Below are 72,089 nucleotides of genomic sequence, written 5' to 3' on the forward strand. Positions count from 1 at the left end.
ATAATTCAGTTGTTGGCATTTATTATATCCATATTAAATATCTTCTCTCCAGGACATGTTCCCAATTTGTTATCTCATTTAGCCAATAGAATTTTCCCCACATCATAAGAAATCAGTGAGAACTGATATGTGCTATGTTACAGGGAGGACATCAAAAGATCAATGTAGGATAAAAAACTTAATTCAAATAGTTCAAATTGCTGCATGTTTTGATTATCCAAAATCGATTTTACATATATCCTTATTGGTAACTCAATTTTTCCTTAATTAAGTTAAGAGGGGAGTGGGGGGTCAGTGAAAAAACAATGTGAATTAATTTTTTTTATCCTACATTTAACTTTTGATGTCGTCCCTAATAATTTTAAGATGGCATGCATATCCAATAAACTAATAGCTTCACATAGTGATATAAAGCAAAATATCTGGCTGAGTGTTGTGACTTTGTACAAAGCAGTGTTCATATTCATATCACATCAACATGTTCTTGTCCTGATATGCATTTAATATTTGTCACTGGGTGTTTAAATATCAATCCATCCATTATCATAGAAAGATATGAAAATAAAATAAACTACAAACTTGAAAGAAACATTTAATAGTATTATTAAATAAATAAATTTCCATATATATTGCAACAAAAATTATGATTGACAACACTGATATGTAAATATTGTATGACAGATTTATACACTAATCACAATCATATACATGTGCTAACAACTGGTATAAAAATATTGAAAGTTTATAAGTTCACAAGCATTTCTGGTTGTACGTTTTTTTGACACTGGTTCCTAAGGTTACAATGACTGATTTGCATATATGTTAATCTTACAATGTAATGAATAGTCAAAATTACAATTTACTTAATATGTTGATTTTTAGTAAAATTATGAATCTTTCAACAGCAATTTTGTAAATGCCAAGTAGAATTTATTTTAATAAACTTATATTCTAAGATTATATTTAACATACCCCAAATCTAGACATTTACTTAAAGATACAACTATATCATACACACGACTATGACTACCAAACTGCAGTAAAAACTATCACATTAAACTGATAATATAGCAGTCAATAGAACATGAAGACAGATAAATTTTCAAGGCTTAATTCCAAACAGTCTCTGAGCATATTTGTGTTTTGGACGGATGGACCCTAAGTGGTCACTTAAACTAACCTAATCACAAACTTTGAAATGTCAACTATAGAAAAAAAATCTAAAGCCAATAAACCAGGTCAGAAGGGAGAGACTAAATAATTCAAAAGAAAAGAGACATGATATGCTACTGTTAATACAGATTTATCATAAGTGGATGGAAATTTCAGAGTCAATAGACTATGACTAAGACAGCTAAAGCCATACAATCTACATGGAAATGAGATGTGCCAATGCATCTTCAACTGACATATCATTAGTAGTTCCTCATAAAGTGACCTAATAATTTATTTTTTTTTTAAATAGTTGATGCTGCCATTAATACTGGAAACAGCAAGCTGAAGTCTGTTTTTTTCAACTTTTTCTGTGGAGATAAAAAATTGAGTTCAACCCCTCCCATTTGAAACTGCAAAATTTCCATGCTTTCATTTTCAAATTATCAGGAAACAAAGTGCTCTCATTGAAACCAACGGAGTGTTGTCATCAAGCTTTATGTTGAAATGATATTTTGCGTGAATGGACGCACAGAAAAGGACATACTACATAATGGAACACATTCGTATATTTTCAAAATAAAATGCTTATAAGTCCACGACTTTGACTACTGGTAAAAAAGTTTCATGGAATGAAACCCTTAATTAATGATGTCATCCTAGACCGGTTAAGATTTTCTGTTAGAGTCTTTGTGGAAATATTTTCTAAATACATTCTCATTTACTGAAAAGTTATATTCTAACAGCTGAATGTTTGTACAACCTTGAAATTCTAAAGTTCATGTTCTTTCTTTTTTTTATCTATCAAAATAACAAAATGAATACACATGCCAGTAGCTATCTCTGTATATTTATATCTATAAAAGTTTGAATTGTTGCATTTTACTTTCTCAATATATCAGTCATTTATTTCACTTAAACCTGTTTTTCTACCAAAGCACATCAAATCAGCATTCTTAGCCAAAAAAAACATGCAGCATTGTTCTTATTATAAAACATACAAATCCCATCAGACATCACACCAACACCAAGTATCAAACACTACATGATAAAAACATGCATTCAGTTTGATTACTGACATATTCTAATGTAAAAAAATAACACACATTCATTATGTTACTGACTGGTTGATCTAATGTTGAAATCAGAAAATAGTATTGACAATTATGTTCACGTTCCTTGATATTTACTAAATTTTGAAAATTGGATTTTACAAATGCATTACATACATGTTGAATGTATTGTAGTATTCTTTACATCTGAACACATTCTACGATTGTCAATAAACTGAGGTATATGAACATTTTCATAAGCATCACAATAGTTTAATATACTTGCATTAACACAAAATAATCTATTTCAGAAATCAATATTAATTTGTTATGCAAATACACAACATACTTTACAAGAGTTTAATGTAATGGGGAGATCTACTGCATTGATTGAAAAGTCTAACATCATTTTGTGCCTTGAATATTGGAGCATATATTACATTGATTAATGTCTAGAAATGTTTATGGATAGGATGTAAAGAATGTTATTATCAATGCACTATATTTTGTGTATCAAAAAAGGTAGTGATAAGCCTTGGAACATTTATATATCAAGTCAGTCTCATAAGGTTTTGATTGCATTTCATGCATTCTTTACCTAAAAAATAGAAAAATATGTAACCATCCAGTCAATTTCCCATTCCTTTACAATTATAAAATGATGAAATAAAAAGAATTTATGTAAATAGCACAGACACCATAGCAAAGCTTTTTAATTCGAGGAACTTTGAAAAACAAAGTAATATAAGTGTTTGACAACCAATAAGTAAATATGCACCAATAATTATTCTATATTAAATAGTACAACACTGTATATCATAAAGTGGTAATGAAAAGGAAATAAGTCAAATTGACAGACAAGTGCTATGAAGGCATGGATGGAAAAAGTAACAAACAGAGGTAAAAAAATATAATTCTTCCTTTGTAATAAAGGTATATAAAGAACAACCATGCATATAGAATAATGGAATTTTGTTTTTGATAATGACTTTATATTGTTTATTAGAATATCAGAAGAATGTTCATTTCAACAAATTGCAATCACTACATGATGAGGTCAAGTTACACTACAAAATGGATGGTTCAATTATTGTTGTCAATGACAGGAATTAAGCATAGCAGCATATAAAGTAAAGTCAACGAAAATTCTTAGTTATTAAAAAAAACATTTCTAGAATATAAGACCTTCTGAAATCTATAATCCTTTGAAAAGATGTGTATGATTGAAAGGAAATGCTGGATATTCTTGAATGAGACACATCTTGAAGGCAACAACAAACATTTAAGAATTGAATGCTTCTTTTTGTAAACTTATTGGGGTGTAAAAGCGTTGACCGAAGTACATTTTGTATGAAGCGCTTCTGCGCTTCATTCTAAAAATGTACGCACAATCAACGCTTTTACAACCCTATAAAGTTACAAAAAGAAGCATTCAATACTTATAATTACATTTTTTAGCTATGATCATGAAAACACGAATTTTATATATTTTATTATTTAATTCACATGTGCACTTTATTGTTGGATCACGTGTTATCATGAGTGAAAAGTTGTATTGAGCAATGCAACTGCTTACGGAATAACACGTGATGTGCAGTTAGCCAACCAGAATAAAATATTATAATGAAACATACATCTAATGTAATTATTTGTCTATACAATGTGTGTTATGCTTCAACGTGTCTGAAGTCCATATAATATTATAAATATTTTTAAATTTGTAACTCTTACTTACAAACAAATATGTATGTTAAAAACATAAACTGCATATGTGTATTCTTTAACATAGATTCTAATACAAAAAATAGTTATTTACAAGGTAAATATTGAGTACATGAAAATTATATTGTTTAACAATTACGGCTTTATACTAAATAAATAATAATGATGTTTTTGTTTTTTCAATTCTTAAATCAATACAATTTTCTGTTATTTGATGAACTTTCATTTGAGCAAAAATGTTTCTGAGGTTTATATTGAAGTTCACCATTCCTTGTATACTACAGATCTGTGGAAGTTTAAAAAATTACTACATGTGTTGGTGTATAAGAAAACACTTATCTAACTCCTGTTAATTTTCAGAATCTATTTTTGCTTATTCATTTCGACTTTTCTTCGTGGTTGAATTTATATTTACAGCTCAGTCTTTATACATGTATAATCAATCATTATTCTAACATCTATATATTCTGCAATGGATCACATGAAAATTAGAAATTCTTATAAATATCAATTTTGATAGGTAGAGATTTCATCAGTATTTTATTTTTACCCTAATAAAGTGTCTTTATATTTTCAAGCACTATAGTATAGACTGTATCGAGAGGTGATATGAAATTATTAACAATGACAATGACATCACAGAACAACAGAGTAGAATATTATCACAAATAAATAACATAATTAAAATAGTATCACAGAGAAAATTGTAATGTTACAGTCAAACTTAAAATCATAACCAAATATATTTACTAGCATAAACACATCTCACAAATGTATCACTACTGTGGGTTCATTATTATTCATAGAGTACCAATTTTCGTGGATTCGTGAAGATAATTGAATCATGAATTTACGTGTTTGACAAAGTACCAATTCCTAATGGATTTGTGTGCAAACTATGCAAAATCATGAAATCAAGTATCCATAAAAAACAATCAGTCCTCAATTCATGAAAATTGGTGCCCATGAAAAATATATGAATTTACAGTTCTTTTATACATGTACCACCAGTACTTCAGTCACTTCACCAGTATTCTAAATCTGAGTCCCCTTCATCAGGACTGAAGGAGGAATTGTTGCTATCATCACTACTAATACTACTATCACTTTCCCCATTGAACATGTTCTCTGGTGGCAGAACTTTACAAGCTCCAAAGCGGCTTGCCATCTGGTGCAGTAGTAGCTCAATCTCAAAACTCAAAATGGAGTCATGAGGAAGATTTAGTTTGTCAACTAATGCTCTTAGAACCGTTTTATTTAGCACAAAATTTATATATTCATCATAAACATCTAAGTTACTCAGATCTGCATCAGAGAATCTTTGTTTCAGTGTGTCTGCTGGCATCAGTTGGGTTAATGAGCAAGTTTTTCCCAGAAAACACTGTTTGAAAATTACCCGTGTGGCAGTTTGTTGCAGGGTAGAAGAAGTTCGACCAAACATGTAGTTCACAAGTTTGTCACAAACAGATCTTAAATGAAGAAACTCAGGAAAATCATTCTCCAAATACTCTGACATTTCTTCTACAATTTCCTTTCTGTTAAAGTAACCTGTAAAAAACAAAATATACAGTTTTGTTTACATTCTACAAAAATTTAAACATATCTATTGACTTGTTTTTTGCTAATTTGTGATAGTTACAAAAGTACCTATTGTAATCACCAAATTAGCTTGACCCTGCAACATACCAGTATATTATTACAAAAAGTGAGGAATCTTGTCATGTATTGTTGTTGCTTTGTATATAAAATAAGGAGATGTGGTATGATTGCAAATGAGACAACTATCCATCCGAGACCAAACGATGAGAATGTAGACAACTATAAATCAACAATGAGTAAAATGCATAGTAAACTATATACTCCTTAAATCGGGGGAGCCAAGGATGTGGCAATATTAAACTTTTTTTAGCACACAACCCTACTCTTACCTGGGACAGTGGTGTTTATTTAGTAATTAATGTCAGATCTTTGGCTTTCTCTGCTGACACATTTAAACTAGTATTATCTTTTGATACAAAAATCAATGGGCACATATGCCTATCTCCTTTTAAAAGACATCGTATGGTGAACCCATGAAGTTGAAGTGTGTTGGGTAGACTTGTGTTGTCTAAATGATATATACCCTATAATTTACTCTAACTTGTATATTATTCTTACCCATATCTACTAGATGACCATACTGGTGTGGAGCTGATGCTAGTTCACTATGTAGATTTCTCCAGTTTAATGATCGTTGTATTGGAATGGACAAAAAACTTGCAAATATTGGTGAAATTTTTCTGAAATACATATGAACATTCTATATTGAACATTCAATTATTTTCCAGGTAAAAATACAACTTTTTTTTTTATATCAACCTGGTATACAATATATGTTATATATTTTTAAGTGTCCTTTCTCCTTGTTTTTGTCAAAGCCGAAGAAAATGTTTTCATGAGAAACAAAACAATGGTTTTATTGGCAAAGAATTAGAAGATGTATTTATTTAAAAAGGGTAAATTAAATAAACAAAAACCTTGCTCACAGGTTCAATTGAGTAAATACATTTAAATAATATAATTTACCTTTTTTGTTTACGTGTTTCCCATACTGTACCCCTGAGAGCAGCATTAGCACCTTTCTTCAGCAGTTTGTTACAAGCATTGATATCCCCTCTTATCACACAGTGGAATAAGGCTGTCTGACCTCGACTGTTTTGAATATTGACCTGAAAAAGATTTTTCCACAGTTAGTTTATAAAGCTTCAATCCGGAAAGCTATCTCTACTAAGACTAATTTCATTGCATAGGAAATCAACAAAGATTTATCCTAGAAATAATTAATAAATTGTCAACTTTTGATAACCCTTTCCTTCATATTGACGCCTTTTGACACAACCCCCTTTAATCCATAATGATGCCACCCCTTAACTCCATAATGACGCCTTTTGGCACCACACCCTTTACTCCGTAATGATGCCTTTTGACACCTATGTAGTAACTTAGTTATAAACTCTGACTAAGAAATGCCTGCTTCAGACTTAATAAAATTTGTATCCAATTATAGAAATGATATTCATAAGAATATCTGACTTATTTATTTGATGAAATATTTGTTTTTGGCAATGCACTCATACTTTCAAGCATATTTTCAGCATGTAATTGAAAAAACCTATGTGTATCAAGTATGCAAAAAAAAAAATCCATTGAGGAAAGGGATTATTCAATTCACAACTATTCTGATCACTAAATGATTACTCATTTATAACAATGAACTATCAATATATAGAGCAATATAAATAAGTCTTATATATAATAATGTACCTATAAAATTGGTGTTTGAGAAAAAACTTAAATTTGATGAAGACATCTGAAAAGGAAAAACCAGAAAATACTAAAAGGCCTTTGTTAGTCTTGTATTTTTTTAATTTTAATTTCTTGTGTACAATTCGGAAATTAGTATGGCGTTCATTATCTCTGAACTAGTATATTGTTTAGGGGCCAGCTGAAGGACGCCTCCGGGTGCGGGAATGTCTCGCTGCATTGAAGACCTGTTAGTGACCTTCTGCTGTTGTTTTTTCTATGGTCGGGTTGTTGTCTCTTTGACATATTCCCCATTTCCATTCTCAATTTTACACAATGTACTATACAAAATATGACATTTGATTTAGTAAATTATCTGGAATGTCCATCAATAAGGCATTTTGGACAATGAAAAACAAATATGATATTAACTAAGTTTTAAATGGCACCCCATATAAAAGATTACATCAATAATGGTACAATTTTTGTACTAAGAGTAAACCATGGTTACCTCTGTATCTTTGATAGACAACATGTACGTAAGGAAATCTTGTTTCACACAAAGACTAGCACTATTGTCCTCAAGTGTGTCGTCACTACACAGTGAAAGATCTTCTAAGTACTCATACATATCTGTACATGAGGTATCACACATAGACAATAATGGGGAATTCCCTTTCCGATCGACAGCATTGATATTAGCACCATTCTCACACAATAATCGTAACAGTCTATCATCATGGCTATATATAGCTGTTTTGTGTAGAGGTGTTAGTTTACATACATCATGAATATTTGGATCTCCACCATTACCTAAAAGGTGTTTTAAAATTATTAAACAGAACAATTTTTAATGAAACAGCTGCACATTTCAAAAAGAAAGCAGTTCAGTGATGCTTGAGACCTAATAATTACAAGTTTGATATTGTAACATTCTTGTTAATTTCCATATAGTTTAGTGGACACAAACGGAGTTTCTCCAAAATTTTAACTCTGATATGTAAGTTGTTTTCTCCTTCTAAAATTAAATAAACTATAAAGTCACATGATTCTAATAGTAAAAATTTGTAAGGGTTCCGCGGAACCCAGTGTCTCGCCTACTTTTGCTGTAAATTGCAGGATCAACAAAATGAGGGAAAAAATCAATAAAAATATTCTGCTTGATACCATGTTTGGATTGTAGGAAGCTTCTGTCCAAGTTTGGTAAAAAATCCTGGATAGTTTATGAATCTAATAAATGTTTTAAAAACTTTAACTGCAGACTGGATGTAATGTTAACTGGAAGAAAAACTAAGTCCATTTATAAGAAAAATACAGATACACAGGTACAAAATATTAACAAAATTTCCTTCTAGATACTAGCTTTTGATCATAAACAAGCTTCTGTCTTAGTTTGGTACAAATAAAAAATAGTATAAGAAAGTTATCAAAATTTTTTAAAATTTAACCACAGAGTGAATGTGTTGTTTCCTGGCAGAAAAAAGTCCATTTAAAGTAAAATATGGAAAAAATGGATGTGTCATTTTACAAAATTTACTTCTGGATACTATCTTATGATCATAAACAAGCTTCTGTCCAAGTTTGGTACAAACCAAGGATAGTTTAAGAAAGTTATTAAAATTCTAAAAACTACAACCACAGAGTGATGTAAAATACGGAAAAAATGGAATTTTATTTTCACAAAATTTACTTCTGGATACTATCTTATGATCATAAATAAGCTTCTGTCCAAGTTTGGTAGAAATCCAAGATATTTTAAGAAAGTTATTTAAATTTTAAAAACTTTAACCACAGAGTGTATGTAATGTTTTCCCGACTAAAGTCGAAGGCTCGACTATAAATCAGGCAATGTAAATTTAAAATGTACATTTTTTCTGAATCTACATGTAATGAGTTCTTAATTGCAATTTTTTTTTTGAAATTATATAATCATGATTAAAAATTCAAATTTATATTATGTTTTATAACTCACATGAAAAGCATCAAATATATCTTATCTAGTAAATATCTGTTTTCTTTGAGTCTTGGTGCAGGATAGATGATAAATAAATCAAAATAAATATCTATCAATCAACTATTACTTTTTACTTACTCAGTATGACAAAGATAAGATCCTCCATGTGTTCTACTTACTCAGTATAACAAAGATAAGATCCTCCACGTGTTCTACTTATTCAGTATAACAAAAATAAGATCCTCCACGTGTTCTACTTATTCAGTATAACAAAGATGAGATCCTCCACGTGTTCTACTTACTCAGTATGACAAAGATAAGATCCTCCACGTGTTCTACTTACTCAGTATAACAAAGATAAGATCCTCCACGTGTTCTACTTACTCAGTATGACAAAGATAAGATCCTCCACGTGTTCTACTTACTCAGTATAACAAAGATAAGATCCTCCACGTGTTCTACTTATTCAGTATAACAAAGATAAGATCCTCCACTTGTTCTACTTATTCAGTATAACAAAGATGAGATCCTCCACGTGTTCTACTTACTCAGTATGACAAAGATAAGATCCTCCACGTGTTCTACTTATTCAGTATAACAAAGATGAGATCCTCGACGTGTTCTACTTACTCAGTATAACAAAGATGAGATCCTCCACGTGTTCTACTTACTCAGAATAACAAAGATAAGATCCTCCAAGGCTCCAAGTGTTCTACTTACTCAGTATAACAAAGATAAGATCCTCCACATGTTCTACTTACTCAGTATGACAAAGATAAGATCCTCCACATGTTCTACTTACTCAGAATAACAAAGATAAGATCCTCCAAGGCTCCAAGTGTTCTACTTACTCAGTATAACAAAGATAAGATCCTCCACATGTTCTACTTACTCAGTATGACAAAGATAAGATCCTCCACATGTTCTACTTACTCAGTATGACAAAGATAAGATCCTCGACGTGTTCTACTTACTCAGTATGACAAAGATAAGATCCTCCACGTGTTCTACTTACTCAGTATGACAAAGATAAGATCCTCCACATGTTCTACTTACTCAGTATGACAAAGATAAGATCCTCCACGTGTTCTACTTACTCGGTATGACAAAGATAAGATCCTCCATGTGTTCTACTTACTCAGTATGACAAAGATAAGATCCTCCACATGTTCTACTTACTCAGTATAACAAAGATCAGATCCTCCACGTGTTCTACTTACTCAGTATAACAAAGATAAGATCCTCCACGTGTTCTACTTACTCAGTATGACAAAGATAAGATCCTCCACATGTTCTACTTACTCAGTATGACAAAGATAAGATCCTCCACATGTTCTACTTACTCAGTATAACAAAGATGAGATCCTCCACGTGTTCTACTTACTCAGTATAACAAAGATGAGATCCTTGACGTGTTCTACTTACTCAGTATAACAAAGATAAGATCCTCCACATGTTCTACTTACTCAGAATAACAAAGATAAGATCCTCCAAGGCTCCAAGTGTTCTACTTACTCAGTATAACAAAGATAAGATCCTCCACATGTTCTACTTACTCAGTATGACAAAGATCAGATCCTCCACGTGTTCTACTTACTCAGTATGACAAAGATGAGATCCTCCACGTGTTCTACTTACTCAGTATAACAAAGATGAGATCCTCCACATGTTCTACTTACTCAGTATGACAAAGATAAGATCCTCCACGTGTTCTACTTACTCAGTATAACAAAGATAAGATCCTCCACGTGTTCTACTTACTCAGTATGACAAAGATAAGATCCTCCACATGTTCTACTTACTCAGTATGACAAAGATAAGATCCTCGACGTGTTCTACTTACTCAGTATGACAAAGATAAGATCCTCCACGTGTTCTACTTACTCAGTATGACAAAGATAAGATCCTCCACATGTTCTACTTACTCAGTATGACAAAGATAAGATCCTCCACGTGTTCTACTTACTCAGTATGACAAAGATAAGATCCTCCATGTGTTCTACTTACTCAGTATGACAAAGATAAGATCCTCCACATGTTCTACTTACTCAGTATAACAAAGATCAGATCCTCCACGTGTTCTACTTACTCAGTATGACAAAGATAAGATCCTCCACGTGTTCTATAACGTCCTCTGGTGCGGTCAGATATTGTTTATTTAATCCTATGACCAGATCTACATGTGGATCCCATGTACTGAGGTAACCGGACCTGTAACAAATATCATATTGTTGTAAAAAAAAATTGTTTTAAATCTTACTCAAAGTTTCCTCTTCCTCAGACATTTCCATTGCTATTAGTTTTGATAGCATTTCATTGAAATTTAAACAAATTTTAATACAGATGTTATTTTCTTTAATTTTTCAGAATTAGCATGTGAGTGTTAAAACAACAGCATAATCAGAATTATTTTTAACAAACATGGGAGACAACTCATGTCTGATGCAAAGAGGAAACACATACTACTGTGAATTCATTATTATTCGTTGGATACCAATTTTCGTGGTTTCCGTGGGTACAGGTGAACCACGAATTTAAATGTTCAACTATTAACAAATTTTGTATTAGGATGTGTGCAGACTTTAGCAAAACCACGAAATCAAATATCCACGAAAAGACAAGTTTTTGGCAATCCACGAAAATTGGTATCCACGAAAATAAATGAATCCACAGTATGTGATTGGTTGAAAGCAGATTGTTAGCTTTACTGTTTACAATGGTGGCTTTCCTGTGATATCTCAATAGTTGTCATTTATAAATTATTGATTTTAACTTTAAAGGTTCAATTGTCTTTATTTGGTTTTATCTAAATTTTTGGAATTTTAAAATAATTAAAACTCACCATTTTCACTTTTCATTTAGTTAACTTAAATTAATAACTTACCATATCTGATTGCTATGGAGATTTGGAGTTTTTGTCAGATCATTATAAAAATCAGTTAGTAGTTCTAAAGCTGTTTTTCCTGGTCCTTCATATTCACTTCCAAAATATGTCTGAAATAAATAAGAAGAAAAAATTAGTCAAAGGTCTCAACGATGGGAATGATATTCATACATTTGTACATAAAGGAAGATGTAGGATGTACAAAAATGAGACAATTATCTCTGGTGATTTTAAAACGATACCTAACAAGTGTATCCTTCCTTTCCAAAGAATTGCAGAAAGTTGTATTCTTTTGGTCACCATTTTTCATGAAGTCACTATTTGGAATTCAGAAGAAATCAAGAAAACTTGATGTCATAATGGAAATTTTGACTAATCACTTGCAGAGAACAGTTATTTCCATAGTGTGGAGAACAATTTTTTCAAAATCAGTTGATAAATGTGAAAATAAAAATAGAGAAATGTCATTACACAACATATTTTGTGAATATTTCATATTTTACACATGTCATAAGTATGACTTGTTCTCTTTCTGTATTTGAAACTAATTTAGAAAAAACGGAAATGGATAGGTGGTCTGCTTTCAAAAGAAGGAGGTCATCATACACAGCTTAAATGTCGAATTAAAAACACTGCTAAATGAATTGATCAAATCAATAATACATATTTACTACAGTGTTCTCCGCAGAAATTTTGGATAGCATCACATTTGGCGTAAAAAAAAATGTATTTTTTCAATGTAATTTTTCGCATCGTGGCTGGGCTCTATTTCTATTATGATATATGCGTTATTGTTTATTACAAAATGTATTATATTTTTTGTATGCTATAGGTCCTTATTTGGTGAATAAAATATTCTTTTCAACCCTTAATTCTTTGTGTCATTCAGTATTGTTGAATTCATGACTGAGAATACAATTAAACTATAACCATGATAACAGTATTCTCAGTTTATGTTTTCTATATTCATAGTTCCAGAATTATTTTTTCCTCTTGGGCCAAATAAAAATATATGTGTGGTTCCAGTTACCCTACCTACCCAGTTAAAACAAAAAAATCTTTATCATGTCTATGAAATATATTGGTTCATGGTATTCAATGAATCAGTCCACGTTGACCGTTGTTTCTTTTTATCAAAATGATATATATTCTTAACAAAGTTATCTAACAAAAAATCTGTTAATGCTTAGTTTTCTCTTTAGGTATCATTGTTTTCTGTGTACTGTGCCATTTGTGCAAATGTAGTTATTATCGTAAAATACAGATTTTTGTCATATCTGGTCTGGTTCCGACCAGTAGTTTACACTAAAATATAAAATGGCCGCCAAAAGCAATGAAAAATACGAAAATAGACAATGTTTGACAAGAGATTTGGAATGAATATGGCGTTTTTAATGCATTAAATGGATGAAACATAAAATAAAGCCAATTATGATCACTTTCTAAAGAAAGTACAAAACTTATTTAGTTCATAATCAAACTTTTCACTCTTGATTTACAAAAAGTGATAGGAAGAGAAAGAAAGTAATACTACTGTAATATTTTGCAGACCACGTGGTATTAATCATGTCACAAGTGACAGCTTGGGGTATTCCTATCCAAACAGTTATCCCCCAAAGGGTAATTAGCACCTATTTGATCAATCTTAATTGTCTATTGTCCGACTTGAAGGGATTAAAGGTGATATATTTTTTAAGATCATAAGCTGTAATTAGATGAAAGTTCAAAATTTAGGACATGGTTTTGCCATATAGAAACGAGAAAAATAACATCCTCAATATAATTATAGCATCGCGGAAATTATTATAAAACTGCCTGGGGAGAACACTGACTATACCATGGAATTTTTTTCCATAAATAGGTAAAAAACAAAAAATACATACTGTTGGCACTCGTAGATTAACATTTACACCTCTCTCTACTAAAAGTTTGGCTAGATACAAATGGCGGGGTCGAACTTTGGTTTGTTCCTCATCTGTACCACATAAACATATAAACAAAGGTGTTCTCTGGTAACAACCTGAATAAAAAAAAAAATCATTTTTAGACAGTATTTAAAATTCAAAATTGTTTCTTCTTATTTCTTCTAATAATTGTTAAAAAAAATGTATTTTTTAAAATAATTTCAAAGATAAAAACTATAAGCATGATAAACAGACATAACAATTGAGACACACGAATAAATAGTGTCCACTTACAACCAACATATAATTCAATCTCATACTCTAATTGTATGACACATATATTTTTAGAACCTTTTTCATTCAAGAAGAAATGCAAAAGAAGATGTGGTATGATTGCCAATGAGACAACTCTCTACAAGAGACGAAATGACACAGAAATCAACAACTATAGGTCATTGTACAGCCTTCAACAATGTGGTAATAATGGTTTGTTTACCTAATTTAATGAATATGGAACATGCCATTTAGTGTAAATTTTATAATAACAATCATGAAAAGATTTTTTTTAAAGTTAACAGACGATGACAAATGCCCTTTGGGAATAGAAGGTGAGCTAAAAAAGACAAGGTTTTGACCCCTTGATCTTGTATTGACATTTGAACTCTGATATAGAAATCAATATTCAGGTGCATGTAACATTTAACTATTGCAAGATTAATTTGTACTGTACATGTGGCTGATTTCATAAAAAGTTCCTTTATTTTATTTTGTTAACGAAATATGCTTAAATAGCATTGTTGAGTAAAGTATGTACATGAATTTTTAATTAATACAAACCTTCATCTAGATAAGATGGATTAATGTTCTCTCTAATCAATCTTTCTGCTGCACCATAGCTGCCACTTTCTAAGGCTCTAGTCAAAGAGGTTTCATTGATGCCAAACTCAACATGAAACACACCACCAGCCATTTTATGTTATGTTAAGAACCAATTTAAGGCTGAGTAACTGAAAAATATACAAACAGTTTAACTTAACTTACATACTTAAAAGCATATGTCACTACAGGAGGATTTTTAACCAACATAATTATAAAGGAAAAAGTTGCATAAAATCTAAAGGAATAGATTTCAGTTAGACTTTTATTTTTTAGAAAGTACAAATGCAACATTCATGACATTTAAGTAATTACTGTAATATTTTTTCTGTCTATGAAGAAATAACATAAAAAATTTGGTGCACACTAAATAACGAATTACCTATTTTGATTGTTATTTAAGAAATCATTTTCACTAAATCATTTGCCAGGAAGAAATTTATGTTCTGATTCAACAGACCAGCTGACCATTGTTGACAGCCTAGCTATTAAAAATAGTCAGGAAAGGGATAAGTTACAGCAACTTACATGCAGATTTATTTGCTATCATTTTAGGTCATATAGCGCTGTAACTGTTTATCCTTGGCTTTTGAATATTCTCTGAGTGTTTCTCATGAAGGTTACTTAAAATCAAGAAATGCATTTTGAATGCATGAAAATTATACAGGTCAGGAATAACCACCAATTGGTGGATTATACCTCAATTGACGTATAATCCACCAATAGACAGATATGGGTATAGACCAATTGACGTATAAATTATAATGCAGGTTTATTGTAATAAAATACTTGTGTGAGATAGGAGCATGATTTTGCAACTTGCAATCTATTTTATGACCCTTATCGAGTCCTCCAAGAGTTTCAGTTTTGTCAAAGCCTACTGCATCTCTTGAGAATGCATGTGTACAACAATTCTTTTGTTCAATTCAATTCAATTTGTACTATTGACCATGATTGACTTTTGATAATGAAAGTCAGGTATTAACAAAGAGCTCCATTCACCTGTGCAGTTGTACTCATGCTCACTTGACTGCAAACAGCATTGATGTCCATTGACAGGTGATTAGTGGTTAATTTACCAATCAAGAATTGACAAGATAACAATAGAAGAAACTGCAAATACAATTATTAATTAAATGCAATATGTTATGTGACTATACTAAACTAGGAATGTTTGACATGTTTTTATACCATAATATGGTTTTTAGAAAACAATGCTCCATTTTGGTGGATTAATTTGCTTTGAACAGTTTGGGAACAAACCCTCTATATGGTAATTAGCACATACTTACAACTTCCATGCAATTACTTTGTACACAAACAGAGTCCACCATGAATCTTTTGAAGGGAAATTATTAATAAAGCAATTTGATATATTTAGTCATAAATTGGTCGATAATTGGTTGCCTAATGTCCAGTGACAAATATTTCATGCATATAAACTATCCACTAGACTACCTATGGGTACATACCAGGGACAGATCCAGCCATTTTTAAAAGGTGTTTCAACCAAAGATTAATTACAGGATTACTCAAGTTGTAAATATGTGCTAAATTGGATATTGTATAGAAAGGTATATACTAATTTTCATAGTATATACCTTTCTATACAATAACCGAGACTTATACCTGGATAGAGGGATAATCCTTCTATGGAGGGGTAAAATTATCCCTCTATAGAGGGATATTTTTGTTTAGACTGGATTTAAATCAATATAGGGCAGAATGGCATTCTCTACTTATTATGGCAGTAACCTGGAACAGTTGATGCACCAATTGATGTACTTAATTTAATCTGCAAATGCCCAGTTTGATGCTTATCTCACTAAATATAAAATCTATTGTTCACCATGATTGAAAGCTGTGATGATCAGGTAAATTCTACTCACTTATGCCTTGAGCACTGAACAGAATTTCTATTGTTAGATTTAACATGAAATTTAAAGGTCAACTATTCCTTTTGTTGTTGATCAGGTGTTCAGATAGGTTTACAATAGATTGCAAGTTTTGTCACTTTAGCAGAAAACTGGTTAACCCAATTTTTAGTAAAGTGCATATGTTGTCAGATGCATATAATGCTAGAGATTATAGCCAACATGGCCAATATAACTAGAAAATGCCATTCTGCCCTAATTTGCTTTAAATCCAGTGCAAACAAAAATACCCCTCTATAGAGGGATAATTTTATCCCTGTAAAGAAGGATTATCCCTCTATAGAGGTATAATCACCATACTGGGGGTTTGTTCCCAACCTGTTAAAAAACAAAGAATTATACACCAATTGGTCTATATCATTATATGTCAATTGATGGATTATACCTCAATTGAGGTATCCATGTTAAAGAAAATATGGTCTTAATGATTAAATTATTGTTAATCAAAGGACAAATCCATATATTATTTTGTAAGCCCTTGCCTGGTTTCAAACAGCTGAATCATTCAATGACAATGACTCATTTTCAGATTTTATTAAATATTGATTTCTGTAACTAAATTATTAATGATATATTTTTTACATGACATATAACTGATACTTCTTATATTTTTTCATTTCCTGATGCTTTTTACCTATTGTCATTGATGCTATCGTTCAACAAAAACGATCAAAAACAGACATACTTCGTCTTTTTCTTTGTTTACATAAAAAAACGAATGAGTTACCTCCCGTACGAGTTGACCTCATCCAATAACCTGCAATTAATAGTAAAATGCAAAGCACCATTGTGAACCTGATCCCAAGAGAAATGAAATAAGAAAATAGCTCAAGGCATAAGCTGTCAAATTCAAGTTCACCGATTTAACTCAAATTTCCATATTTGATTTATAAATACTAAAACGCATATCCAAATAATAAAAAAAGTTTAGATAAGCATGGAGTCGTTGATATGTATCAACTGATCGAGAGACTCCGAAGACTGCCGACGGCCATATAACACGATATAAACGTAGATTTTAATACACCTTATCGCTATTTGTCCGCCATTGCTGGAAATCACTCAGGTTCCCGTAAAATTTTGACGTCATAAAACAAAATATCTGACGCCACAATGGAAAAGTGATTGTTGTTGACGTCAAAAGTTCAAGCGGACGGGTCAGCCGGGATTAGCGATAAGGTGTATATAAACAGATAGTGATCATGTGCAATTGAGTTTTTCTAGATCTGTTTTGGTTTCATTTCGTAGGTTACAATTTTACAAGGTATGTTGATCGTGAGCATTTTTGCGTGTGTAAGCCCGGCAGTCTCGGATGTTTGTGTGTTAATATAATCGTCCCACCACTGGTTCATTCTTGTTTCGCTTTCAATGTTGTTGACATGCTGTTCTTTTTAATCAGGAACATATATTGACAGATATACTGTTCCTAGTTTTAATAGCCGAATACAGGCGTATGTTATGTTTATCTTTTTAATACTGGTTAATGAAATCATTACAGTGTGTACTGGCTGGTCATTATCGCGTATGATACGATTTTGACACGCCTACATAGCTAATAAATATTCATGACTTTATAGATAAGAACAGCACGGTAGCCATAAAACTGAGAGTAGTAGATTTGTAGCGAAAATGTTTAGATGTAGTTTTGAGAATATAGAATAGATACAAAAATATTGTTTTTAATTATTAGTATCCGAGCAAGTAAAACACGGATCTATCACGTAACCCATCTCAAGTTAATGGGTTTACACTGGAGGTCTGACTCTCACGAATACGTATTCAATGAAGCTAAATTATTACTCCCGTTTGTTATTACAACCTTAAAGTATGAGGGTCTGGATGGGGTGGGGTGGGGGGGGGGGGGGTCTGTTATTCTGTAAACATTTATTTTTCACCCTTTTTTCTCTAATCTTTAAAAAAAATAACCCCTTTTTTCTCTAATCTTCAAAAAATTAACCCCTTTTTTCTCTTATCTTCATTTTTTTTGCCCTTTATTCTCTAATCTTCATTTTTAAGGGCATTATTCTTTAATCATTTAACCCCATCCAAACCCTCAAGTATGCATATGAATATGTCACAATGTGGTTTGATTCAGTTTGGATGGTGTTTTTTTTCAAAAGTGAGTAGTTTGAAATGAGTCCAAAAAGGAATCGGCTCAACTTAATAGGTAATTTTTGCAAGGTTCTATTTAACAAGTTCAAAGAAAGTTAGCGTAACATCTTTCCCATCGTGACCAGTCTACTTAATATTGTTTTTATTAATGTGTTTCGTCCTGAATATTCATGAAATACTTGCCACTGAACATTTACCAAACAAAAAACTATCAATCTCATCATGTTGTATATATGGTAGTATGTTAAATTAATTTGGATACTTTTGTAATTGTTTAAGTTATAGAAATTGATCAAACAAATTAGTGGTTCTATTTCATGGTTCAGTGATTACTTGATAAAAAGTGAAATACTCACTTATTATGAGTAATAGGATTGATATATTTCGTGCATAATTGTACTAATCATAGATACCAGGATTGCCATTTTGTAGATGCGCCTGACGCAAAAGACTCATCAGTGATTTTCGAATAAAATAAGTTGAAAAGGCCAAACAAAGTACGAAATTGAAGAACAGTGAGGACCAAAAATTCCTAAAAGTTTTGCCAAATAGTATATATACAGCTAAGGAAATCTATTCCTGAAGTAGAATGAGTTGTTTTCTTACAGTGCTACATGTTCCACAGTGACATCCGTCCTCAATATCTTACCAGTACCAAACTCATAAAATGTGATGTGATGTGTCTGTTATTCAATATTTGGTTTTTATGTTAAAAGTTTTTATCATGATACACATTATCTATACATGTTACTGTGGATTCATTTATTTTCATGGGTTACAATTTTCGTGGAGTAAGGAAAACTTGCACGTTCGTGGATATTTGATTTCGTGGTTTTGCGAAAGTCTGCATACAAGCCTATAGAAAATTTGTCATTCGTTGAACATTTTATTTCGTATTTAACCTTTACACACGAAATCCACGAAAATTAATATTCAACGAATGATAATGAATCCGCAGTATATGGATTACCAAATGGTTCTGTTAAAAAACTCATAAAAAACTTGTTTGTCATAAAACACTGTCAAACAACCAAACAGACTATCAAACTGTGTCCACACTTGTACGTCAAGTTCAAATAAAGCAAAAATTTATTAGTGTTCCTATTATTTGTACACTAGTTGGCTGATTGCAGGAAAAAAGAAATATTTGCTTGAACATTTATCTATTTTTTTAATGAGTGTTATGTTCCTTCTGTTAGTTACCTGGTTCGGATTAAAATAAATTATCACCACATCATGTTAACGTATAGACCTTGTAAGTGGCTGTCCTGTCATTATTGGTGAAAAAAATCAAGAAAAGATAAGCTGAGTAGAATGTTTCGTTTCATATTTAACTTCTTTGATGTTCAAGCATTGTATTTTCACATATTTATGATAGTCAAAAAAGGAAAAACAAAGCAACAAACAAAAACAAAAATCTAAACACAATTACGACAAGAGCTATATCAGGTATCTTGCATACTCCTTATATACATCTGGTATCGGGCCGGCTACAGAGTTAATCATTTTCACTGTAGTGCGTCCAAATAGTTTCCTTTCATAGTCTATAAGTTGTTTCCAAAATCCAGTGTTTGGTCGAATAATAGGCCTTCTTCCACGTACATAATCATGGGCCACTACCAAAGTCATTTTATGTTGTTTCATAAGGTAAACTATGCATAATGTGGCAGATCTGCTGACACCAACGGCGCAATGAACAACTACTTTACCGCCACGAGAGGCGATATGACTTATCTCGTCTGCCACTCTATCGAAATGTACATCTAACCGAGCACGAGGGTGGTCGTCCACATGTATCCTGAGTGACTGGATTCCGGGAACTTGAATTGTTGGCACATCATTAGTACTGTTAATTATATGCGTTATGCCATGTCGCACCAATCGTTCATGTGTTATTGCCGAGGCACCACATAGATATAAATGGTCTGTTATTTTTGCCAAAGATGAACGAGATGCCATTTTCGACTCTCCACCTGAAAAAAATCCGAAAAAAATTAGCTTGAAAACTTATATGTAAAATAAAAGGAATAGAAAACCATGTTTTCACCGAACTTTATATTTGGGCTTACAATAATAAAACTGAAATGATAAAATTGAGAATGGAATATGTCAAAGAGTCAACAACCCGACCAAAGGGCAGATAACAGCAGAAGAAACAAAGTGTGTACTAGTTCAGTTAGAATAAACTGCATGCTTATCTCCAAAACATGGTCTTGTATGTTATTGCTTCGCGTCACGGTGCGAAGATCTTAGTTTCAGTCAACTTGCACGCCATTTTGCATTTTTTTTACTAAACAGCAGCTAGTTCTGATTGGTAAATTATTGCCAGGTGGTTTGTCAAAATCTGCTTCATTTTATTCGACTTGCATAGAACTGTCATCTTCTTAATTATTTGTGTATATCATTCAATAAACCTTTTGAATACACAAGCGAAAACAGGGGCTTTAGAATAAAGCAATACAATGTAAGTGATTTTCTCTTTAATGAAATATGTCTTTCGCGATATTGACCTTATCGTGAAGACAATTTCTCAATACATCCGCGGTAAAACGTATGTAGCGATGATTTCGGTTTAAACTATAACAGTTAATATAGGTACGATGCTCTCATATGATAGACACAAGCTTTTGAGTGCTATACTTTCATTTCATTTAGTAACCGGATTGACAATATCCAGTATATTTTTAAGAAATGGAGTAATTAGAGCAGTTTAGTTTATTTGACGGTGACACAGTAACATTCACCAAAATCATACACATGTAAAGAGCAAGTAGCATTTGGTTTCTTTTAAAAAAAATGAGATTATACTTAAAGGTCATTTATATGATTGAATGGTATATATATAACCAGAACCTACCCTTCGAAAATATATTGGGTAAATGTTTCCGGACTCATTTGTTAAGGTTGTTCTATGTTCTCATTTTCATAATTTCACTGCCATTGTATACCTCTAATTTTTTACAACATAGGCCCCGAATTTTTCGAATTTAATTCCGTAATCCTAATATTTCTGATTATCTGAACATAAATCGTAAATATACTTTTGCCAAGAAATATTCACATTGAAACTTATTATTTATTTTCAGTTTTTTTTACACATCATTCAACCTTCAGTTAGTTACATGAAAAAAATAATTTTCACAAAGTTTCAGGACTAAGTTATGGACATCTTTAAATTTTAGGATATTGAAAATCCTTGTGCTGATTGTATACTTAAACTCTTAAAATCATATAAACTAGATGCTATTGATTAGTGTTTATATGGCTCTTTGTAAATTAGAATAAACAAAACAAAAGACAAATTTTCATCATCAATTTTAATGTTTACATCAGATAAATGTTTGGTACAGAACCAACGATAGAGTTAACCATTTTCACTGTGTTGCGTCCATGTAATTTTCTTTCATATGCAATTAATTGTTTCCAGAATCCAGGATTAGGACGAACAATTTTCCTCTGAGTCCACACAAAATGATGAGCATCAAATAATGTCATGTTCTGATGTTTCATTAGATATGCTATGCACAAAGTTGCTGACCTACTAACGCCAGCTACACAATGAACTAAAACTTTGCCTCCTCGTGAATGAACTTTGTGTATCAAGTCAGATACTCTATCAAAGTGCACGTCTAGTTGAGAAAAGGGACGGTCAGGAATGGAAATCTGTACACATTTTATTCCTGGGTCCATTCGATTAGGTACATCAAGTGTGCAGTTGACCACATCTGTTATTCCTAATTTGTTCAGACGAGTTCGTGTGATGGCTCTTTCCCCACATAAATACATGTAGTCCGTTATTTTAGCTATCGATGAAAGAAATGACATTGTCTGTTTTGCTGCCTATATTCTGTTTATATCTAAAACAAATGAAACACATTACAATTAAAAAATGGCTATAAAGTCGATAAAGCAATAGTTATCAAAGGTTCTAGGTATATAATTTATTTCTCCAGACGCGCGTTTCGCGTCTACATTATCATAAGACTAACCAGTGACGCTCTAATCAAAATAGTTGGAGCCAAGCAAGTAAAAAGTTGAAAAGCATTGAGGACCCAAAATTCTAAAAAAAAGTTGTGCCAAATATGGCTAAGGTAATCTATGCCTAGGTTAGAAAATCCTTGGTATTTTAAAAGTTATACTTTGTAAACAGGAAATTTATAAAAATGACTATACCATTGAAATTCATGTCAACACCGAAGTGCTGACTACTGGGCAAACGTCTATTAATTATCATTAACAATATAGCTATGTTTAAAAACAAACCATCTGTCTCATGTGAAACCATTCAGAAGAATCTAGGAGATGAATAAAACTCAAACTTTATATATTTGCTATGCTGGCTTTTTCTGGAATTATTGTTACCAGAAACAAATATAGGAAAACAATGAATAATAAATATTTAAACATACAACAAGGAAATACAAGTCAAAAGAGACACAAGAATAATAGACAACACTTCTAAGGTGATTTTATCTTGGTAGAACCTTAGTTTCTAAATAATATCTATTTTATTTTTATATAGAATAAGATTTGTTATAAATCATGCAGTATAGAAGAACTCTCGAATAATAAGCCGATGATAACCTCGGGGGATTAAAAGGCGGACGATGTCCTTACAATAAAAAGGATCGTTCTTCCACTTATGTTCAAGCATTCTAATTTCCTTTGTTCCAGAAAACCATGAAAGGAAAGGAACAAGATAGACAGAAATAATCTTTGTTATAACCAAAAAATAAACTAAATATTAAATAATGAGAAAGGAAGGATAAGCTTCGAGGCACTTGATATGCATTTCAATAGCTTATACAGAAGCACAACTTTCGACCCTCCTCTCGCTCATACCTGTGTTGTTTGCCTAGTTTCGCCAACCAAGGAGGGGTAGTGTGTTAATTGCAAGTCATCTGTATAAAGTATTATCATTTTATTAAATGTGAAAAAGGACTTCAATAGGCAAACACAAACCCTGCGAATTTCAATTTAGACTGAGCAGTTTTGCACAATATTTTATTATATAAGTAAATAATTTATAAAACTTAATCTATAAAATTAACAATTTGAAGAGACCGTTTAAACGTCATGTAGATTTTACATGATATCGGTGTAGATATATATAGGTTAAGCTTATACTCACCATATGACAATTGTCAGAGTTCCACAAACGGGTATGCCTTTAAAGCCATAGAAAGCTAATCTTAATTCTGATAAAACTCCTGTATCGCGAAAATAATAAAGATACGAATCTGATTGAAAAATTACTGATATTTATGTCAACACACAATTTATTACCTATATAGTCTGGTCACCTGAGCTGCTTAATAAATATACATTTAAATACTTAATATGGTCTATAGAAAATACCTGTGTAACTATAGCCTTGTAAAATAATCAATTGTAATTCATAATCCAACTATCCAGCGTAACAGTGTCAATCTATAGAAGTGCACTAATCATTGAGCACTGTCGAGTTCCACTTAAACACTGCTATATTAAGACAGGTTAAACAAATTTGCAGTTGAACGCAGGTTTCAAGAATCTTTTGAATCAATTGATTAATTCATAACATATTGGACAATAACATGCATCAGATAACAAAAATACATAGATATTGTGGTATGAATGCCGAAGGAGGTATACAAGTAACACAATTAAATCATAACATTAAACGATAAGATATTTAAATATATAAAATGACCTAGACCATATCCTAATGCACCTCCTTATAATAAAGCGGTTAGTCTTACTATTCAGATATAAATGAAAAGAGAATAGGAAAACATAGCGTTGACGTATAATGGCCGGTTAATGCCATTTCGCGATAGGGCGAAATCACGAAATCGAAAACTCGAAAAGGCGAAATATTTTTTCTTTCCGATTTCGCGTTTTCGACTTCGCGTTTTTGAGATTTTGCCTGTTTGCCTTTTCGCCTTGTATATAACATAACATTTTAGATATAATTGGAGACAAGACTGTATACAAGTATATTTCATTCAAATGATTGTCATACAAATTTCATATCTGTGACGTACTTTAAATATTTTCATTTCAAAATTAGACAATTCCTTTACATTCTTTGTTGACTGAACAAATTTAAAAACAGATGCATTTGTAGAAAATTTGCTTGAAGTCATATCTTGGACATTTTAGAATAAATGAAAATAATCATTATTATTATGTTATTTCTAATACACAATCTTTTATGTCATGCTCTTTTTGTGAATCTAAAATTTTCAATATTTAAATTAGCTTGCGTAAAAAAGTAAAAAAAATAATACATTATGGAGATAGAAGTTTTGTCAAATAAAACTTAGAATTTCGCGAAGCTGTCCTAAGACCTGTCATAAGATACTAGAATATCTTATGACATGTCTTATGATCCTCTTATGACTATCCCAGACCTCGCCTTAAAACTTTCGTAGGTTGATCTTAGCAAAGATATCAGAAACCTGTGGCATGTTCTTTTAATTTAAACAGAAAATAACCTGGATTTATGGAAAACTCATGTAAATGTAGTATGTGTTTTCTAATTACTAAATGCATTGATTAATATTTTTAATTTTCAAAGATGGAAATTTTATCATCTACAGGACACACCAAGGGGACAAGGGATATACTGTTGAATGCGGTAGACAATAACAACAATCCTCACCGTGTCAGAACCAGATGAACAAAATAAATTGAGAAACTGAATCCGTTCAAAATATGTCACAGATATGAAATTTATATGACAATCATTTTAATGACTTATACTCAGTAGTCTTGTCTCCAATTTATATTTAAAATGTTATGTTATAATAACATGTACATCGCGAAAAGGCGAAAACACCAAATTGCGAAATCGAGAAAACGCGAAAACCCGAAGTCGAAACCGCGAAATCGGAAAAAAATATTAGGCCTTTTCGCAATTTCGACTTCGTGATTTTGAATTTCGCGTTTTCGCCGTATATAATTTGAAAGGCGAAAACGCGAAAATGCGAAATGAACTTAACCGGCCACCATATTGACGACCTAAACTTTTGAAAAATTCCCAAAATAAAAAAAAAAAGCCCACAAAAATATTGAACTTTTTAAATCAGAAAGTTAATTATCAAATGGCAAATAGTTATCAAATGTACCAGGCTTATAGTTTAATACGCCACACGCGCTTGTCGTCTACATAAGATTCATCAGTGACGCTCAGATCAAAATAGTTACAAAACCAGCAAGTAGTAAGTTGAAGAGCATTGAGGACCCAAAATTCCAAAAAGCTGTGCCAAATACGTCTAAGGAAATCTATGCATGGGATAAGAAAATCAGAAGCTCTAACATATTTAAGAACGAATGGAAAACAACTGTCATAATCCTGATTTTGTAAAAGTATTTTCTTATATAGAGAATGGTGAATTTAACCTGGTTTTATATCTAGCTAAACCTATCACTTGCATAAAAACACAGATAATTCCTTTATACTGACAACAATTTGTGCGCAAAATAAACAGACATCACAGGTAAAAATGTAAAAAAATGTGAACATTGAAAATGAAATGAAGGTGAATTATTTTGTTAAGGTTCATGTAGCTAAATTAGCTGCGTTTTCATAACAAAATTAACAGAGAACAGAGTAAAGACAAATCCATGCATCTGGAGAAGTTTTTAGACATAGCATGCCCTATACATATAGAAAATTCAAATACATTGTATGTTTTAGAAATTTTAAAACTTAACTTGATTTTGCAGTGCAAACACAAACCACGATGGCCTACGTGAAGGTTTGTAGGTATAACATCAGCTTTACTATTTGAAACTCTTGTTTGAACCTTCTCTTTATAAGCAACATCCCTTAAAAGATGCATGATAAGAGGTGATAACCCTGGTATATTGTAGTTCCACTGTTAGATATATTATTGTATTTCATTGTTGCTGATGTATTTCGTCTATAGAGTGCCTACATGCCTTCTTGTTTTCTTTGTGTGCATAGTTGTTTGTTTTTATAGGGACTAAGATTATCACACAATGTTGACTGCTGTACCAAAATTTTTGATTGTTTTATCTGTTATGTATGTGTATGTTTCGAAGTATGTTTTGCGTACACGTTGTTGTCAATATAATGGAATATTATGTGACTTTCCTACAAGTGAAAGGTTTAGTTATATATAAAACCATATTTGATCAACCATTTTTACGTATCTATGATGAATTTATCTACCAAATCAGGAATATGACAGTTGTTTTCCGTGCGTTTCATTCTTTTTGTATTGCAATTTCTTAAAGGACTTTCTATTTTGAATTTTCCTTGGAGTTCATTTTACTTTTTTTCCATATGCACGCGCTGTCGAAAGATTAAACATACAAGTAAGTTGCGTTAAAGCTATATGATTAAAAAGGACATAAAATAGCCAACTTCAGCAAAGTTCATCTTTGCATGAGGGAGTTTGAACCTCAGTTTGTTAGGCATTTCTTAAATGTATAAACGGGAAATGCTAAAAAAAATATGATACTATATCCTCGTAATGATAAAACTAGCACAAAATAGGTTTTCAAAAGTTATCATGACAACAGGTCTTATATACAAGGACACCCGTTTCTAATTAAAAATCTACACGTTTTAAAAAATAGGCAAATCATTTTTGCTAGCTTGGTTGAAATAAAGGACGGGTTATTTGATTCACTTCCTGGTTAAAAATTCAATATAATTTGGACTATTTACTCAAATAATCTTCCACTATATGTATTTAAGATTCCAACAATATTCATGAAAAATGCAATTTTCAAAATAAATTTGACAGAGACTGGATATTCAAGGATCTTTGTACTGTTTGTTGACTTCGATGCGAAAATATTGCAAAAAATATTTTAGATATATGAGGGGACTTCATTTGTCCGGTACCCGACTGTTACATATCAACCATGAAAACATAGCTTGGTACTTCCTCATCTACAAGTCAAGTAAGTTTAAAAAAAACACTTTGCGTCGGATACTTATGTCACTTTATCAAAGGAGTATCTAACTGCTGGTGAGGAGGTTTATTTTTTTTTTAACTTTAAATCGGAAATGTTAATTATTCAATATTGTAGACTATTTTTTGTAATTCATAACCGATTTTTCATTTTCATTACCTGATTTATTTCATTTAATCAACATGTGAGTTTTTTTTCTGAGTTCTTCATTGTTCAATCAATCGACCAGAACGAAAACATTTACTTGCACTCCTGTGAATTTTTAATTGTGACGTAATTTAAAAGGCGACCATATCTGATGCAGTCACCCAAAACATCTGTGAACTTTCGTTGATATAATCCAATTTATAAATTTACCGTCTACAACACTTTGAATTTTCAAATAACTAAGGATTTTCTAGATTACCGATTTGACGAAACCTCTCGTATTTTTAGGTTCTTAATCATATTACTGCTCTTCAACCTCGTATTTTATTTGGCTTTCAACTTGTTTTGTATTCGAGCGTCAATGATCAGTCCTTTGTGAACATTAAGTACAAAATTATTATTTCCTTGATGTTTATTTGGCAGAATATTGGAAAATAAGTATAAGCATTGTGTCTACATATCGTGTCAAAATTATTAGAGAAACATATTCCACTACCAAATCTTGATTTTATAACCTGAATTTGATTTCTCTCAATCGATTTATGACCTTTGAACACCGGTATGCTACTGTTGCCTTATTTTGAACTCTCGACAGTTACATTTTGAATATTTGGATAGGTTTTATTGCATTAGGGAAACTAACAAACCCATATAAGTGCCCCATTGGCATTCGAGCTGTCATAATTTTTATATGATATTAAAAGTCATACAAAGTTTTAACTATTGAGATTTTTTGTTATACAGTCTGAATATTTTTGTAGAGTAGCTTGAATATGTTCTAATCAAACATGGCTTTTGGAGGACAACAAGATTTTTTAAAGCGACTTCAAGAGCTTTATGGGGATGTTGTGATGAATGTAGTACACGTCTATTTTGAAAGAGAAGTATTGGACAAAACTACGTTTTTCTTGTTTCTTGACAAAAATAAACATGAATTATTTCATGAATTAATTCCCAAGATTTCATGTTGTGAATGTTTTAAGTCGAATTCGATCGCATCCGTTTCTAAGACAGGTTGTTTAGATGCATTTTAGTTTGATCTTTTGTTTGATCGTTCGGCATGTGCGGAAACTAACCATGAGATTAAGAGGGGACAAAACATTCAACAATATTGTGTTTGCAATATAAATCCCAAAACAGTAGAAGTAGCAGATCTTGATATCATTCTGATTCGCGCAGTGATAAAAGCGTGTTGTAAACGAACCCTTCCTGGTCATCCGTCGTGGCTTAAGGAAATCAAAGACGTGAGAAATTATATCGATCACATTGGAAACTCTTGCCGGATCTCTAAATCTGATTTTGAAGAAAAATGGATCAGACTTGAAACAAACACTCTCAACATCGCGTTGATGACTGGAAAATCATTTCAGTTAATGACACAGAAGGATATACAGAGATTGAAAGCGGAACATGATACCATTGACAAGATACAAGTGGTTGTCGAAAATGCAAATGATAGTACAAAAGAGGTAAAAAGTAGTGTAACCTAATATGAAATATACGTCACAATTCCTAGAACAATGACTTTCTGTGTTCATCGTACTGTCTCGTTCCACATGACAGAAATGACAGAAATAAAGAAACTTTATTCGTCTCAGAAAAATATAAATCTCGTTTACAAAATACGCAGATTTAGATAACAATACATTGTATTTGATTTTTCATCGTGTTGGTTACAACAGCAAGGTCTTGAGTAATATTTCCCTTTTTAGGTACCTTTACTTTTCCTTATATCCGTTTATCTACTGTAAATTTAGAAAATTTCGGATGTATTCATTATTGTTTTTCTTGAACAATGGACAAACATGCAAGATTAATCTTTGCGATTTTAGGTAATGGTGCATACAAACATTCCTGTCAAAATATAAAATGTGTATTTATATTTATCGAAAGCCATTTAATGTCTTATAACTCATATCTATTAAAGATATTGTTATTTGTTATAAACTACTAAAAGGTACAGCAGATGGTTTAAAATTAAAATTAAAGTCTTCACAAACTAAAACAAGCTTATATAAACTATGATGGTACAGTTCCTCGGACTGCTCGTGCATCAAAATAACCACAAGAGGAATATAGTTTCAAATCTTAATTCACTAATAAGAAACAAAATGTCTATCCATAAATGTTTCGTTCTGATATTGTCGTTTGTTCGGAAGAACTTTCAAAGAATATGTGAACATGTTTCTATGACATTGATAACTTTTTGTAGATTACAGGTAACATGTTATAGGTTACAAGTGCAAATCTCTTTTTGTTCAGGTGTATAAAAATTTAAAGCGTAAATGTAAATAGTGGTTAAGCGCAAATGTCCTTTGGTATTACTGATATAAAACAAAATGCAAACGTCCTGTGTCCGTCTGTTCACGCCTTGTCGTTTATGATTGAGATAATGTGTTGGCCGGTCTTTGACGATCAAGTTTGATGAAAAATCAACAAAATTCAATGTTTTTAAATACAAAAAAAAGTTTTATTTTACTGTACTATCTGACACATCAAATATTCAGTTTCAAATATATCATTATATACTTTTTTTTTAATAAATCCCATAGACCTATGTTACGCTGTTTGTATTTTCTCATAAAATATTTCATATTTTCTTTAACATTGCACAGTATTATTGAGAAAGTTGAATAATTGTAACAGACATATTTTTGCCGTATTTGTTCCCCGTTTTGAAAATACAGCAGATGTATCCAAACATTTACAATCATGATCCGATACCAGATCTCTCACGATCCGATCGCAATGCTTGACCATCGTTAGGTATTCCTTCATGACCATTTTTCTCGATGTACAGAATAACAGCCGTGAATTCGGTGAACACTGTTACAATATAGGGCAATGAAGAAAACAAAACCAATTTGATTACCATTTATATTAATTATCCTTGAATATTTTTCTGGTAGAATGTGCTCGTTGCATTTAATGAAATTAACCTATTATTCTTAAACTCTGACGTCGTTTTGGCCTTATTCTTATCTGTGATATATTTCATTTTCCTTTGTCTATTTCAGGATATTCTAAACGCTTTAAAGAACCAACCAGGGGTATCACAAGACAAACTTGGACAGATTTGTTATCAATTAAGTATGCAAATATTTTTGATAAGCATAAACCATATCACATATTCTGTAATTTATATAAAAGAATGTTTTACAAAATTAAATATCAAATCAAATTTAAAACTTAATATCAAACGAGGTTTGAAGTTAAATATCGTATGCAATTTGAAGTTATATATCGAATACAATTTGAAGTTAAATATTGAATTCAATCTGAAGTTAAATATCAAATGCAATAAGAGCTAAATATCAAATGCAATCTGAATTCAGATATCATAAGCATTACAGAATTACCAACTGAAACCGATCAATATATCAAACAAGTTACTTTTTGGAATTTTGAATCATCAATGCTCTTCAATTTTGTTCTTGTTTGGCTTTATACATATTTTGATTTGAGCGTCACTGATGAGTCTTTTGTAGACGAAACGCGCGTCTGACGTACTAAATTATAATCCTGGTACCTTTGATAACTATTTAATTAAAAAAAAGTCAATACGTGAACCTTAGAACTTTTTTTTATGCTAATAATTATTTCAACTGAATTGTAAATTGTATCTCAGTACTTGCATTACCATGTGTGTGGAGGGTACTACTTTCTTTTTCTTTTAAATCAGGACAATTATGGCACGTTGAGAGTGGTGTTAAATATAAAGTAGGGAGATAAGGAATGTTTTTATTTCATGAAAGTGTCAAACTGCTACCAATGGATGACACTTCTAGGGTGTTTATTGGTAGAGGCAATATTCCACCTAGAATCCCTCAGTAATTTTATATATACTTTTCTTTATGAAATACATATTTCAGAGCAAGTACGATATTTTGTATTATAAAATGTGGAAGTTTTATTCCTACCAAATACTACAAAATCTACTTGCTTAAATTGCCATTTTATGTTGTGCCGTAATGACCTGTTCCACCTTAGAAATGGGTTTGGATCCAGCTTATTCATTCAAAATGCTACTTGTATACTTGATATAGCTGTCTAAATCCAAAGCCTGGATTTTTATTTTCTTATTATCGTGCCCTTTTTCGTTGTGTGTTTTGTATAAAAATATTGCCATTGATCACTGGTCAATTTGATGTCATTTAGATCGCTTTGCTCAGACTCAACATTCAACGCCATGTTTATTGAAAAGTTCTCTCATTTGTAAGCATATTTTACCAAATATAATATATCACGTCAGTCGCAGGATAATTCGATTATTATGAAATGAGGTTTCTTCAATCAACATACGTAATAAATCTTAAAACTTTACATTGTTTTTTGCTAACTTATGTTTCTTGCCATTCAGACATTTGACAGTGTTTTTGGATTTTTTGCTTAAAGTTGACTTCGTAAGCATGGGTCCCTTTTCAAAAGTCTCCCATAGGGGAAATTTTGTTCTCTATGTTAAAGAAATCTTCAACTTGCTCTATTTTGCCTGTGAAGAAACCCGTCAACCGAAATCTGATGCGACTGTCATATAAGTGAGAGGTTAAGCGCTATAAAACCTGATTCAATCCACCATTTTCTACATTTGAAAATGTTTGAACCAAGTCATGAATATAACAGTTGTTGTCCATGTGTTTTGTCATTTGATTTTGTCATTCATTAATTAGGGACTTTACAATTGAATTTTTCTAGGATTTCAGTATTTTTGTGATTTTACTTTTTATTATATTGACAGTGTAATTTGATGTTTTATTTCCATTTGAACTTATCTAAGATGTTTATTCATAGGACAGACAGATGCAGATGTGTGCATGATGGGGAAAATTTCACCAATGGGGGCGCTACTATAACTTGTTTGTATTACTTTCCGTTAAACTCAAATTCATTGTTTCTTAGAATTAATTAAATAAATGCAGTTCAATATTTTTTGTTGAGAATATTCAAAGGATATTCTTTTGTGTCGATTAATTCTTCTGCATTGATAACTGTTTCTTTTAAATTATCAATGATCATATTTGTGTGCATTTACGTTTCATCATAGGCAATACGAATGCATTCCCGTTTTACCTCATGTGTTTGATTAATGAAATCTTTTGTTTCTTGAACTTAAAAGTTATGCCTCTTCAAAAATGGGTTTATATGAAATCATTTTATCTCTCAATGCGTCTCAAGGGAGAGTTACACTTATTGATGATCAGTCGTAAGGAACATTAATTAATACTCCTCCTAGTTGACAATTTCGCAATGCCTCATTAATTATTTCGAGATTAATTTAATGAAATTTCGAAAGATTGTAATAGCTTGGATTAATACTGAAGACTGAAGGTCCATAAATTCCATGTGGGGTGAGAGCGAAGCTCGAATCCCCAAATGGAATTTTACTGACCTCATATATATCGTATTAGGTCACTAGCACACCGTGTAACGAATTTATCTTACCGACTATCTTCACATGTGGTATATTGACTAGCGGCCTATCAAAGTGATCTTGAGTCTTCAATACTTAGTATTAAGATCCTACTTCCATTTGTCTATACAGAAAACAAATGCCAGCAATAACAACTTTTTCGATTTTTTTGTTTTATGAGTTTATATCAATCGTTCATTACATGTATCAATTTCTTCGACTGTTGAATCCTTTCAGAATGTTTTTTGTTTAGAAAGGGAAGTAACTTCGTTAAACTAACAATAACCACTTGCTAGCTTTAATTATGTTTTACGAACTTATTTCAACTTTTCATCATCAATTTTTTCGTCTGTTGAATCCTTTCAGAATTTTCCTCAACACAGTGTTGATTTTATAGAGGATTTGTGGCATCTTTTTTGTTTTGAAAGGGAAGTAATTCCTTACAACCCCATATGATAACTAACCATGTATGGTAACTAACCATGTATGGTAACTAACCCTTTACTTTTTAAAACACACTATATCAACTATACATAATCACCACGTGTAGTCTTTTTTAGGTAAAGATTCCATGAAATGCAATCAAAACCTTATGGGACTGACTGAATATCTTAATGAATGAATGTTACAAGACTTATCACTACCTATTTTGATTCACAAAATATAGTGCATTGATCATAACATTCTATACATCCTATCCATGAACATATTAAGAAATTTATCGATGTAATATATGCTCAGAAAATCAAGGCACACAATGATGCTACACATGTCAAGAAAATAACATAACTTTTGCAAGGTGCAGAAATCTAATATCTGGTCTAAAATAGAATGATGTCATCTTTAAAATTTTTGAGTTATCTTCCTTTGTCTAGAATTGCTGTTTAATCAACTACAGACAATTTAATATTTAATTTTACTTCCCACTGATAAATTGAAGCAATCTTTACCGTTCAGTGCGTACAAGCTTTGATTTTAAGAAGGAAGTTGATGTGTATTGTTTTTCATGAAATAATTACAATGGATATCCGATTTTGACATAATAATTTAAGTAATATTCTAACTTGAACTGAACGTTATGTTAAATTTCATATACAAAAAAACCCACACATAATCGAAATCGTTAAATGATTTTGAGTTAAATACTGCCCGGTTTCTTTTAAGAATTTGGTTTTTCCATTTGCTTAACGGTTCTTGAACATGTTGAATTTCGTTGACATTTTCAGATCAACTACTTTTCAAGATAACTGACCTAGAAGTTAATATTTCGACAAGGCGAAACACAGATGAAATTGTAAGCGAACAGACAGGTATGTAGCAGCCTTTTTAAAATCTAATAGCACATTCTACTAAATATATATATAAAAAAACTAAATCATTAGTTCCCTGTAAAGACACAGATGAAACGATATAGGTCATGTTGTACAACTATGTACATATACTTCCCTGTGCTATTGTCCTTTTTGGTTTATCTTATCATTACTGTAGAGTCGGCATTGATTGCGTAGTTGCGCAGTAATATCATTGATATAGGGTCACATCAACAATACAATTTTCATAAATAGAAATATTCACGGAATTTTCAAGTTACATATCTACTAGTATTAATTTTGACAGAGTTTACTGTCGTTTAAATTGTCAAAATAAAATGCACCAAATGTAAAATATCTTTCAACGTTATTCAACTGCATATGTTCTATAAACACGAATCGTGCGGATGCAACGATTTTCAAAGATTTGAAGAATAAAATAAAGATGGTTACATTATCATTTATCTGCCAATTCCCTTTCATAATCTCTTTTAGTTTATATATAAGTAACTATGTCAGTCAAATCTCATTTATGCTATTCAACTAGAAAAAAAGGTTGCCACACTCACACTTGAATCCTATTTCTGCTGTGTCGTAGACATTGAAATCAATATTATCATCGGGTTACTATTAAACTTTATGTAACAAGATATGTTATCATTTTCCAGTTCCTTACTTTCCATTTTAATCTAGCCAACATCTACTTTCCTTGATAACTACTTGAACGAAAACTATCGAAGCAGAGGTTCTTAAATGGTATCTTCAATTGAAATCAGTAGCGAACATTTTGTTTAACTACAACTTTGTTCATATGAAACATGTTCAGCATAAGCCGATACCGAAACCGAAACCGATACCGAAACCAAAAATAGTAGTGAGGTAAACTATACATGTTCATAATGTTAATTAACTAAAGCGTTTAACTCCATTGTATTAAATTATGAATTAAAGTTTTGCTAACATCAAACATAAAAGAAATTTGTACAAATGTAGTGTAACATCTTAACCAAATGAAAGTTTATTTTCCTCTGTCTTATCCTCTCATTTTTTTATGTATTTTAGTAAATTTGTATCCAAATCTAAATTATATATAACTTGCTTTAGTATATTTAATATTTATTTCTCGTTGAATTTCACTTTGATTTTTTGATAGATTCATGTAAATTGTTGAATTGAAGTAATAATCCATCTAGTGTATTCAAATTTCACACAATATAATGGAGTAACAGGGTTGAATTGAATAAACATTTACCATTTACATGATTTACCTCACTTATATTTTTGGTTTCGGTATCGGTATCGGTATCGGTATCGGTTTCTGTTTCGATATCGGCTTATGGTGAACATGTCTATGACTGTTAATCAACGAGGAAACAATCCATTCGTAGCGAGATTCACAATGAACCACATGGATTGTGCATTTTCTGTTTCGATAATTATAAATCAATGGTTTCAACTCATAGTGGTACATTTGCCATTACATAGTTTTTTGTTGTCATTGTTTTGTAATTATTATCTAAATGTACATTTAGTAACTCACAAAGCCAATCTTAAATTAAATTTTTGTACTCGCTCATTTTTTATGCCTAGTCGCTGTGAACGAGTGCGGTGATATTATTTTAATTAATAGTAGATTGCTCACAAAGCGTTAAAACTAAATAAAATTTGACACTAAAAGTATACTTCATTGATATCGTTTATGTTATTTACAAAAAATCTCATCAAATTTGGATTTTGAATAAATTGAAATACGAAATCAATAAACCAATCATAGATACCCGCTTTAAAATTTTGTACACCAGACGCGTGTTTCGTCTACATTAGACTCATCATTGATGCTCGAATAAAAAAATTCCAAAAAATCCATATATATAAAAAAGTTAACAGACATTTTATTCTCCATGGGTAGCATTAGATCAAAAGTAAGTCCTTCGGTAATGACATGAAAGCAAATTTATCAAATAATCAATATATAAATTCATCTCCCTCAGACAAAGTTGACCCGAGACGTATTTGAAAATGATTTCAGATCCTTTTTGGTTAAAAAGGTCTTGGACTATTTTGATTCTTATCCATCCTTAGCTTTCAAATATTCGGATGTGAGCGTTCATAATACAAGTAAATCAAGAACAGCACTTCAAACGCACGAAATTCACTAAATGTTCTAATAATTTTAAACGTCATTTGCAGTTGTCAAACATTAGGTCAAGATTCATTCAACCAAATACCATAAAATAATACGCAACTAGTCATGCGTCCTTTTATTTTTATTTAAAAGATCCTACAAAGTGCTATGTTCGATGGACACTTTCGACTCCAAGTAGCTGGTGTGTTGAAGATATCAAACGGAGGCTTAAAAACGTAACAGAGTTAACAAACTTCACATTAGAATTTGTTTATGCGGGATCGATTATAATGGACACATCAGTTTCTTTAGATTTAGTTAAAGATCCGGAGAAATTTTGTATGGCATTCTTAGAGTTTTTGCAGAATTTTGTAAAAACTTGTGAGATCGATACCACCATTGTCGTCATTGTAGATGTAGCTATATTAACATCTTTATTGCCATATAGAGGTAAGTAAGTGACTTGGAAAATAATAAGTAACTTAAGTTTCAACTCCCAAAGGATAAGTTCATCTAAGATGGATTCTTCTATTCCTTTAAGCTCCTATTTCTTCGTATAGCTCCTCGTGCTTTCAAGTACCTTTAAAGCTCTATCTTTCACATTTGAGCTTGGGCGTCAATAATGAGGGGTAATTAAGAAATAGTTCATGGAAACCATAGATTTGTTGGAAAATGACCCAGGCCATGAGTAAATTTCCAACAAATCTATGACTAAACTTAACCTTTTTAGATAAAGATACATTTTTACCAATAAATCTAAAGCTTTCTTAAATACCGCTATTAAAAATGTGTTTAATTCTTTTAAATTTTTACCCCAACATATGCCATTTTCGAATTCACATTTTTCTCTCGTAAGCTACTGTTAAATCCACAGTTGACATTTCGTAGATAAGGAGCCACTATGTTGACCTGCCGAAATCAGTAAATGCAATAGAATAGAAGATACACGAAACCTACCTCACACTCCATTGTTAAATGCAATATTATTTGAATTCGGATGGTTTACGTAAGGGAAAACCTTCAGCTTTAGCGTTTTTATTCGTATGATGTCATGTTTTGAAATAACTTTAATGCGCGAAAAGAATTAATGGACTTTCGCTAAATTTTATTATTTTAATTTTGTACATTGTTTCCGAGCTCTCATGAATTCCTTTTGTTATGCATCGGAAGAAGAATTAAGGTTGGTTTCTGAAGGTTTTTTTTCAATTACAATTTTTGACACATCAAAATCGGCATAGCGTTTGTACATAGGTTACGATACATGTGGATTAACATGGGAGGTTTATTGTAACTGCAATTATTATGTACATATGAGTCTGTGCTAAGTATTAATATATTGAGAAATGTATCACGGTGTTGTTTACAAAGCGAAAGAAGCACGTCATATAAGAATATAGAACTTCGCATCCGAGGAACAAAAGTTATGAAGTGTGATTTGTATTTTTTTGAACTGGGTCGATATTGCTTCAGGTCGAACGTATACACATCTTAGTATTCAGTGTTTCGATACTTATATACAAACAGCACAAAGCCATAGCTACCATCAAACCACTTTGACTATTCTTTTTGTAACCCTTTCGATCGGTAATAGAGTACCGTGATATCCTGTGCTGTCGAACTTTTTTTTTTGGTTTCAAGGTTCCTGATGAGGGCAAAGTCAGTAAAGGGCTTCCAACTCACTTAAATAAAAAGTTGTTATACTAATAAAGTATGTTTCATCATAAAAATACCAAAAAAGAAGAGATACTGAAGTTCTCTTTAAGAAATATTTATTCTTATCAAATGTGTGTAAAATTTTGACGTTTATACGTACACTTAATTTACTTAATTTTGCAGAAAAGTAAAGTGACACGAGGGCCATTTTTGTGTGCCGCGATATTTTGATTTGATTTCATCGTATAGGTATTCTATTTAAATATTATCGATCACTAATCTTTAGACTTTCATATGCTTTTCCTTTTTGTGTTTAAAACATCGTTATTTTTAGGCGATCGGATGGCTGTTTAATTTACTGGTGCATAAGTTCAAATATTTTTTACAGTTTGTGTTTGCATTTTTATGTTTCAGCACATTACCAGATTAGACATAAAACATTTTAAACCCTGGCATGCATGTATTTGCCAGTCCCAAGGCAGGAGGCTGTAATTCAATGGTTGTCGTGGGTTGCTGTCTGGTACCTTTGGTTTTTTTATCCAGGATTTTAAATCAAAATGAGCTCATTTGATGCACAATTCAATTGAAATTAATATTTGAATAAAATTGAGAATGGAAATGGGGAATGTGTCAAAGAGACAACAACCCAACCATAGAACAGACAACAGCAGAAGGTCACCAACAGGTCTTCAATGCAGCGAGAAATTCCAAAACCCGGAGGCGTTTGAAGTATGATCTGCTTTTTCTACCCAAGCACCTGCGATCACCGCCGGTTTTTGGTGGGACTTGTTGTTCAATCTATAGTGTCCTATGTTGCGTTTGTATACTGATGTTTGTCTTTTCATTGCCATGACGTGGTCAGTTAATTTTCGACTTACGAGTTTGAATATATCGCTTTGGTATCTTTGGTCTCTGTTAAAAACTATCGATGTAATGTACGTACATTTCTATGTCATATTAATTCTCAAAGATTTGTTAATATTTGTAGGTACAAGAAAACGTTCTTTCGGAAGATGTCGAACATGTAAAAATAGAAACATGACTACTGATTCAGACAAGTGGTGTAAAGATTGCCAAGAACTTTTCTGTAACACCTGTTCCATGGTTCACGGTGCTACCAATTACTCGGCTAATCACAATATATTATGTTTAAACGAAAGTATGGAACATTTTCCACCGAAAATTTCACAAACATTAATATGCAATGAACATGATCGCGATTTTCTTTTCTTTTGCGAAACACATCAACAGATCAGCTGTATTGAGTGTGTAAGGTCTTATCACTCCTCAAATTGTGACATTGTAGCGCTTACCTTTGCTGCTCTTAACAGAACATCGTCATCTGCATTAGAAAAAAGCATAGAACTGAATGTACAAGAGCTAATTGCTGACATAGAACAAGTTTTATCTGATCTAGCCATATTCTTATCGTCCATTGAGCTACAATACTCTCAAATCAAAACTTCTATAGCAGATGAGTGTAAAGGAAATGAGACAATGAATACGACATTAAAAGACTTGAAATCAAAGTATGAAACATGCACATATGTGATAGAAAAGGATGTAAACACATTGAAATCAATTAAACTTAATATTTCTGCAGTTGATATTCAGTTATACCAAGCGAAAAGATATTGTTCTGAGCGTCAAGCATTTGTCTTCATGCACAACGCAATTAAAAGTGTTAGTAAGGCAGATGAAACATTTAGATCATACATCAATACTATGAAGACAGTGAACCTTCATTGTGAATCAGGTGAACAACTTCACATGCAAGGTTATCAAAAAGAAATAATCGACATAGTATGTCAATTCAAACCTTATAATTTCCATTCCGCAAGAAAATATGAAAATAATAAGCAGGCTCAGGCTCAAATTTCTGAAATGAAAAAGAAAAACATTGATACGATTCGGTTGTCAAAGGAATTCGTCTTTAACATCGAATTCAACCGACAACGAAACTTCGAGTTTAATTTCGCATGTTTAAATGACAAATTATTTATTAATAATACCGCAGGAGGGCTTACTGTATATAATATCGATGGCAAATTTCACAAAGAAATTGATCTTCCAGTCCGACCCGAATTTGAATATCCAAGGATTGTATGTGACAGAGTTGACGATATTACGGTTATCAACAAAGACTTGTTAGCTGTGATGAGACGAAAAGATATATTATGTGTTAATGTAAATGACAAAGTTAATCAACAAATAACGAAGATTTGCGATCGAAACTCATCATATCTAAGATTATCTTGTTATGAAGAATTACTGTATTTTTTAAATGAAAGATTAAGCATCACTGTTAAAGACTTGGCTGGGGATGTTGTCAGAACCATTGATATCAAACATAATTTTTATGAGGATATCTTATCGTTTGTCGTTGATAAGAATAAGATTTTTATTTTATCAGGTCACTTTTATTTGGCTCTTACGTGTTTCAATCTACATGGTCGATTATTTTGGAGTGCAAAGATCCCAGAAAACATCTGCAGAAGACCTTCAACTATACAAATAACCGTGGATAAATGGGGAAATTGTTATGTACCAAGTAGTGATAGCAATATCACAGTTATATCAAACGATGGCCAGCAAAGTAAATTATTATTGCCAGATTCGGACATCATCGAAAATCCAACTGGAGTAGTTTTTGAGAAGACGAACAATCGTCTTGTTGTTTTTGATTATGATCGTATATGCACAGTCTTTCATGTAACTTAAAGCGAATTATCAAAAACGCATTCACAATTATATAACTACACATTGTGATAGTTTAATTTTTGCAATTGATATAAATGCTGTGTAAGCTGGATTTCCCCTGTAAATAAAGGCGACAGTAGTATACCCCTGATCAAAATTCATTAATCGATTGAGAGAAAACAAATCCGGGTTACAAACTAAAACCGAGGGAAACACATCGCCTTTAAGAGGAAAACAACGAAACAACAGGAACACTTAAGTGCAACAAAAACAAACAAACGACAATGTAACACACACAGAAACGAACTATAAGATAACAACTTCAATTTTCCTGACTTGGTACAGGACATTTTAAGAAAATAATTGTAAGGGTTCCGCCTACTTTTACTGTAAGCCGCCGGCTCAACAAAAATAGGGGAAAATGATTAAAAATGTTCCTGTTGATACTACTACTGATTGTAAGAAGCTTCTGTCAAAGTTGGTAAAAATCCAGCATGGTTTATGAATTTAATAAATGTTTTTAAAACTTTTACTGCACACAGTATGTAATGTTAACTGGAAGAAAATCTAAGTCCATTGATAAGTAATATACGAAAAAAAAATAAATAACTTTTTACAAATTTCCTTCTGGCTACCAGCCTTAGATCATAAAGAGGCTTTTGTCCAATGTTGGTACAAATCAAGGATAGTTTAAGAAAGTTATTTCAATTTTTAAAACTTTACCCACTGACTGAATACAATATTAACTAGCAGTTCATTTATAAGTAAAAGTCGGATAAACAGGATTTTTTTCCACAAAAATTTACTTCTGGATACTATCTTATTATTATAAATAAGCTTCTGTCCAAGTTTGGTAGAAATCAAGGATAGTCTAAGAATTCTCGTTTGAATTGTTTTACGTTGTCTTATCGGGGCCTTTTATAGCTGACTATGCGGTATGGGCTTTGCTCATTGTTGAAGGCCGTACGGTGACCTATAGTTGTAAATGTCTATGTCATTTTGGTGTCTTGTGGACAGTTGTCTCATTGGCAATCATACCACATCTTCTTCTTTTTTTTATAAGAAAGTTATTACAATTCACAGAGTGAATATTTGTGGACACCGCCGCCGGCGACGACGGAATGTAGGATCGCTGTCTCGCTTATACGACAAAAGTCGAAGGTTCGAACAAAATGGTGGGGTGAACCTGGTTTTGTGGCTAGCAGAACCTCGCGCTTTTATGGCAATCATAAACATAACACTAAAATGACAACATTACATGACAGGACTACAGTACAAATATAGGCCACAGTAGTATACCGCTGTTCGAAAGTCGATTGAGAGTAAATCCGGATTAAGAACTAAAACCGAGGGAAACATTATAAGAGAAATACAACGAGACAACAGAAACACTAAAGTGCAACAAAAGACAAAAAAAAGTAAAATCACAAAAATATTGAACTCATAGGAAAATTCAATCGGAAAGTCCCTTATCACATGGCAAAATCAAATGACGAAACACATCAAACGAATGGACAACAACTGTCATAATCCTGACTTGGTACAGGCATTTTCAAATGTAGAAAATTGTGGATTGAGCCTGGTTTTATAACGCTTAACCTCTTAATTTTACGACAGTATCGTTGATATTTACAACGATGCGTGAACAAAACAGACATAATAAATAAAATAGTCAAAATATTGGTACAGCAATCATCAATGTGTTACAATCGTAAAACAAACAATTTTACAAAAAAGCACACAAGCATCTACAAATTAAAACACATTCATTACTTAGCGTGTCTGGCGTCAGAAAATGTATACGTCACATAGGAAGAAATGTTGTCGTTCAATGTTTACACAAAACAATTTTATAATTTCACATGGGGAATGTTAGCATACAGGGTAAAACAATCAAACGTATGTTAGAAGTAATTTCAGAAATAAACCGATATTTAAAATTGTTCAGAAGTTCTGTAGAATTTCTAAGAATCCACAAATGGTTGATACCACTACTCGATTACAATAATTTTGTCGTTTGTCGTTCAACGTATTTTGTAATATATAATAGAACTATAACATAATGACACTTAATAGAAGAATAACATAATGACGGGATCTTTTAAAGAACAGAGTCACGTTATAAGAACCAAAGAAACACAAAAAGTCGCATAAACAAAACACACCAGTAAAAATGAAAGATAATACAAACACATTGACGGGATGTACAAGTACCGAGCCAAATATAACATACACAGAAACGAACTATAAGATAAAAACTTCCATTTTCTGACTTGGAACAGGACATTTTAAGAAAAAAAAAATGGTGGTTGAACCTGGTTTTGTGGCTAGCCCAAACCTGGTGCTTTTATGGCAATGTTAAATATAACACTAAAAAGGACAACATTACATGACAGGACTACAGTAAAAATAAATACAAAAACATTCAAGACAGAGAAATACACAAATAAACAGCACAATAATACATTTCGACATACAAATAGTTATCAGATACCAGGCTTATAATTTAATAAGCCAGACGCGCGTTTCATCTACATTAGACTCATCAGTGACGCTCAGATCAAAATAGTCAGAAAGCCAAACAAGTATAAAGTAAAAGAGCATGGATGACCGAAAATTCCAAAAGGTTGTGCCAAATACGGCTAAGGTAACGTATGACTGGGATAAGAACATTCTTAGTATTTAGAATAATTCATACTTTTGCAAACAGTAAATTTTTATATATAAAAAGACCATATAATTGATATTCATGTCATATTTGAAATAAAAAAAAAGGATAATATTGCAAAATTAATCACAGTATGTTCTACTTTTTTTTTTTATCATGCTTATAATAATTGTTAAACCAAAACAATTTTTATTAGTTTATAATAAGATTTCAAAGCAGAGAAGAACTCTTCTTCTAATATTTGCGTAATCATTAAAAAAAAAAAACATACATGTAAATGTAATGTATTTTACTTTGGGAAGACAATTATTAATGAAGAAGTGTTTTTATACCTGCATTATGTGGTGTGTCACTATGTTAATATTAACAACAGTTCATAAAACTAAAAATCTAAAAATAATGAATAATAAAATTTAAAAAAAAATCAATACTAAGTTATTAATCAACTATATCCAATAATAATTTGTTTGAAATAATATCAGGTAAATGAATAAAAAAAAAAGAAAACTAATCAAAAGAATATACAAATAGTATATAAATAAATCAATCTATGATCGAACTTTACAAAAATGTTCAAGGGTAGAACTGTCTGAAACTGTTCTAGGTTAGAACTGTTCAAAACTGTTCTTTGTAATAACTATCAAAATTTAAAACTAGTCGAGGGCAGAACCGCATATGTTAGAAATCTTTCCGAAGGTGTCAGAAGACCTGTTTTACATGCTGCCATCGAACAGATTGCCAGACAGTTTCTGACAGATTTTCAAAAACGGTTAGAACTGATCCCACTTGAAGGTGTATAAGGAAGGCAGGCTTTATTGAAGCAAAATGTTAGTGCTACAGTTTATCTTTCCAAATGGTGTTATATTGGCTGTGGGGGATGTATAGAGCAATAAACAGACACGACCAACTTGAGACATTGCTTCTGAAATACGGAGTAGGTAGTCTGGCATTCCTAAAGAAGGTCAGGTCAATAAATACTAAGGCTTTTCTACCTTAGGAGAAGATTACCTTAGCTGTATTTGACAAAACCTTTTGGAATTTTGGTCCTCAATGCTCTTTCAACCTCGTACTTTATTTGGCCTTTTTATCTTTTTGGGATTCGAGCGTCACTGGTGAGTCTTTTGTAGACGAAACGCGCATCTGGCATAAATACAAAATTTTATCCTGGTATCTATGATGAGTTTATCTGGGTTCAAATCTGAAGTGATTTTACCAATTACAGACTGTCACAGTCAATGGTCAAATGTTTCCATAAGGATCGTTTGCATTGATATCCCCACTATTAACAAACATATACGGCCATTCTTTTTTTCAGAATATAACTTGAAGTTAAATACATTGGCTGTGTTTACCTATTATTCCTAAAAAATTTGCCTTTAAAGTCATTCAGCTAAGAAATCTTAGATGTTTTGAATATTAACCTATAATATAGTTACTATAATCATACAACCGGAATTAACTTATTCGACCGCCATCCATTACACAGTATTTATGGACAGAGATATAAGACCAAAAAGGGGTGACAGAAAATTTTTTTGTCAGAGTTATTTTCAATTTTCAAATGAAAGAGACGAAGTTGACCTAAATGGTTGCAGAGGTTTAACCGATCTAACAAGTTGAAACGAATCAATGAAATGTCTCTATGCATGTTTATTATGATTAAATTTGTGAAAACACCAGATTCCGGAGTCCCTACCCCCCTCAATCCCCCTTCATGTATATGTATTGTATAGTCGTATGTGTTTTGTAGTTAAGTCGTGAGAGTTGTGTCCCTTTGTATGATGATGATGCATATTTGTCATTTGATGTTATTTGTCTTTTTGAAATAAACGTGCTATGGAAATAGATGTGTTTTTGTTGCTCTTAAGCAAACATAACTTTAGCGGCATGGGAAGGCAAGTATATGTCCCCCCATGTACGTAATACTTATATGAAAAAAATCAAATCGGAAAGTCAATGAGATAACTCTCCATTCAAGTCACAATTTGTAAAAGTAAACCATTAAAGATCAAATACAAAATAGAGAATGGAAATGGGGAATATTTCAAAATGACAATAACCCGACCAAAGAGCAGATAACAACCGAAGGCCACCAATTGGTCTTCAACGCAGCGAGAATATGCCGCACCCGGAGGTGGTCCGCAACAGGCATCTTAATCAAATTGTGTTCTAGTTCAGTGAAAATGCACGTCATACTAAACTTATGAAATAATTTTGTCATGCTATGATCTATGCTAATTTTAACATGGGTAGGCATTATATTTGTCGATATATTAATACCGAGCATTAGCGAGGTATACATTTGATAACAAATATAATGCCTACCAATGTTTAAACGAGCACAGAGCATGATAGAATTATTTCGATTCTAATAGGAATATTTTGGACTTTTGTTTTTCGAAGCGGACCTATAATACACGCTCGAAATGTCGCCATTTTGATGTGATGAACCAAAAACGTTATAGAAAATTCAATATTTAACTATAAAATAAAGAACAGACACATTTAAACTTACATTTAGAACGTTTTTATTATATTTCTAGCGAGAAATACTGACACAAATATCCATTTTGTTCTCAAGCGTTGTTCAAAATTCATCTAGCGTTGCAATTTCAATTGTGACGACAATCACGTGCAGCAAATGTTTTATAGAAATTAAAACATGGCTTTGTATTCAAAGCTAAAGAAAAACGTCATATTAGAATCCAAAACATATAAATGAACTAAAATTTAAAAAAAATACGTAGGAAAGTACCTATATAAAATCAATTGCGACACGTGTTGCAGGATCTCAATATTGACGACTATCTTAACCTTTGTATATATGAATGAGTTTGGTAAAGGTTTTAAAGGTTTGGTAAATGTGTGCAAACGAAAACTTAATCATGAACCAGTTATGCATACATTATGTTTATATACATATAAAACACGACTGCAGACACATGCAAAGAGAACAACTTGTGAAATATACAAACCATAATTAGAAGCCATAGGAACATCATCGTCCAAAAGGGGGAAATTAACAATAAGGACAAAATAACCCAATGAAAATATAAAACTTACATATCCAAATCTTGAAAAGGACAATTATTGTTATTTGTATAGAACAAATGTCAAGCGAATGATGTAATGTGCAAAGATGAACGGTTTTCAAGTATTTTTACAGGTCATCTCTACAACCGGTAACTTTTTCATGACTACGAATTAACGTTGTTAAAATTTGGGTAATAATTCTGATAACATACTAGTGTTGTCAACGGTTAACCGGTTAACCGGTTAATCGGTCAAACGACCGAATACCGAATACCAAAAACGCTAACCGGTTAACCGGACTTTTTTCAAGTTCGATAGATTTGAAAATCAAATCATTAAATAGTTGTTTTATTTAAAAATTGTCGTCGTGGTAATTAGTTTGACAGATCAATTGTCCAGTATATTGATTGCTATTGTTAATCCTGAAAACATAAAATTAATTAGAGTTCGAGGCAGGATCTTTAAGAAACATAATTAGTAAACAAGTAATTTTAAATCAGTAATGAGATTTAATTTTACTAATCACTTCATTATTTCGTTTTCGATCTAATATTGTGTAAACCTACATTCAAATGTGCAACCTCTGTAGTGCAAGGGTTAGTCTTACTTTAAATTCAAAAATTGTGAAATGCAAACCAATGTGAATGTACTCAATGTATACGTGAAAGTACGAGTAACATGCTTAAAGACAAAAGCAAACCCAGTGAAGAAACAGGTCGTACAGCATGTACAATGACCTATAGTTGTTAATTTCTGTGTCATTTTGGTCTCTTGTGAAGAATTGTCTCATTGGCAATCATACCACATCTTCTTTTTTATAATTAATCATTTCAAATTGAAACACACCCCATTGAGACAACAAGAGAAAAGGAAAGAATAATCGGTTTCAGACATATGACAAATTCAATTCTACGAGATTAAGATTTTTTATTTTTTTTTTAATCTGAAGTTGGTACAAACGCTATAGTTGATACGGTGTATTTGATTATTAAAAGTCAAACTTCGACAGGAATCCTCACAGACAAGCCTTATAATGCTAAAGGAAAAACTTCAATTCTAAAAGCGTATTTATAACTTGTTGTCAAATTTACACTCATACCACATCTTATATCTATGTGTAGGGTTCTATGATAAGGCTTTCAAACACCAACTTAAATTACCGGTTAACCGGTTAATCGGTCGAACGATTATCCGAGTAACCGGTTAGGCAAAAGTGTACGATTTGACAACACTATAACATACCAATCGTACTGTATTGATTCAAACGTATGAATTTTTTAAACATCCTGGTAGAATTGAAATAAAAATTGGACTACTCACTCAAATGATCTTCCGCAATTTTCATTATACAGTCACACAAACTTACACAGAAAAGTTTGATATATACTTGTATATATCCTTGGACAAGGCTACAATTACAATTTTTTTTTTAAATATGTTGTGTTTTTTGGTACAATATGACTGCATTGAGGGGACTATAATAATATGAACTTTACTGTTACAAGATAACAAACCTTTGATACTTTCCTATCCGACAAGTAAATAAGTATTTACAGAGCAATATGTGTCGGGTATTTTTCTTCATTTGATCAAATGAATGCAACATGTAAAAAGTGAGTATGACATCTGATTTGAAATTGTATTTTGTTCTTAAATTATGATATGGATAAGCATTTAATATTAAAAAGTTTAATTCTAAATAAACATGCATCTTGACAGAAAAAAAAATGTCGTTTCCCCATATTCCATTTTTTAGTTTTCACAACACTGTCTTTTGATCGTCAAATCTGCGGACATTTAGCAATATTGTATAAGATTATTTGTTTTCTTTATTATTTACTCTACAACAGATTAGAATGGTTTTAATGTAGTTGGTTTTTTTTAAACTTTTAATTTACATCACATTTGATTTTCGCCATGTATTCATCTTAATGTACATGTGTTTCTGGAAATTATTGCTGATATTAATAATTTCGAAGAAAATATAGCTGATTATCAAATATCAATGCTGATGACATTTTATATGTATTAAACTAGTAGATTTTAAAGTTACAATCACAGTTTTTAATGGCCGAAAACAATCTGCATTATTTATCTATGATACACCCAACTGATAACTATTGATTTGTGTAAAACCTATATCAGTTAAGTGTGCACATATCATTGTCAGGGCATTTTATGTAACAGTTTTCAATACTTAATACATGTGTACGAGGATACAGAAGCAACCAGGTTTGTATGTATTAACTATAAAAGGAACTTAGTTGGTATGTTTCTACAGCCCTTGGGAAATATCCCCATATTCAACATCAAATGTTTTCTCATTCAATTAGGTATCAATTCTACAGAAGTAAATATTCTAAATTTTTTTTCAAACTTTCTACAATCTTTGAAGAGTGACATTTGAAAATTTCAACCTTATCAAATGTCGAATTTTCGACTTTAAACTCATTTTTGACTTTCCCCAAACTTTAGATTTTTCTTAAACTTAAAATTTCAACTTTAAAAACTCAAAATGTCGATATTTCTTCATTATTTAATCTTTTATGGTAATATGTAACGAAGGCAACAACCCTCCCTAACCTTGGATAGTAAAGCAACAGTACAGCAATTTCAAATTATGCAAATCAATTGAAAAGAACATAAATCACTAGATCGATGATAAAAAGAAAAAAAGTCTAGCAAAAACACAGACCTTACGTGGCAGGGAGTTTATATTTCTTACCTAAAAAAGATACAAAATACAGTTCAAAGCCAATAACCTGTAAAGCAAATCAATCAGTACACATCCTATATCGAATACATTCAGTATAAAGACCTCATTAACTTTCAGAGAACAACACGACCTTCTGCAATCTAAATGCTAGGTATCGAAAAAATGATGAATCGTGAATGTGCAATAATATTTTGTTTGGATTCAAATTTCATATAACAAAATATAAAATCAATGTTTAAAGATCTAATTACAGTTGGATATGTCAAGAAGACACCTTACCATACTTTTTCACTTGATTTTCTGTTTCAAAGGAAAAATTATCAAACAGAATTTTAACTATTTATATTTTTAATTATGCTGATTATCATGTTTATTCATTTTGTAGTTAGGTTGGAATAGACGTAAGCAAACATGGCATCTGAACAACAAGATTTTTTAAAGCGCCTTCAACAATTTTATGGAGATGTGGTGATGAATGTAGTTCACGTATATTTTGAAAGAGAAGCTTTAGACAAAACTACTTTATTCCTTTTTCTTGACAAACATAAACATGAGTTATTTCACGAATACATTCCAAAAGTTTCATGTTGTGAATGTTTGAAGTCGAATTCGATTGCATCGGCTTATAGGACGGGAAGTTTGTGCGAATTTCAATTTGACCTCCTATATGATCGTTCTGCGTGTGTAGTAACTAATCACGAGCTTAAAAAAGGACAAAAGTTCAAACAATATTGTGTTTGCAATATAAATCCTAAAAGAGTAGAAGTAGCAGACCTTGACATTATACTGATTCGCGCAGTGATAAAAACATGTTGTAAACGAACCCTTCCTGGTAACCCATTGTGGCTTAAAGAAATTAAGGACGTCAGAAATTATATCGATCACATAGGAAACCCTTCACGGATATCAAAGTCGGATTTTGACGAAAAATGGAGCATTCTAGAGACGAACACTCTAGATTTAGCAATGATGACTGGAAAATCCTTTCGGCACTTGATACAGATGCAGATTCAAAGCCTTAAAGCGGTTCATAATACCACTCTCGTCATGCAAGAAGCGACTGAAAAGGCGAACGATAGTTTAAAAACGGTAAACAAGATATATAGGTGTATATAAAACCTAATTTCCGAAATTTCTCCGATTACGACATAACTGACTGTGAAGTATCCTCGAAATTTCACTGGCATGAACACAATGATGGGTACCACTTATGTAGCAAGACCTGCTTACCCTTTCGGAGCACATTAGCTCATCCGGTTTTCTAATGAGATTTTTTTTCTCCAGAAGTTTTTAATTGACCTATTGGTTATTTTCGTCCCTTTTTATGTCCATATATGTATATACGTCACGCATCCCAAATATAATCACCATTTTTAAGCGAGTAAACAAATATTGGTCACGAACAGTCTTAAGCATGTACCTTTATCTCAAACCGAGCTGCAAGCTATGAAGGGCACCAACATGACTTGTGTAAAACAATTTAAACAGGGATACTAACATACCAATCTCTATAAAAATGAGAATCGAGAAACACCAAATCAACAAACGGCAACAGACTCTTCTGTTTCTACGAGTACCAATTGAATTTCAAATCTGACGTACTAAGTTAGTGTCCTTATCAACTTTACAAATAATACACAATGATCTTGAAGCATAGATTCTGGGTACTGACGTTGTTTATCATCTTTACAACGTGATACAGTATTCTTTTATTTGTCTTTGTTTTTCTATCGCTATCTCTGTTCAGTCTGTTTTTTTATTTGCAATATCCATTTGACATGGCTCTGTAATTCGATCCTGTTAGTGTGTTATTATGCTATTGTTATATCCCTATTTTTGACATTTAACCTATTATGTCTGTTTCTTTTGTTCACACATTGCTGTCAATTTGATGTGAGTGTCATACAAGTGGGAAGTTTAGCAAGCTTAAAAACCAGATATAATCCATCATTTTGTACATTCGAAAATGCCTGTGCCAAGTCAAGGAGTATGACAGTTGTAATCGATTCGTTTGGGTTGGGCTTTTAATTTTGCCATTTGCTTAACTGTCCTTTTATTATAGTTTTCCTAAGGGGTTTGTATTTTTTGTTAGTTTACTTTTTTCTGTTTTATTTACATTAAATATTTCATGCTATATCACGATAATGAGAATAATGAAGATAATGAGGATAACAATTTTCTATTCGATTTTAAGTCGAAAAAGAAGGAAAACTGTCATGACAATCGATCGTCTAAGTGAAGAAAAAATGATAGAACAAAAAAAAATCATTTAAGGAAAGTCTGAACCTTGTTTGCTTTCATTATTGTTTGATACCTAACGTGTTCGTTGAATGTAAAAGAAAATGTTATCGATGCTTTCTATTATATTGATTTCAGGACATTTTGAACGCGTTAATAAATCGCCCAGGTGTTACACAAAATGAAATTGAACAAATTAGTTATCAGTTGGGTACGTATATACTTATATTTCAAAACTATGAACATCTGTTAGCCTTTACAGCAACTTTGACGGATTGTGGAAACTTGTGTTGACAGTTTAGTTATGCACTGTCTTAAATAGTTAAACTATTTTATTTCAGTAAGCGATGATGAATTGAACAAAACATGTAAAACTTTTTTTTTTTAAAGAAAATGCATTCAACAGCAACATGAAACGCTAACTACTACCTTTTTTTAATGGTATATGTGTAATGACTTGGCCAAACTAAATTCCTTGAAAAACATGTTTTTTTTTCTTTCAAGCACCTGTTATTGCCTATTATCTAAGTTTTGGCTATTTTAAAGTTTGACACCGGTTCTTACCCTTTTAATTCAATTCTTTATGCTTTCAGTGTACTATTCATTCCGTTTTCCCAGTGTTCAACCGTTTTTATTGTTGTATAATCGAGATAAATTATGCAGTTAACTTTCACTTTCACTTCAGACGCTATTACCGGCACAATGATTTTTGTGTATTGATTATGCAAATGAGGTTGACTGTGTAACCTCAGGTGAACTTTATGTACCACTAGCGTAAAACAGTGTATGAATACTATAGCGGTTGTAAATTGATTATTGCAATAGTATGGGGACAAAGTCCCCAATAACAGTAGAAAAATCAATAAAAAAAAACAAAAAAAAACCGGGAAAATGTTTTACGAATTTTTCATTGTACTAATGAACTCAAAATCGTTCAAATTTTTTTTTGTCGCGTTTTTTAATTTCCGGATCTGCGCAGAACGCAAAAATCTACTTCCTTCTGCCGCTCTTGTTGTCATGAGACTTTGATTAGTCTATTAAAATATAGGAATTCAAGGAATACATTACCAATATTGAATTTTTAATCATTCTTTGTCTATGATATGAATAAACGTTACCTGATGCATTGCGTTTCTTTGTTTACATTGAACATGACGTCATAACTTAAATAACGTCACATGTAACATCCCTAACAACAGAACCAAAATTGGAGACGATACGGTATTTCAGTTTCTTTTTTTAACAAATATTTAAGTTACAAAAACATTAGTTCATACAGACTTCGTCCCCATTCACAGGTAATGCCTGCCTCACATTATTGTGTTAAAACGATATCAATTATGATTGTAAATTGTACTAAGATGATTTTTATGTTCCGTAAACATATTGTTTACATTCTAATGTACTTAATGTTAGCAATCGGGGATTATTTTCGTACTTGTCAGGCCCGTTTCCAGTTACCCGTTTGTTTCCTCGTTAAGAACTGTTCGTTACCCCGAATGCTCCGTCGGGTATAAAAAGCTTGCACCTGTTTGCCAGGGGCTCTTCCTCCTTAGTCAGACCTAAGGATATGTTGCCAGATGTTCGGTTAGTTGATACTGTTATTGGTACTGCACATTTAATGAAATTTGAAATTATACATTTGATGAATGTCAAAGATAACTCTGAGAATGAAACATCCAGACACTTGAGTGTTCGACGATTATCACTACAACAGCATAAAGAAACCATGACTGTTTCTAAGATGCCAGCATTTAGTGAATCAGTAGCTAGGTGGCAGCAAAGTTACAAGACGCCCGTTTGGCCAGTTATTACATATGTAGTAATTCTAATTTTATAAAAAAAAAATGCTCTTTAATTTTTAATTTATTAGGTTTGGTTAAATTTGTTTATTTCTAACAAAGAGAGTACAAAAACGACGCTAAAGGACGCCTCCGGTTGCGGAGTTTCTCGCTATAAAGAAGACCTATTGGTGGCTTTCGGATGTGGTCTGCTCTATGGTCGGGTTGTTGTCGCTTGGACACATTCCCAAGATCCATTTTCAATTTTAAACCTATTTTCCATGAAGAGTTAACTAATATTATACTCACAAATAAAATAATTTCAATAAAATAATTAATTTGAAGTTGCCGATACATGTAAGACAAACCAAATTGAATATCAGATCATATGTATTCTGTAACATTAAAAAAAGACATGAAGTAATAAAACATGGCTGTGCAAGTTGCCATATGTCTTTCAAACAAAGTTAACAGTTTGTCCAATGAGATAACTGTTCACAACTGCATGACATATACAAAGACGCAACCAACTATTTGCTTACAAATCCTCCTCCACGATCCTGTTTGAGCATTCAATATTAAATTTCTAGAAGTCTGCAGTGTCCTTTCTGTACATACGCACACAGCAGGAATAATTCTGTTATATATATGACCTATATAGTAGGACCTTTATTTTACTTTGGAAACAATCCAACCGAATATGTTGTATTTCCTACGATGATTTTCTTGAGGGTTGCTGCTCGCAAGGAAGCTATTAAACCAAGAGTTCCCAGGGGCGGATCCAGCCATTTTAAAAGGGGGGTCGCAACCCAGAGTAAAGAGGGGATCCAACTATATGCTCCCATTCAAATGCATTGATTGGCCCAAAAAAGGGGGGTTCCAACTCCCGGAACACCCCCCCTCCTTCCTGGATCCGCCACTGGTTCCAAATGGTGTCGTTGGAATCATCCCTTCGTAAATTTTACGGACGCCATCACGCGTTGGTTGACCGTTATGGAATAACCGTTTCACAGATGATTTCGGATATGTTCCTTACGTCGTAAATGCAATCCCCTTTCCTTTCATGAATGTGACCTACCGAATTGGACTATTAACCGGATTTGTTATAACATGAGCAACACGATGGTGACACTTGTGGAGCAGGATCTGCTTAACCTTCTGGAGCATCTGAGATCACCTCCAGTTTTTGGAAGGGGTTCGTGTTGCTTATTCTTAAGTTTTCTATAATGTGTCATGTGTACTATTGTTTGTCTGTTTGTCTTTTTCATTTTTAGCCTTGGCGTTGTCAGTTTATTTTCGATTTATGAGTTTGACTGTCCTTCTGGTATCTTTCGCAACTCTTTTGCCACAGATCACATTAATTCTGCTGCGTGACTATCCTCTTCCAAATTCATTTGCGAACATGCTTTCAGGACCACATTATGTACTACATTCCTTATAGTTTCAGATATAAACATCATTCTCTTTGTCTTTTGATACAGCCAATAACATAATTATTCTGTTTGAATGTTTGAATTTTTTGAATATTTTGTTAACATAAAATGCAATGATTTTAGGAATAAAAAAGTTATGTATGGTTATCAGAATTTATTACCTTTCTATTGTCTAATGTTAGGTTTAATTGATTGAGTTGAAACATGACTGTCAATTTAGAAATTATTGCATGTATTTACTTTTTTCGTTTTTAATACAAAATGCGAGATTAATGATTGCGATTTCAGGAAAATATGCAAACAGTTAAATGTATCGGATATATGTATCTTATTATTTTGATTCTCACCCAGTCGCATTACTCACATTATTTAAAATCTCACAATAATGTCTGAATTTACAGTATACACTTTAAGTGTGTCTTGCTTATATTAAACGTTTATGCGGTATATACTACTGTTGCCTTTATTTATGCAAAAGTTATGTTGCATATGGAAAATTACAGCGAAATTCTCAAACGTACAGATTTAACCAATAGTAAAATTTAGTAAAGTATATAAGTCAGTTTTATTCGGGTCTTTATTATACTATCTGCTATTTGTGAAAGTATGTTTTTGTAAGTGCTATTAACACAAAGGTAAATTAATATTCTAATTTCATAGACCAGCTCCTTTTCAAGATAACGGACCTTGAAGTAAAAATTTCTACAAAAGGAAAATCAGACGTCATCGAAAGTGAACAAAAAGGTAAAAATTGTGTATGTTGCAAACAGAAGTAGTCTGTGAAATATAGTGAAGTCTTCAACACAAAAAGTAACATATTCTTTTTATTCTATTTAAAATCGCTTCCGTGCGCAGATCATTTGTTTTGATGAAACCATGCCCAAATCATTCAAATAGAAAACATATAAATCGTTAGAGACCACATCTGAACAAAATGCCTAAACACAGCATCGATTATCGTTTAATGTCTACTTTGGCTTAGATACTAGGAATCTTTAGCCTGAGTAAACTTGAGACTTTTATTACACAATACTCTCAGAGTAAAACTAGATTATTAAGCAAGTGGAAATTTACTAATCTTTATCTTTTGCTGAAATTCCAAATGATTTTTCAAAGTGTTGTTTCCATGCTTAATTGTGTTATTACGAAAATACATATGATGTTAACACAAAATCATGTTATTTGGGCCTTTATCGGCAAGGACAACTACATTTTTGTAGAAGTAGGACACTAAGTGATAAGCGGCATTTTGGTCTTCAAATGATCGATGTACGCATGTTAATACATATACCCATTCAGTAGTTTACTTCTTATTTGTAACAACGACTTTCCCATCCCTTTACCAATTCCAAATGAGTATATACGTCTTCTATATCGCATTTGATTAATGAAAGGTGTTCGTTGTTATTCTGTGCACGTGGTTTACATGTTGGAATGTTCTGTCCTGAGTGTTCTCGCGTTTTTTTGTACTGCATTCCGGTCACGTAATGTTGTCATTTTAGCGGTAATTTTTTAACATTGCCATATATGCGGGTGGTTTGGCGAGCAATACACCATTCATATTTCAAATGTCCTTTAGAAATTCAGGAATATAGCAGTTATCAAATACTCCGTTTCTATGTAGGTTGGCATTTTGATTTTTTAACAGTTCAGTGTTTCTGTTGTTCTGTTGTTTTTCTCTTATAGTTCATGTGTTTCCATTGGTTTTGTTTTTTCACCCAGGTTTGTTTACGCTTCATCGATTAATGACTATTGAACAGTGGTATACAATTGTTGCTTTCATTATCCAACTACCTGGCATCATCCTCGGTTGAATCCATGATCATTTGGAAGTTGTTTTTTCAAATTGATGAAAATGCTCACGATATTTCGGGTCTTTGGATATTACATTTTCGCAGAAATATGTTTTGTCAATATTGAGATCACCAGTTATAACGTTGCCAGAGACATTATATATGAATAAGAAACTAGCACAGATGCAATAGGGAGATTTAGACTTAGTCGTTAACATTGAAATCCTGCAACACGTGTTTTTAATATAACATTTTAGTCGCAATGAGTTTGTATAGGTATATGAAATGATAAATAAAGACTTATCTTAAATGAAGTAGAGGTGTATTTGGTAGTAAACTGATTAAAGATGATTATATTACCCAATGAATACGTTATCTATCTGTGACTGCAGTTGTTTTAATCACGTCTGTTTTAAGGCGAAGTACACGCCTCTAGCAAAATAGTTATCAAAGGTACCAGGATTATAATACGGGATTAAAAACGTTCGTCTTTAGTTACGCAAGTTATCTCCATTACTACAAGAAAGGAAAATGGACACACGAAAGAGAAACTACTTCGTGTGGTCTATCATGAATCCAACAAGCACGCCTGACCCGTCTTAAAACCCCATAGAAATTATCTGAATTACACCAGTTAGAAATCAAAGCATTCTATAATTGTTTTGGACATCCTGACTTTACTTTTTAATACACTGTTTTTGTTTTAGACGCGTAGGAGAGGGCATTTTGTGTTGATTATATCAACAGAAAGTAAATAAACTCACAACAAAATTATAAACAAATACACATGTGACAATTCTACTTTTATTTGATATCAAAATAATTAAAATGAAACCTGAATTGACCCAACAATATCGTTTTAAAAAGCCGTAGTTTTGAACGAAAAACGTACAATTTTAGGTTACGAATAATTAATAAATGACATATGACTTTAATTGCTGAATTAAAAAGACGTTGGCATGTTTTTTTTTGTGCAATTGAAAATTGAAGGACATGGTTTATGTTCATATAAAAAGTACGACGATATCAAGAGAATAATTTGACCACTAGTGCAACACTTACAAGACGGAAATCAAACAAAAAAGAAAACAGATTAGCCCCACAAAAAATAACTCAGAAACTAAAGCGTGATCACTCTAACATTTATCTTAAAATAAGTAATAAGTATGTCATTTACTCCCAGTTTTCAACTTTTTCTACATGTGCAGAAAATAAACAGGTGTCTTCTACTCCGTCCGCAATTCATGGGAAACCTAAATCCAAATTTAGAACCAAATCGAAATTGAAAGTACACATGTTAGATAAAAAATATAACATGTCATTTCTTCTTTATCAAATTCCAATTTCGAAGGGTAGCGACATTTGTTTTCTTTAACTGTGTCTGTGTACATCATTCAAAATTAGAGAAAGTAATTTTGAAAAAAACATTTTTGTTCTCAAGTCTCAATTCAAGATTATGAATGAATAGAATATACTCATAATAGTATTACGGTTAAAGAAAAGAGGTCTGGAAACTTGTAACTGCAATTTAATATTTAGTGAGAGATTACATGAGTTAAGACTATAACATTTCAATAGCATTTTAAAGATTTTTTTTCAATTTTACCAAAGTCTACTGCACGGGTTGTTTAACGATCTCAGTGATTATCCATGAGGAACTCGCAAGCGGTCAGCTCTATGCTTTCACCTAGTTCATGATTATACAAGAATTGAGAAGCATATGGTTTACTGGTTGTCATTCACTTTGATTCATGTCTACATCTACATTCTACGTTGATCTGTCAAACTTGACTAATACTCAACGCTTCTGTCACTTCACAACATGGTATTTGTTTTTCGTAAATATTTTTGTTATAAATAAGGCCGTTGATTTTCTCGTTTGAAATTTTTCGAATTTTTATGTCGGAGTCTTTTATAGCCTATACATTATGTTTTTTCTTCAATTGTTGAAAAAAGAACGATTGTTTATAGTAATTGCTTACATCGACTTCATTTGACCAATGGCGAGTAGTTTTCTCATTAGCAGTCATACCACATCTTCCTTTTTTTTAAATACTATATAGATAAGAAAGCAATGCATTTGCAATATGCAGAGGCTATATTTGTAGAGCACTACGCTAGGTAAATAGGCAACATATTACGAATAGTCTCCGTGCATTACACAAAGTAAATTCTTATAAAATTTGATTAGGTAAAGTTTTAAAGCATCGAACTGGATACATTATCATAAGGTTGCCTTTGGTGTATTCTAATATCATTAATTTTACACCAGTAAAGTTTAAGCATTACACTATACACATTACTATAGCATTTCCCTATACACAATGCTATGGCATAACACTGAGAAGGTTCCGTCGTAATTGCACTAGGTACGTCGATCTCAAAAGCATAATTTTAGGTGTTTGCTTTCATCTTGAATATGTATGAAATATCTGCGACGGGAAGTTATACCAAATACTCTAATCTATTCTATTTTGTTAAAATGTATTTGCGAGTCCTGTTTTAACCTTATTACGGCCTAAAAAATCCTGAAGATTAAATGAAATCAACACGTTTTAAATTGCAAGCGTCCGAAGCGCTTTTCTTGATTAACCTATATGAGGAACACTAAAGGCCGAACATCTGAAAGCCAAAGATGTATAAGAATCGAAATAGTTGAAGATTCATAGTATGCATTATGCTTGTTTTTTTTAATCCGTGTATGTGGATTTTTAACAAATAATGGTACAAACAAATATTTTCCTATGTTACTGAAACTCCATTCAGCAAACAGAACATCATACTTTGTCATTTACTTGGGAAAGTGATCGAGACGGGAAATTTTGTAAATTAAAATATTTTTTTCATAGTTGCGTCACGAGCATGTGTGTTAACAATACTAATGAAATAGGTTTATAATGTAGACTTTATTGTGTGCAATACCTCAGAATAACACCATGAAGAAATGACAAAGATGGAAATATGCAGAAAATAGGGTTTACTTTTTTAAATACAAACATTCAGAAAGATGGAAAAAGAGGTGTATACCCGTTCCTAAAATTATATCCGATCAATTCATTCTGACAACGTTGTGTTAACTGGGACACATTCAAACTCGATATTTGATTCATAAAAAATTTAGCAATCAAAGCATTAAAAATGTGCGGTAACCGCTCTAATATAAAAAAATGAAGTTAAAGTCTTCGGTAACTTTCTTTCACCTGCGGTAAATTTAATTGCCAACTTTTTTTGGCGGCAGAAATATTCTTTAAAATGATGCAGTTTATTTCCTTATCATTTCTTTACGCTTGAGCATTTGTAGTGCATAGGAATATGGGCAATACACACACACGACTTTGCTACGACATTGTACGATAGAATAGAGTTACGGCGTAGAAGTTGTGACGACGTTACTGTAGACGTCGATGGCGTCTCCGGATATTTTTAATGTTCCTGCCAAAAATACAAACTTCAACAGAGACTAGCTTAAAAACTAGCACGGTTGCTAAGGACTTTCTTTGCACCGATGGATTCGTCTTTCATTTCTGAATCGTATATCAATTTATAAAAAAAAATTGTGGACCAACAAAATAGAAAATCTTAATAATGTAAAAATATCTGCTATTTTTGATGATTTTCTCTATATATATCGTTTGTAATTTTGGCGTATCATGCTGTTAATTTCAACGGCTCGTATCTCAAAAACGAAAACGGTCACCCCCTTTTCTTATTTTATTTTCTGGTGTAATTTTACAAGGATTCGGGTAACCTTTCCACAAAATATTAATTTTGTAGCAGACGAAAACATAGCGATATAAAAGGCAACAATAATTACCGAAGTTGTAATATCATAAAATCTCATAAACCGACTGATTAGACAAATCAAGGTAATCATCTATAATTCTTTTTTCTAAATAGTTATCAAAGGTACCCGGATTATAATTTTGTACGCCAGACGCGCGTTTCGTCTACATAAGACTCATCAGTGACGCTCATATCAAAATATTTGTAAAGCCAAACGAGTACAAAGTTGAAGAGCATTGAGGATCCAAAATTCCAAAAAGTTGTGCCAAATACGGCTAAGGTTATCTATGCCTATATCGAAAGACAATGAAACTTGTTGTAAAGAGAAGATCGTACAACATTTAAATATACGAAGGGACTGCTGAGGCATATCTCGCATTAAAAACATTACAGGGTAGAAGTTGACTAACACGAAAGTCGGTGTTTGGAGACTAGACACTCCATTTTTGATTAAATTAGTTTTTTCTTATTATGTGCTTTGTCTAGAGAAGGTCTTTATGCCATTTTGTTTTACTTTGTTGAATTGGTTGGGTGCTTTATAGTGATACAGATTATAATACAATGTTGACTGCTGAACTCCAATTTTTGACAGTTTTGTCTATTATGTCTATTTGTTTTGTTGTCAAGATAATTGAATTGTATGCGACTGTCACACAAGTGAGCGGTTTATCTTGCTATAAACCAAGGTTTAATCTACCATTGTATACATAGGGAAATGCATGAAGCAAGTCAGGAATATGACAGTTGATTTATATTCGTTTGATATCTTTGAACATTTGATTTTGCCATTTGATAAGGATCTATTCGTTTTGAATTAAACTATGAGTTCGGTATTTCTATTATTTTACTTTTTGTTACACTAGATGCACGTTTTGTTTACACAAGACGATCGAATCAAAACAGTTGGAAAGTTACGAAATGCTTAATACTAGTATTTTATTTAATTCAAGTACTAGTATTAAGCTTTTCGTTACTTTCCAAATTTTATTTTTGATCGGTTGATTTTCTCTAGGTACCATGAACTGTAGATATATGTTGATTTAGCTTAGCTCCATCTCTTGTGTTATGACACTGTATCTTATTTGCAGTACACGCTACTTCAAACGAAAACTTCACCTTCCCATGCAGATATCGTCCCATGTCACATTTTAATTCAAAATTCAAAGTTGATCAATAATCGTTCTTATCATATACGTGTTTTTGTGACAGATGTTATCTATTCGTTTGATGTGTTTGAGCTTTTGATTTTGCCATTTGATTAGGGACTTTCCGCTTTGAATTTTCCTCGGAGTTCAGTATTTTTGTGATTTTACTTTTTTGTCAAATGGATTGAATATTTTCAAGGAAATAAGTCCTCTAATTCCGTTCTATTTCTATTTGAATATAAGCTTTAAAAAAGTTGAAATACTGATTTCGAATTTACCAGTTTAATTTGAAATACATCGTAGTGTACGGCGAATTATACAAAGCTAACTGTGGTGGTAGTAACAAATTTTTATCTAACAAAGTGTTCAACTTAGAAATAACAAAAAATACTTAAATATCATGTATTTTATTTTAAAAGATCCTACAAAGTGCTTTGTTCGATGGACTCTTTCAACTCCAAGTAACTGGCGTGTTGAAGATATCAAACGGAAGCTCAGATCCGTAACAGAATTAACAAATTTTACCATTGAATTTGTGTATACCGGATCACTCATAATAGACACGTCAGTTTCCATGGATTTGATCACAGTTCCGGATAGATTTAGTATAGCTTTCCTAGAATTTCTACGGAGTTTTGTAAAGTCTTGTGAGATTGATACCACTATTGATGTTAGTGTTGATGTAAACATTTTAGCATCGTTTATACCGTATACGGGTAAGTCAATTTCCTGAGAAAAAATGTTTTATTAGATAAAACTTATCTTGTTTACATGCAACAATTTATACAAACAAGAACTGAAAATAAACAATTGTGTGAAGACAATAACAATCAAAACCAAGGAGTAAACAAAGACTAAAAAAAAGAGGACATTTTCATCAACAGTTATAAATAATAAATAAGAAACAACACGAACTCCACTAAAAACCGGGAGTGAAATCAGGTGCTCCGGAAGGGTAAACAATTCCTGCACCGTATACGGCACCCGTCGTGAACACTCACTCTTGCAACACGTATCTTAAAAGACCAGAATTATTCGAGACATGAGTATTACCTCCATGAAAATATCTGTCAATTAAGTCAATTTCAAAAATCAGAATATCGTTTTTATTGTCAAAGTTACTTTTAAATTGCTTCATACAGATGGTACTGTTCATTTGAATTTCAAACTTAGACAAAGCAATGTTATCTTCTTTAATTTTTTTTTATTTCTTCCTTTATTCCTCTTGATATCCCAATTGTAAGTCTGTCAATAGCTCCATGAACTCTCTGTAGATAAAAAAAAACACATTAACAATAAACAATAAAATCGAGACTTGAGAATAATACAAAAATACTGTTGTGCGTCGAACCCTTATTGTACATATTTATATCTTACGATAAAGATGGCAAAACTTGATATAAGTAAGTTTTCGTCTGAAAGTGTTAAAACACCAAAGATAAATCAATTGTGGAAACGCGCATCTTGTGCGTTATGATTGGGTCTGCTGTTGTGTTAAAAGATATATTTTAAGTTGTGCAAGATTGTTCTATAAATAAAATTTCAAGATATGAAATTTGTTAAACTGCAAATAGTTCCAATAAACGTCATTCTTTAAGCTGTTTATGTCTACTTTTTGTAATATTTGAACATTGGTTTTATTCGTCTCCAATTTATTATTTGATACTTACAAATTTCGGATTTAATAATTTAAGCACTATTGATAAGAAAGTACTTGTTGATTGCATTGTAATTTTGGGGGTAAATTTCGGCTTTTGTTATTTTTATCAGGAGGTGAATATGATTAAAAATCAAATACCGATTGGAATGATTAACAACAAACACATAACTGAAATAAAACTAATGGCATTTCGACAATAAATTTTTATCCTAACAAACACTGCATTTAACAGATTCAACAAATTCTGTCGACCAAATGATTCTTAAAATTTAAAATAAGAAAATGTTGTCCCATTTTATATAAATCAATGTAGTGTTATTTTACTGCCGAACAATTAACCTTCAAAGACTTCACATTTCTGTTTCTATAGCAAAAGAAATTAAAGAAGAGTTCATCTTTGGATCCTGTCGAACATGTAGTAATAGAAACCTGACTACTGGAGCAAAAAAGTGGTGTAAAGACTGTCAGGAGCTTTATTGCAACACCTGCTCTATGTACCATACGGCTACAAAACCCTTAGCTAATCACACATTACTATCGTTAAACGATAGTATGGAATATTTTCCACCAAAAATTCCACAAGACATTACATGCAATAAACATGATCGGGATTTTAATTTCTTTTGCAAAACACATCAAAAAACAATCTGCGTTGAGTGCGTCAGGGTGGTTCACACAAATTGTACTGACATTGTTCCTCTAAGTGAAGCTACTTTGAATACAACATCGTCATCCATGTTTGAAAATTTGGTATCGCAAGTAGAAGAACTGATTGCCGACACGAAACAAGTTTTGTCAGATTTAGCGAATTTGTCATTAGCTATTGAGCAACAAAATACTAACATTAAATCTTCTATTACTGATAAGTTTAAAGGGGTTGCTTTTGGAAATGAAAGAATTAATATCACCTTTAACGAATTGAAATTAAAGCACGAAGTATGTAAAACTGAAATAGAAAAGACGGTTAAAAAAATTATGACAATAAAACAGAACATTTCTAAAATTGATATTCAGTTATATCAAATGAAAGAATATTGTTCTGAACGTCAGGCTTTTTTCTTTGTACACAATATTTTCAAAAGTATAACTAGGGAATATGAAACATTTAGAACATCTTTAAGTGACATGAAAACATTAAGTTTGTACTATAAATCAGGCGAAACATATAACATTCTAGGCTATGAGGTAGAAAAGGTCGAAATTGTGTTAAAATCTGAACCTTATATTTTTCATTCTGCAAAACAAACTGCAAAAAATAAACAGGCTCAAGTTCCAATTTGTGTAATCAGCATAGATAAAATCAGACTGTCAAAAAATATCAGATTTCATTTAAAATATAAAGTCATAAAATATTCAAAGGTTGTATGTCTTAGTGACAAAGTAATCATTTTTGACGACACAGCAACTGGACTTCTAATATACAATATCATTGGTTCTTTGGAGCGAGAAATTGAATTTTCACCCGTAGATAAACAAGGATTAAAAAAACCCCAACTAAAAAATTCATGGTTTAATGTTAGAGATATAACGGTTATCAGGAAAGACTGCATCGCTGTGATGAGACAGAATGATATATTAAGTGTAAACGTAGAAAAAGGATATGTTAATTGTATCACCAAAAGTCGCAATATGTATTCTTGTTGTAGATTGTGTTACTGTAAAGACTTTCTTTACCTTATCGATTGTAAGGGTAAAATCACTGTTATGGACTTGGATGGAAATATTGTCAACATCATTATTTACAAAATTGCTTTCAACGAAATCATATCATATGTTGTTCAGAATAATAAGATATACATTTTGTCAAACGTTCTTAGATGTTTAGATCTAAATGGCCAACTGATTTGGGAAGCACACATCGACAAACCCGATTTTCAGTCTGATATACAAATGTCCGTTGATAATTGGGGCAATTGTTATATACCAAGTGCTGTAAGTAATACTATAAAAGTTATATCAAACTATGGCCATCAAAGCAAATTATTACTTCCAGTGACAGATGACATCAGATATCTAAGAGCGGTATATTTTGATAAGACAAACAACCGTTTAATTGTAATGACTTTGTATGGTATATGTACAGTGTTTGGTGTAACTTTTACAGAGTAATTGCATAATAATTATGATACATGTATTACTATCGAATTGAAAATTAATAAAGTATAATGTCATAGTTTAATGTTTTCAATCACGACCTCAATTTATTATTATTAACCCCTATCAAAGTGATCATTTATACTTCTTGTATAAATAAGATGATTATAATCAGTTAGTTAAAAAAAATAGATAACGGAATAAGCAAAATGTATATATTTCATACTTTTCTCTGATTCTTACCAAAAAAAATATAGCCAGCGCTTCATATAGCTGCTTTAGATATTGTTGATTACTTTTTTGCATGTTCTTAGTACAATTTTGCATCGAAGGGCGTCTAAAACAAAACCAATTATGTTGTTTATAAACAAATATATAGAGTTACTTCCAATAAAAAGTAAATTAGCTAACAAAAAAAGATATCAATTCAATTCAAATGTTTTTTGCCATAAAACTACATATTTATAGTATGTGACACAACATAGCAAAATGAAAATATCGAACTCCAAGGAATATTCAAATGGAAAGTCCTTTATCAAATGGCAGTATCAAAAGCTGAAACACATCACCCAAATAGAAAACAACTGTCATATTCATGACTTGGTACAGGGATTACTGTATGTTTAAAATGGTGGGTACTGGATTGTAACTGGTTTTGTCGCTAGCTAAACCTCTCACATATATCACAGTTGCATAGAATTTCATTATATTGCCAACAATTGTTGCACTTATGTATACTCGCATAAGTTCTAAAAACGCATTCGAAATTGTTTTCATCCGGATTTAGTTGCATACAACATAAAAAGCAAAAATGTGACAATTTGTGGGGTACAGCAGCCAACATAGTGTTCAAAATGTAGTTAAAAATATTGGATTTCGGTTTAGAATATGGTCCGAGACCACAAGTATTTCGTAGTGCATTTCTTTTAGAACATAAATGAAAATAAAAAAAAATCCCACCTGCGCTTTCTCAAAGAAATTTTTACAGTGTGTTGTACTACTTTTGGGACAAATTATATCAAAATTATAGAAAACTTCATCGGCTCTAACTCAAGATATGAACAATTTTATGTTTAGGGCGTCTTGAAATCTTTTGACAGCTTCCGAAGTGCTAATTTTTAACCTTTTTCAGCTGGACCAAATCACTAATTTCCTTTAAAATTCTGGACCCAAATTTTTTTACAGTGTAATTTCACCCCCCTACTTGCAATTTCAGGCATTAAACATGGAGAAATAAATTTGGAAGGGTTATAAAAATTAATGGCAAGTAACCCACTGTCAACACTAGGGACTATATTCGTTGAACAACGAAAATCAAAAGACGACAATTGTGGTCTCGGACCATATGATTCGATAAAAACTTAAACCAAAGACTGGCGTAATGTTAACTCGGGTGGAAAAAATCTTGCTGTTAGTTTTCAATAGTATCTTTTTTAGTCCTGTGTTATACTTTTGAAAATGCCTGAAGTTAAGAAAAAAACTGAAATTAATCGTAAATTTAAGATATCAAAATACTTGACTTAAGATGATCAGAAATGATCTACATTTAAAATCAATTGGTAATACATCTATTTTGCTACTCTCAACCTATCCATGCTTTAAATGTGCTTTTTTAAATATACATCGTATTGAAATGTTTAAATAACTTATAATACTGTCAACAGCAATGTTTGGAATGTAAATTTTCCATTAAATCTAATCTCATAAAATTATCGTGTATATAAAAAAAGAAAATGTGGTATGATTGCCAATGAGACAACTCTCCACAAGAGACCAAAATGACACAGAAATTAAAACAACTATAGGTCACCGTACAGCCTTCAACAATGAGCAAAGCCCATACCGCATAGACCCCGAAATGACTATGTAAAACAATTCAATCGGGAAAACTAACGGCCTTATTTATGTACAAAAAATTAACGAAAAACAAATATGTAACACATAAACAAACGATAACCACTGAATTACAGGCTCCTGACTTGGACAGGCACATACATACATAATGTGGCGGGGTTAAACATATTAGCGGGATCCCAACCCTCCTCTAACCTGGGACAGTGGTATAACAGTACAACAAACGAACGAACTACAAAAATCAGTTGAAAAAGGCTTAACTCATCAAATGGACAAAAATACAAGTAAGGCGAACATGTCTTCAAACACGTACATGTAACAAACTTTCTTTCACAACCTGTAATATCTGAAGTAAATCTCCTTCGTACTTAACTGACAAAAATTATAGGGATAAACGCAACACTTAAAGGAACATAAATTCAAGAAATTCAAGAAACTATCCGTAGAGAGCAAGTTAAAAAACGGAAAATTGAGGACCAAAACTAACGGCCCAAGTTATTACAAAACAATTTAAAAAATCAAATATGACAGATATGAATCAAGGACAACCACTGAACAGGTTACTGAATTGTCACAAACTTATTGTATGAATTTTACACTGCAAACAATTTTGATTTGATTCAATATATTTCATAAAACGTTTCTTCTTGTTCAGTAAATCTAGATTTGTAATTCGTCGGCATAACGCTGTGGTTTTTTTCCGGTTTTTTTCTTGTTCGTAAACAGTGTTAATTTTACGTGCAGTTACATATCTCATAATCGTATTCTAGATTTTCTTTATCACACAAGCTTAATATCGAAAGAAAGATAATTAAATAAATGTCAAGGATACATAGCTGTTTAATACTAGGGTATTGTATGATCATTGTAAAGCTCATTTCTATGTTTAAAGCTGGCTTTAAAATTGACAACTTTTATCTTGAACAATATTCCGGTTGTCATCATTTGTCTTATATATATATATAAATATACAATGTATATTTACAAATTGATTTCAATTTTTCATTCTCCCGAAATCTAGTTACTCAAAAACTCACCGTGAAAGAAAATTTATTTTTCATTTGAACTTTTTGCGAAGGTTATAACGCAAAGGTTTGCGTTTAACACAAAGGTTTGCGTTATATCGTAAATGTTTGCGTTATATTAAACGCAAAAGGTTTACGTTATAACGCCAAGGTTTGCGTTATAACGTAAAGGTTTACGTTACGCAAAGATAGGAAGAAAAAAAAAAATGTGTGGCGCTAAAACGCTTCCGTAATCTTTTGCTTTTGCGTAACACAAAACTAGAGTCTCTCAAGAGCCTGTGTCGCTCACCTATATCTACTGTTGTTTCGGAAATCATTTAAAATAAAGGATTTAAAGATAAAATCATAATTAGATAATAGTATTGATTTTTGATACCCAAATAATGATTGAGACCAAGTTTGGTTTAATTTGGCCCAGTAGTTAAATTAAAAGCAGGTCATCCTATCAGTCTTACAATAGTTACCGAAGACTCCTTCTCATTATTTAAATAAGTTTTCAAGTTGTGACCATTTGAATTAGGTTTTTTTTTACAATTTTCCCTTAGACTTCTATAGTTAAGCCGTAAGTTTTATGTTTAGCCATAGCGGTCATGTGGGTTGAATGACAGGGTCATCGGATATATTTTTCAATCAAGATACACTATTGAAAATTGTTGCTAAGTTTAACTCTATTTTACCCAGTAGATTAAGTTTTTTTGTAAAAGATTACAAGAAATTACGAAAGATTAACTATAAAGAACAACAATTTCTTAAAAGCTCAATATACTTATTTGTATATCGTACTTTGCAGAACATAATTGCTGTTTATAGTTTATTTCCATCTATATAATCAAGATATTTACCAAAAACTGCAAACAGGAGTAGGTCCAGTCAGACCCCTTTTCGGCCCCAAAATATAGCAGTTTTACAAAATTGTAAAAATGTAAACTTTTAGTAGTTTATTGGACAGTAGAATGTTTCTGCTACATAAATATGGACTCTTTTTGACAATACAATGCACATATATCGGGTACTAGCACCATAAAGTCATGCTAAATTACTGAAATCTTCACAATTCTAGCATTTTTGTTAAATTTTAGACGGTTTTCGTGTAAAACGATAGTGGCCGCATTCGTGTTCATCCTTAATATTGAAATGTAAGTTGTACTTTATGATAATACATAGCATATATAAAGGTTAAGGATGAACACGGATGCGGCCACTTTCATTTTTGACAAAAACCATCTGAAAAATGACATTTTTTGGAATATTTGGTAGATTTTTCATATTTGAGCTTGAATCGGATCGTTTTTAATGACTAAATCAGTTAAAATCTTTCACATAAACGAATTGATTCAAAAGAAATAGACACTTAAGTGTTTAAAAAGTGGTCAAAATCTTTCGTCAGATAAACCTGAAATTTGAGGCCAAAATCGGTCCTTACCGGACCTACTGCTTTCCTTAAAATTACTAATTACAGGGCAGCAACACAACAACAGCTTGACTGATTCGTCTGGAAATTTTAGGGTGGATAGTTCTCAACCGGATAAACATTTTTATCCTGATAAGTTTTTCTCTACATACTTTAGTTAAAGAGATATAAGCAAAAAACTGCATTTTACCCCTGTTCTATTTTTAGCCATGTCGACCATCTTGATTAGTGAGCGGAACCATCGGACATATTTTTGAAACAAGGTATCTAAATGATGATTGTGGTCAAGTTTGGTTAAGTTTGGCCATGTAGTTTCAGAGAAGATTTTTGTAAAAGTTAACGACGACGACGACGGACGACGGACGCCAAATGATAATTTTACTTATATGTAGATCTTGTCTTGCTGATCATGTTTGCTATCTAAAGACTGTGGGTCTCATTGGGGTCCAAAGGTGACGCGGGATTAATTTAAGTGTTTATCTAGTTTTCAACATTATAGGCAAACACGTAAAACATTATTTTTTAGAATACTTCTTATTGTTTTTAGATATTTTATGTGTTCTTACTCCAACTGAAACGATCTTACATCAACATTAAAAACGTATATATATAGTTGCATGAAAAACTGACCATTTAAGTGAAAATAAGTAGAAATAAAAGAAAGTTGCTTCTGGAATAATAGTTTACACTATTAATAACAAGAGTGCACACGCTGAAATGTCTCGCCTTCTTTAATTATCATTGATATTATGTTGATAGTCCTAAACATAAAGCTTTATTACAACTGTCAAATAAACTTAACATTAACCAAGAAAACTAAACATTGACCAATGAACGATGAAAATGAGGTCAAGGTCAGAAGAACCATGCCAGGCAGACATGTACAGCTAAAAATTCTTTCCATACAACAAATAAAGTTGACCTATTGCTTATGGTTTAAGAAAAAGAGACCAAAACACAAAAAATTAACGCTAAGCATTGAACCGTGAAAATGAGGTCAAGGTCAAATAAAAACTGCACAACTGACATATAAATATAAATCATAAAATATCTCCATATAACAAATAAAGATGATCTATAGCATATAGTATCAGAAAAAAAAGACCAAAACTAAAAACACTTAGCTTTGACCACTGAACCATGAAAATGAGGTCAAGGTCAGATTACAACTGCCAGCTAGAAATGAACACCTTGCAATCATTCCATACACCAAATTTAGTAGACCTATCGCATACAGTATAAGAAAAACAGACCAAAACACAAAAACTTAACTATAACCACTGAACCATGAAAATGAGGTCAAGGTCAGATGACACCTGCCTGTTGGACATGTACACCTTACAATCCTTCCATACACCGAATTTACTACTATTGCTTATGGTATCTAGGATACGGACTTGACCACCAAAACTTAACCTTGTTCACTGATCCACGAAATGAGGTCGAGGTCAAGTGAAAACTGTCTGACGAGCATAAGGACCTTGCAAGGTACGCACATACCAAATATAGTTATCCTATAACTTATAATAAGAGAGAATTTAACATTACAAAAAATCCTAACTTTTTTTTCAAGTAGTCACTGAACCATGAAAATGAGGTCAAGGACATTTGACATGTGACTGACGGAAACTTTGTAACATGATGCATCTATATACAAATTATGAAGCATTCAGGTCTTCCACCTTCTAAAATATAAAGCTTTTAAGAAGTTAGCTAACGCCGCCGCCACCGCCGCCACCGCCGCCGCCGCTGCCGGATCACTATCCCTATGTCGAGTTTTCTGCGACAAAAGTCGCAGGCTCGACAAAACTGTAGATTGGTCTCAAACGCCTGTTGTTTCATTAACTGTCAAGACAGTTGACAGCCAGAAGAAACACACCTTAAATTGACGATAGCGAGGATAAAATAGGGGCAAAAGATACCAGAGGGACACCACAACTAATAAATCGAAAATAAACTGACAACGCTATTTCTAAAAAAAAGACAAACAGACAAACAATAGTACATAAAAGACAAAACAGAAAAGACTTAGTAAAACGAACCCCACAAAAACTAGGGATGATCTCAGGTGCTCCGGAAGGGTAAGCAGATACTGCTCCACATGTGGCACCAATCGTCGGTTGCTCAAACAAAGTACAAACCCGGTAAATAAGAAATACACCAAAATTCAGACAATATGTAAAAGATAAATAAATTCAACAGTAATTTGTGCCGTTTTTTGGTTCGGAGATTGAGCGGTGTGTGCCTTCGAAAGCTACTAGACTTTATTCGAAAAATACCTATATGACCTTAAATGCTTATATGGTC

General features: G+C 32.0%; 3 protein-coding genes and 1 long non-coding RNA gene across 8 annotated transcripts; 2 read left to right on the forward strand and 2 right to left on the reverse strand.

Annotated features, from left to right (window-relative positions):
* Positions 1 to 579: 579 nt before the first annotated feature.
* Positions 580 to 17,478, reverse strand: LOC139491709 (uncharacterized). Its single transcript, XM_071279538.1, has 9 exons — positions 17,395 to 17,478; positions 14,788 to 14,957; positions 13,930 to 14,066; positions 12,047 to 12,156; positions 11,252 to 11,373; positions 7,720 to 8,021; positions 6,492 to 6,634; positions 6,084 to 6,205; positions 580 to 5,474 (listed from the first exon to the last, which is right to left on the reverse strand). The coding sequence occupies exons 2-9, from the start codon at positions 14,918 to 14,920 to the stop codon at positions 4,951 to 4,953; spliced, it is 1,593 nt and encodes a 530-aa protein (XP_071135639.1). The 5' UTR covers positions 14,921 to 14,957; positions 17,395 to 17,478; the 3' UTR covers positions 580 to 4,950.
* A 2,695-nt stretch (positions 17,479 to 20,173) lies between these two features.
* Positions 20,174 to 24,195, reverse strand: LOC139491713 (uncharacterized). Its single transcript, XR_011656613.1, has 2 exons — positions 24,159 to 24,195; positions 20,174 to 20,845 (listed from the first exon to the last, which is right to left on the reverse strand). It is a non-coding gene; the product is annotated as an uncharacterized lncRNA (long non-coding RNA).
* Positions 24,196 to 27,537: 3,342 nt separating this feature from the next.
* On the forward strand, positions 27,538 to 41,271 carry LOC139491711 (uncharacterized). Of its 5 annotated transcripts, none has more exons than XM_071279543.1 (6): positions 27,538 to 27,990; positions 28,682 to 29,422; positions 30,971 to 31,043; positions 34,587 to 34,670; positions 36,949 to 37,245; positions 39,437 to 41,271. In XM_071279543.1, exons 2-6 carry the CDS (start codon positions 29,303 to 29,305, stop codon positions 41,167 to 41,169), a joined length of 2,307 nt encoding a protein of 768 aa, XP_071135644.1. In that variant the 5' UTR covers positions 27,538 to 27,990; positions 28,682 to 29,302; the 3' UTR covers positions 41,170 to 41,271. The 5 variants fall into 5 exon arrangements, with proteins under 5 accessions (XP_071135644.1, XP_071135643.1, XP_071135641.1 ...); XM_071279542.1 differs by having other exon boundaries at positions 27,621 to 27,818; XM_071279540.1 differs by having other exon boundaries at positions 27,706 to 27,794; positions 28,715 to 29,422.
* Positions 41,272 to 49,960: 8,689 nt separating this feature from the next.
* On the forward strand, positions 49,961 to 65,569 carry LOC139491710 (uncharacterized). Its single transcript, XM_071279539.1, has 5 exons — positions 49,961 to 50,654; positions 51,942 to 52,014; positions 55,678 to 55,761; positions 62,158 to 62,454; positions 63,769 to 65,569. Exons 1-5 carry the CDS (start codon positions 49,977 to 49,979, stop codon positions 65,505 to 65,507), a joined length of 2,871 nt encoding a protein of 956 aa, XP_071135640.1. The 5' UTR covers positions 49,961 to 49,976; the 3' UTR covers positions 65,508 to 65,569.
* The last annotated feature ends 6,520 nt before the right edge of the window (positions 65,570 to 72,089 follow it).

This window comes from Mytilus edulis, chromosome 10 (genome assembly GCF_963676685.1).
Source record: "Mytilus edulis chromosome 10, xbMytEdul2.2, whole genome shotgun sequence".
NCBI lineage: Eukaryota > Metazoa > Mollusca > Bivalvia > Mytilida > Mytilidae > Mytilus > Mytilus edulis.

Coding starts and splice junctions, on each gene's coding strand:
- LOC139491709 (XM_071279538.1), bottom strand. CDS start 14,920: ATGGCTGGTGGTGTGTTTCATGTTGAGTTTGGCATCAATGAAACCTCT. Junction 8,022..11,251: donor TCTTATCTTTGTCATACTGA/GTAAGTAGAACA, acceptor AACACCTTTTAG/GTAATGGTGGAGATCCAAAT. Junction 5,475..6,083: donor TGGTCATCTAGTAGATATGG/GTAAGAATAATA, acceptor TGTTTTTTACAG/GTTACTTTAACAGAAAGGAA.
- LOC139491711 (XM_071279543.1), top strand. CDS start 29,303: ATGACTGGAAAATCATTTCAGTTAATGACACAGAAGGATATACAGAGA. Junction 29,423..30,970: donor CAAATGATAGTACAAAAGAG/GTAAAAAGTAGT, acceptor TGTCTATTTCAG/GATATTCTAAACGCTTTAAA. Junction 31,044..34,586: donor ACAGATTTGTTATCAATTAA/GTATGCAAATAT, acceptor TGACATTTTCAG/ATCAACTACTTTTCAAGATA.
- LOC139491710 (XM_071279539.1), top strand. CDS start 49,977: ATGGCATCTGAACAACAAGATTTTTTAAAGCGCCTTCAACAATTTTAT. Junction 52,015..55,677: donor ACAAATTAGTTATCAGTTGG/GTACGTATATAC, acceptor CTAATTTCATAG/ACCAGCTCCTTTTCAAGATA. Junction 62,455..63,768: donor ATCGTTTATACCGTATACGG/GTAAGTCAATTT, acceptor CTGTTTCTATAG/CAAAAGAAATTAAAGAAGAG.